Below are 72,089 nucleotides of genomic sequence, written 5' to 3'. Positions count from 1 at the left end.
GGTAAGGGCAAAAAGTTAGACTTTATTTCATTTTTTATAAATGCATCATTCATCGGTAAATCTTAAATCCTTCCTTCCTCCCGTAAAAACGTCCACACTTTGTGTTCGTTCCGTTACTTTGCCTTTTATTTATGGTTTTAAACAAAGGTTATTTGCATAAATGTGAAGCAAATTTAGACGATATGTCGCGCGCAGGTCTTATAGTTGTAAGTCAAAGGTCCAAGACTCTGATTATACCTTATTGGATATTACAATAAATATGCATAGATATGTTGGGCCTGAAGACACCGTGTCGTATGTAAGAATAAGGCTTCTCAGTAAAAGGTCAAGGTCACACTAGTAAGTTGAAAGTCACGAATTTAAGGCACTGGTGGTAATTCTGTCATTCCTGAATGGATTTAAGATTACTTAGCATGTGTTGGACATAATGATGACGCGTCGCGTGTTAGTCAAGTCTCAAGTTCTAATATGGACGTCTTTATAAAAGTTCAGCAAGATCAGCAATTCTGTCATTTATAGACAACTTTGCATCAATATGTTGGACATATTGACGCTGTGTCGCTCTCAAGAGTCAAGTATAGAGTCGATAGGTCAAGATCACACATGTACATGTATATCCAAAGTCATGATATGAATATTTCTTAAAAGTGCATAATTTATTAGTTTATTTCTTTATTACCATGCGATCATCAATATTATACCGTTCCGACAACACGAATGTACGTCATGTTAGAAGTACATTTTTGTATATATATTGTATACAATTTATTTTGTCAGCGAAACAGTTACATATTTTTCAACTATGACCTTTGAATATTTGAAAGCTCTTATAATTATCTTAATATATTAATCTTTTTTCATTTCAGAAACAGAGACAGAAAACAAGTGTTACTCACTCAAATTAATTTAAAATTAACAACAATTAGATACAATTGTAGATATTGATATTAATGAGAAGGTCTCAGAAAACTCCACTGCAACAAATTAAGACACAAAACAACATTTTTATCACAACTGTTTTGGTGTCACATTGCCGATTCAGTGAATCATGAATTGAAAATGTTGGAGTCACTTTTTCGCGTAACAGATATTCCACTGGGTGCCTATATAAATTATTTAGTAGAATGTTCTGTCGTGGTTCAACTCATGTCAATATGATTTTAACATGAATGAATGCATGGTGACTAATTCATTCTTATTTTCAGCTAGGTTAAATTAGTGTTAAATGTTAGTTCATCATGGAGTTCTAGAAAATAAAATAATGGCAGTGATGGTTTCATATTTGTAAGGAAATTTTGGATATTTGTATCTTATACAAATTCATCTTTTATCTGAGAAATATAAAATTACAATTGACATGCATATAGTACCGATAGCGGTGATTGGAGTTAAAGACCCTTGATGTTGTAATTAAGGTTGTTACCAGTGTATGTTTGGGTTTGTTTACCCTCGCCACCGGAAAGAGACCATATGTATGGAGGCTATTCGTTGCCAAAAATCCAGCCTTGTTGATCTGAATTGAACAGTTTGTTTTATGGACAAAATGCAATTGTATTTCTTTGTATGTAAACTCCAATGTTGCATTCTTGGATTGATTTTGCCGATTCAACATTGTAAACATGCATTTCAACAAAATACATTTTGTTAAACGACAAAACATTAACTGGTTTGCTGATAGTAGCAATACCATGTGTTCGAATACTCATTGTTCGTGTATACGCCGACAAAACAGAAGTTACTTTCTTAGCTTTACATTGTCGAACCATCATGAAATCCAGCTTTACACGTTTTTTCAATAGGAGATAAAATAAGCTCCGCCCATTTTCCCGCCCACTACATCATCGTAAATAAACGTACTTATCGGCTCATTTTCGGTATTTACCGTCGGCGACAAGAAGCAGCGTAGTTTCCGCTTACCTACGGAATTCCATAAACGACAGCCTACTGTTAACAGTGAACTGCCTACTAACAACTGCCTACTGTCAACTGCTTACTGTCAACTGCCTACTTTCAACTGCTTACTTTAAACTGCTTAATGCTAACAGCGACTGTTTAATGCTTACTGTTAATTGATAAATGCCTATATACTGCTACACCTGTCTAATACCCGATCAATTGCCTGAAAGTAAATGTTGACTTTTTATGTCCTTCTTCCAATGTGTTTATATGTTACAATGAGGCCGTTTGAAACAGTATTGGTCAAGGAAGACTGAATGAAACCTTGGAATTTGTTACATTTATGCATGTACATAAGCAGAAAAATAAGTATATATCTTTGCAGGCATCTGGAACTTTTCCAAATCATACCTGTGATCTTTATAGAAATGTTAAACTAACCAAATATTACAATTTTTTCTGTCATTAAATCTTGTTCGGTAATTTTGAGCTACCAAATATAACTGCTTGCTTTATTAGATACATCTACCATATACATGTATATTATAATATTTGTTCATTAAATGATATTGACCTTACCCTATAACTATAGCTTCAGTCACACTACACCGTATAGCGTTAACGAACGTCCAACGCATAACAAAATTTTCAATCCGTCCATGTCCGTTCGCATGCGTTTCTTTTCCGTTTATCATGCGGCGTTTGCGCTTCTTGTCCTGCGGTGTCCGGCGGTGTCCGTTCCGTTCGGTGGAAAGTTTTGAACATGTTCAAAATTTGGAACGTACACCACCGGATAAAGTTGTCCGTCAGATGTACGGTAACCATGCGCTGGTATGCGTTTTGTTCGTTACTCGTTCGTTCCTTATTCTGTACTTGTCCGGTTCGAGTCGGTTCTTGTCCGGTGGACCTGATTCACGGCCGGACTACTAACGGACATGCAGCGGATGTAACGTATGTTAAACGGACGATAACGAACAAGGGACGTATAAGAACTGATAAATAACAGACATGAATCGATGGTCCACCGCACAAAACTGATGATGAATAAAACGATGTTTCCCTGGTTATAACTGTCATATATTTTCCTGCATTTCAAGGACCTTCTGAAACTTTGATAGTTTGAGTTAATGATCCACATATCATGGAGTGTCGCGTTAGAGCCCGCCTGCAGTATCAAGCGGCCGTGATCCAGGCACGTATTGACCTGTTGGATGCGAATGTAGATATTGTCGCTTATGAAAATAGGAGAAGAAGGAGGCGACTGCGGAGGTGGTTGTCAAAGGTTTGGCTGGGTCCTGAGAGACGTCGAATGTTTGGTCTCTACGATCAACTCATGATGGAGCTGCGGAGAGAAGACCAGCGGTCATTTACGAACTTCATGAGGATGCCTCCTGAGATGTTTGATGAGATTCTTGAACGAGTGAGTCCCAGAATAACAAAACAATATACCAGATACAGAACCTCTCTTGACCCTGGAATGAAGTTAGCCGTTACACTAAGACATCTTGCGTCAGGGTCAAAGTATTCCAACATGCGGTTCGCCTGGAGGATACCTCACAACACCATCTCTGTCATAGTGCGAGAAGTAACTATTTTTATTTTCCCATGATTCTGAAAAATAACTCGAACAATTACATGTATATAATTTCTGGTCTTTTTAAGTATCAATAATTTGCTTATATGATTATTTCTACTTTTAAAATCGCATTTTTATTTACATTTTCAGGTGTGCAGAGCAATTATAGACGAGTATGTGGACGAGGTCATGCCTTTGCCAACTACAGCTGCTGACTGGAAACGCATTTTAGATGGCTTCTTGGAAAAATGGAACTTTCCTCACACTTCGGGTGCGTTGGATGGCAAGCATATTGCCAGTAAGTGTCCACCTAGTTCCGGGTCCACATATTTCAACTATAAGAAGTACTACTCCATTGTCCTGCTGGCCCTCGTTGACTACGACTGCAAGTTCATTTGGGCCGACATCGGAGGCCGCGGTGCTGCATCTGATGCTCAGTTGTGGAACGAGTCCGACCTTAAAGCTGCAACTGAGGACGAGGAACTTGACCTGCCGGACCCCGAACCCCTGCCACACGACACGCAGGATGTGCCATTTTTCTATATTGGTAAGAAAAAAAATGCGAGGAAATAAAATAAATGAACATACTGTAATAGACTGATTTCTTTTAAATGTGTATTGTACTCGTAAATGCATGTAATATATTACTTGTCTATTTTCAGGCGACGATGCCTTTGGCCTGAAGACCTATATGCAGAAGCCATACAGTCACAGAGTCTTGTCTCACGATGAAAGGATATTTAACTACAGGCTGTCAAGGGCTCGAAGAGTGGTTGAAAATGCTTTCGGCATCCTCGCTAACCGGTTCCAAGTCCTGATGAGTACCATGCAGCATCATCCATCGACCATTCGCCTCATTGGCACCACCTGTTTGGTTCTACACAACCAGTTTTGTCCGTCACGTGACCGGTAGAAATACGCTCGTCGAACGTTCAAAGAACGTTTTGTCAGTTCTTCATGCGCTGCGTGTACGTTTTGTGCGGTACAAATCCGTTACTAGTACGGTGAAGTCCGTTAACTGTACGTCGTTCATCCGGTATATGTGCGTTGATCGTTCGGTCATTGTGCGTTTTGTACGTTTTATGCGCCCCGTACAGCGATCATGACAGCACCGAGCAGCAGCGAAATATGCTTTTCATCATCGGATAACTTTCAGCCGCATTTTTCTTTGCGTTTGGCGTCTGTTAACGCTATGCGGTGTAGTGTGACTGAAGCTTATAGAACTTAATGGTATTTTTAAACGGAGGCCTTGTAATGTCATGAACGTCTTTGTTTTTACATTTAAATCACAATGGTCAGTTTTAAATTCGCATTTTGAAAAATAATGCTATAATGTTTTTTTTTAAAATAATCTATGTAATGGTTCTCAAAACATAGACATATAGATTTTCAGAAATATATATATATATACCAGTCACGTCTCGGATTACCAGTTGTTCGTTAAACGTACTGGAAGAGTATACATACTTCATGATTCAAATCATACATGGAACCGTTTAGTTCTGTCTAAAAAAGTTAATACTTGTTCTGGTGATTGTAGACCGTACATTTATACCTTAATTGTACAAAGCCTTAGATGTGTCTCAAGAAAATGTTACTTTAGTAGATGTTAAAAAAGCATGATGAATAACATGTCAATTATTGTGTTATAATTGGAAAGTCGATGTATAATAAAATAATTTAAAGATCTTTGAGTTACTTAGGCATCATTAATACAAAGTGTTGTTAGTATTTGTTTATCGATATGATGAACTGCGGTATCCTAAATTTTAGTCACTGTAATGCCTTCCGCATGTAATTTCTTAGTTTTTGCAGTATTGCCTGTGTTACATTCTAATTTTTATATTTTATAATACATGTATATGATAAAGGCATTAAAACCACATGATAGAAAACAGATTAATCAATATATTGCTGGACGGCCGTCTTTTTATTTTATTGCCTTAAGAAAAGAGTGTTTAAAGGCTGTTTTGAAGAAATATATTCAGTTAACTTGCCAGATACTGGAGCTTCAGATGTATTTCTTATGGAGCTAATGATATAACGTAATCTTCATCTTCCTAATACATACTTTTCGCGATCCCATCCATTTAATATTGATGGACTAAGACACTGTTTAACCCATTACCCGATATACATGCCTTTTAACGCCTTTTTCACCCCCGTTTTTGTTGTCTCAAATGATGAAAAAAATGCCTTTTTTAGGCCCCCAACACATCCCAACCAAACGATACATCAGGGGGTTGCCAGAAGGAGGCACAAGAACATTTTGGACTTGTGAGAGGCTAAAAATGACATTAGATCGATCATAAGGTAACGTGTAACCAACGCTGAAAAGCATTTGACTCTATCTCAATCCATTTAGAAGTTGCAGCAATTTGAAATCAATTTTGATGGAAAAAATCAACGCAAAATAGTGATTTTTGGCAATTTTGAGATGTCCCCTCGTTGCCAAGATAACAAGAAATTTAAGCCTGGGCATGTTGTTACAAAGGCAATGGTCCAGTAAACATTTGTGCCAAGTTTGATTAGTATTGAAGCAGTTTTTATGGTTTTATAGCAATTTGAACTTGTAAAGGGAGACTTTTCAATGAAAACAGCCATTTTTCACAAAATGCTCATGAAGTAATGGGTTAAATGTGACAATGTTGAATATTGTTTTTTTTTTTCAAATTGGTCATGTTACAACATTCAACAATTGCTTTATTGTTAACATATATATAACCATTTTTAATTCATTTTGTCATAATTTTGTTTTCCGGGGAGCTAAACATAAACAAAATTACAAGAAAATTATGATATTTTAGAACTTTTTTATTTACAATTAAAACGAAAACAAAATACACACCACATAAAAAGTATGTTTAGTCCAATAATGAGACCAGTAAGCTAATATTTTCTTGTATACACCGTTATTTAAAATAAAAATTATGACACGCCTGTAAAAAATCAAAATCTATATAAAATATTTGTAATGTTTCGGGGAAAGCAATTAATATAAAAGTAGAATTATAATTAAAAGTTCTGTTTTGAATTATATACATGTAGTTGTTATGAAATTATATAAATGTAAATATACTCTGCAATGTAAAGTGATATACACGTTGTAAGAAAGGTAACTAAAAAATGCTTCATATCATATCATAGAAGCTCTACACTATCACGATGTCTTAGAACTGTTTACCATTGTCTTGTCAATTGAACTTGTCAAACCTCTAGAACCCTGATAGAAATAGTAATGACTTTCATTGGATGATTCTGGCAAATACGAAGGCAGATTTGCTCATTGGTTTTACTTGCGGTAATTGAAAAAAGAAATAGAAAAGATAACCAACCTAAAAGTTCACATTTAAGTGTGTTTGTTAACAAGATAATTAAAAACTATATAAAAGATGGATTTTAAACAAACACGTCAAAAAATATATTGTAACATTAACATGATCATTTTGTCTATCAGAAATTTTTAAGTAAATGTAAATAGTTAAGAATCTATTATTTCTCATAGTTTTTCAATAGCACAATTGAATTTAAACAAGTGAATAACGATGGCTTTTCATAATAGTAAAATAACCTGGTCCAAACTGTTATTTATCACTTCATGTTTGCACTCTTTATGTCATTGAAATATTGAACGTTTTTGAAACAATTTGAATACAGCCAAGTTTGTCTTTGTTTATGCTTTCAGAAGGAAGCCGAGTTAAACTCGCCTTTAAGAACCAATACATTTATGTAGTCTTTTCCTCTTCCACTGTAATTTCAATATTTTCATACAGGTGTATTGGTTCTGTTACTTGTCTGTGAAGTCAATGAAAGTATAGGCTGTTCCTCCATTGAAATGTTTCTGTAAGATTTATCATCCTCTGTACTAGAATAAAATTGATTCTACAATTGTATTATTAATCTTCAAAGCACATATCTTTACAACATAAACTATCAAGAATGCAATCAACTTAACAAAAATGCATTACATAACATCTAATAAGGAATTATACATTTATAAGCTATAACTAACAGCCAATGAAAACTGAACCTAAATGATCTCGTAAATGAACTCACACATTTTTGATTATGAGAGAGAATGTTTAGCCTAAATTTCACCAGTGATTTCACTAGTACATTACAGATATTCTTCTAGAAATGTATTACATTGTCAAATGAAAGTTTAATAAACTATGAAATTCTAAATAAAATAAGGGAGTGTTAACATAATGGTCCAGATCTCCGCCTCTCAACCGAGGAATAGTGGTGGGCGCAAGCCCATCCATTTTGATTGTTGAACACAGAATTTTTGTGAATAAGTTATTATTAAGTTGATTTTCCCTTAAATGAGTCCTATATTTGACAATTTATCATCACCTGTGCAAGAGGCACGTGGAACCATTTCATGACATAATCAATGCAGTGTGCAATGGTGGGACAAACACAAGTCATTGAAATGAATTCGAAATTACAAATTATTAGGCTTAATTATAAAATAATCCTTTTTAATTTACTTACCATTGTTTTCCCAGCAGATTGTTTTCAACAAAATGGCGGGTGCACATGTGTGTACATTCGGAATACTTCTATTTTATCCATACATAGACTTAGACTGTCAATAAGCAGTTAGCAGTAGGCAGTAAGCAGCAGGCTGTCCAGTTAGCAGTAGGCATTGAGCAGTAGGCTGTCGTTTATGGAATTCCATACTTACCACACCTTTTAGGTGTTTACTTATTCACCAAACATAATTCACTTGCAAGATTGCCATTATATGCATTTATACAATCAACATCAGCGGACTTATTAGGATTATAGGCATATAAGTTTTAAAACGTTGTAGATACAACATTATCTAGAAAAAGAAACTAAAAATAATAATAATAAAACTCATTAGGTTACTTACTGTCTGAGGTTAAATATTTTCCAAGGAAGTAAAAACTATTGATAAGACTATATTCAACGACAAATAAATTTTACTGAGGGTATTCCAATTTGCATAGGAATGAGTAACATTTACAGTTAAGCTGCTTCCTTACCACTTTCAAATTTTCAAGTCAACATCAGTTCTGATAGAGATTTTGTTACGACTAAATACTAATACATACCAAATTCTGGCTGTTGTCTTTCCTAGTAGTAGCATCAGTGACCTTAATTCTAACGTATGACTGGACAACAACAAACTTTTAACAATAGTAAAATTATAACCAAAGTTGTATGTACCCTTTCGTACATAACTTTTTTTATTTTTAATCATACTGTATAGATATATTTAACAATTTTTGCCAGTTTTTTTTTCAATAATAATATTTAAATGAGTCCAAAGGTTTGTATGTCGATTATCAATTTATGTATACCTTGCTTATTTTATCTCTTAAAAAACCATCACTTACAAAACTTAATATATTCTGTGTAGTATTTCATGTACATAAAAATAGTTCTGATAGACAGCAAGTCTAGGTAACAGCTATTGACAGCATGTATACACAAATTTTAGAGTTGTTATTGATTCAGTACAATGCATAAAAAGAAGCTTACATATACTCGTATGTAATAATAAAAGGTTAAATCACAGTCTATGACTAAAAATACCTCCCACTGGAGGTAAACAGAGATGCTAGGATACACAACATTAAAATGGGACAAATTCACAAGTTTTTGGTTATACAACGGAATTGTCGATAGTAAACGCTGAAAATATGGGTTTTTCTACAAACCAACATAGTCCTTTAAAAAAAGAAGGCTCAGACTTACTGTTCAGTTCTCTTTATTCGTGTTGCCAAAAGTGACTTCCATGTATCGCATTCTAGTACTATTTGCTGAATGTAAAATATATGCGCACGAGTACTACCGTGTAATGTTCGAAGGCACACAAACCCTATCGCTCATGTCAACAAATAGTGGTGTGAGTCATTATATATGAGAAACATTCCCTTATGTTAATATACCAACTATAGTGTTTGCATAGTATTATGCTCATTATCAGTATAAACGTTGTTACATTGTTACATTATATCTTAACCAATTTTGCATTACTTGAAAATCCTATACTATAGAATACGTTTGAACAACAACAACAACAACAACAACAAATACTTTTAATTAGAATCAGTTCGCATAAATGCAACAACATGATCAAAAAGATTTTTTCTAATTGTGGGCATTTTAATTATTTTTTCAAACTATATCCAATAACATAGAATGACTATAGCTATAATGAAAGTAATATATGGAACAGGTGGGGACAGTAGTTTTCGTATGTAACAATTTAACAAAATACAATATGTAAAGTTTTCGTATGTAACAATTTAACAAGATACAATGTGTAATTGTAGTAGTAAGGTTTTTTTTTTCAAATAAATAAAGTATCTTCGTATATAAAAACAAATTGAATAGTTAAATTCAAATCTAACGGGACAAACTGAAATCAATACACCGTTGAGAAATAATTATTACAACTTTTACTATATCAATGTGCTTGGCGCACGGGAAGCATGGTTTTTCATTCATAGATTATCTAAAGAAGGCGTGGCCAAGACTGAAAATCTTTCGGCGTAACCAAGCAACGGTGTGGCCGAGAATCGAAGTACAAGTCAAAAGTGCTCGCGTACTAGTCAGTGTGAAAAATAATAAATGGATTTATTGTTCATATGAATATTAATACTGATTCGGGCTCTTTGGATTAACAGAACAGAACAGAACAGAACATATATTTTATTTTGAATTAAGCATATACAGCTCATCTTCATATACAACAAATATATACATGCATGAATATGAAAAATGGTAAGCGCATATCAATAAATAAAGTAAACTAGTGAGAGTGTAATACAACACATGTAATATTTACAATCCTTATATAACTTTAAACAATACAACAAGGTGGTCTTATATAGCATTATCCGGCATTCAATGAATCAAATCTCAATTTAAAAGCTTTATTACAATATATAGCTAATTTTGTTAACACTGACTTCCTTTCTGAATTCAGCAATTCTAAAAATTTAAACATGCTAGGGTTTCTTGTAAAATAGTTGGATATATACTGTTTCCTTAGAGAATCATACAAAGTACAAATCAATACAAAGTGATATTCATCTTCGATGTCATTATTGTTGCAAATAGTACATTTCCTGTCATTTCTATCAATATTATTGTGTCTACCTGTTTCTATTAATAAATTGTGAGATGATAATCTAAGTTTAGCCAATATATTTCTAAATTTCATAGAGTCAACAATATCCAGGTATTTAGACCTGCTAAAATCGGTTTTGATATGTTTATACAAATACAAAGAAGAACAAATATGTACACTAGAATGCCAATTTGTGATATAAATATCTTTTAAACGACCATGTAGGACTGGTATTAATATATTTAGCTTAACTGATTCTGGTTAACGAAAGGTAAGCAAGACATAAGTGTTAATAATTACGTTCAATATTTACACGCGTTATATTTTTAGGTTAACCTTTGTTATTTAATTACGAAAATGGTTCATTATTTGTCGCGACATGTGCGTTATGTTTAATAATAGGTTTGGTGAATCGGAGGAAAACAGTTCCGCGAACTTCGGGACGTTCGGTCTATTATAGTAAGTTTTCGGGATAAATTTTATTCTCGCTTGTCTAAAAAAGGGACATTTAAATAAATAGTGGAATTCATCACCGATTTCGTTAAGTGGGCACAAAACGCATTTTCTATTTTCATATTGGACGTGGGAGTTGTACCATCGCCCCGTTTCAACAGGTAGTTTATGATTACCAGTTCTAAAATGAAATAAAGTCAGTCTCAAATGGCTTGGTAAGGTGTTTAGATAATTATGGTTTTACGTCAGTTATAAATTCTATAGTTGGTGCCTTTTGACGAATTGGTCAGCTGGCTATCCCATTTCTGTAAAAACTGATCAATAAGAGTGCGTTTAATAATTTTATCAACATTTTTAAGGTTATTGGTATTTTGGTGTATCCAAAAAAAGGTGTTCCCCGTGGAGTTAAGAATATCTTTGAAAAAATTCAACAGTTAATTGTTGACACTACGTAGTCTATGGTAGAAGTATCTCTAAAAGTAAATTCACCAACTCTATAATCATTGCCTATACGCCCATTTAAAATAAAAATGTTACTGCATTTGCATAACTCTAAGAATTTAAACCCTAAAGCATTTGTTTTTTTATCTTTAGATGTCCTATTCAATGGGATATCATTATTGGTTAGAATCTCTGTAGAGCTAAATTCGCCTAAAAAGTCCTCACTAAAATCAAAATGTTTTTGAAGAAATTCATCAAAAATCACGTAATCAGGTAAATCGGCAGTGTGTGCGTTTGCATCGCCCAGGGTAATACAATATTTGTTGTTACTACATGTAGTAGAAACCTCGCATTCAGACTTCTTAATTTCGATATAGTCAGTAACTGAGTTTTTAACTAAGAAACCAATACCTCCCGATTTTCGAATATATACCTCATTCCGTGGCTTAGAATAAAATGTGTATCCAGGTATTTGAATAACATCATAAAAGTCAACTTTAGTCTCACAAATACAAAATATATCATAATTATGTACCAATTCTATGAAATCGGGGTAATTACATTTACTTTTACCACTTGATGCATTTGCACGAGTAACTGGTGTTCCATTGTTTATACGTGGTGGGCGATAGTTACTACGTGGTGATCGTTTCGGGCTGCGTTCACGATTCGTGTGCTTACGGCCAGCAGTCCGGTCGATATATACCTCTTCGTCTGAAGAAACATTCAGTGTACAATGTATTTTCTTGAGACATGTTAGTTTGGTGCGTGTGTCCTTTGTCTATTTCGCTGGGGTGGGGGCTTTCCATTGAGTTAGATTGGTGTTGCATGTATGCTTCTCGCATGGTTGCATTATTTTTCTTTAGTGTGTGAGTGATTCTGCTGGGAACGTTCGTATACCTAGATCCCCGAAGTACCTCATACCAGTCCGGAAACATGTTTTCAACTATTTTCCCTCTAACTTTCAGAGCCGCCGGATACACTAGCTGCACATTCTTTGAACCATGTTTAGCACGTTCACTTTTTTAAACTGCGTCCACAATAGTTTCCTGGCATCACTTATTTCTCTCGGGAAATCGCGATTTAATCCAATTTTGCTCCCTTTGAGTTATAAGCATTTTTGCATTAAGATGTTAACTTCTAATGAATTGCTAAATAATACCATGATGAATCTATGGTTAGGTGCTGGAGCCGGGCCGAGATTGGGGGCTCTGGGCTTAATAATGCGACCTAGTCTGTAGGCGTCCATAATGTTAAAGGAGTTTGGTTCAAGTCCCAGTTGATCCTTAATTATACTGGCGGTTATTTCAAAACAGTTTTCATTTGACGACTCTGCAACACCAGATATAATAATATTTGACTCTCTAAGACGGGCCTCTAGGTCAATGGATTTATATTCCAACAATTTTACACGTTGGTTAGTTACTTCATGCGTGGCGCAATTTATAAATGTGGTGGATTCAACATTGTCTAACCTGTATTTTAACAGTCCCATATTTGACATTGCGTCCAATATAGCGTTCAACTTCTCATCTGTCGGCAGTTGCTTCAACTCAGCAATGTTTGTAAAGAGTGCTGCGGGGGTGGGGGTTGCACTTGTTGTTCATGAAGAGACCCCCCACCCGTTGATCTACGTGCTCTTTTGTTACGTTTCTCTGCCCAATCTTCAGAAAGTGTGTCATACCTGTTAAAATACCTGTCCGTCGGCATTTCCATCATGTTTGAAGGACAAAATTTGTATGTTTAATGTTCAGCTAAGTATCAATAATACAAAATAACACTCAAAACCTGCCACGTCGTAAAACCATGTCCGCCATGTTTGTTACCCACAATGCCACCAGAATAGAATACGTTTTAACAAAATCAGAAGATGTTTAAAGTTAACTGTTATGCAGTTGATGTATGTGAAATTTATAACAGTTTCTATATAATTTGAAATATTTGTGAACCAGCAAGAGTTACCTCTCTTTATATTCTGCTTTGTGAAAATTGGCTCCGCCTATTAATTTTCGTCTATTTCCGTGATAATTCCATATATGGAAGTTGCAAAATCGTTTACAAATGTTAATCGCGTTAGAATGTAAAAGGAAAGTGTGGAGTTGTTTATACATTTATAGTTACAGTTTGCAATTTATCTAAGTTGCATGTTTACAGATTCAATATTATCAAATCGAGATAATCAAAATGCTTAATACCTGTGCAGTATGTAACTCTCGGATCGACAATTAAATTTTTACTAATCTGTTTAGTAGAACCGAAGTATGCATTGTGAAGTTTCAAATGCTGGATTTTTGGCAACGAATAGCCTCCATACATATGAGAAATGTAAATAAATTCTGTAATATCTTTACAAATAATGCTTTTTGGAACTTACAATATTGATAAATCTTCATTTGAGCATCAGACTTACGATATAAAACCATAAAAAATTGTGTTACAGGATCTTTAACATAAGAGGTTACGCTCTTTGAAAATTCGAAGTTAATATATTCCTTACTAAAGTAATATGTATATTTTTTCTGAGCAACTTTTCTAATACTCCTTTATCGTGTGTTGTTTTATTGCCACCGTTACAACATCTTTAATTAAGTCTTGTTTGTAGCTGTAAACTAAACTATTAAAGACATTGACCTATATATATATATACTTGCAAACACATGTATATTGTCTTCCTGCATGTTTAATTTTCTTTTAAATATCCCAAGAAACCAATTTCGACATTAACGCTGTAAATTATCCCCATATATAATTTGGACTAAATTTGTTTCCTATAATACAATCAGTAAGTAGAATATATGTTTATCATAAAATCTCAAGAAAGTTATGAAATACAAGTATAGATCATTTTTTATATATATATTATAATAGTACTTTTCTTTCGTGAGAAAAATATAGTTCATTATATATCCGCCTTAAATATTGACTGACTATAAATAGTTTATGAGTGTTGTATTACCAATTCGTTAGACAAACTTATTATTATTTCCCAATTCAAAATAAACGTTTCGTATTGATATTAATGTTACCAACATTCTGTTTTCTACATTAGCGTGAAGAAAAAACAACAAGAAGAAGAAAACATCGATATTTTGTCTCTAAACATCACATGGAACTATTCGCTACCTCTTGTTAGTGAAAATACACATTTTGTTAACGCTTGAATAAGAATGTTATTACGAATCGATTTAGCTCTTAAATCATTGAATTTATCTTAAAACCGGGTGTACAAGGAATTATATAGTTATGTCAGGTATTTAAAAAAATGTAATTACAGCATGTATCCGAGGAATATATAAACTGCACACGGTGATTTTCGTCATCGTTTTTGGAGTGATTCTGTTGGCGGTTCTGATTCAAACATATAACGTTATAACAACAACTGGATCACTATCAGCGGATTAATTTATTATGTTCATCCATAATATGTATTTATATGAAAATCATATTACGAGAAAACTGTGAAATATCGTTATAATGACCTATCAATATTTTACATAGGGATATATGTACGTCACTTCTGGTTTGAGGTCGCACCTGCATAACAGGTAGCAACTAATACATTTGTGTGAAACCAGGCTTTGTAAGAGTTATACTAAAGCAATTAATCATAATTTTTCGCGTAAATCATGAAAAACCCTTAATTATCCTGATCAGATATTAAAATTGGCACATGGATATGAAGGCCATTGACCTTTAAAAACATTTATAATGGCGCGGAGATACACTGACACTGAAAATGACACCAATAAACATAATCTTATGTACATAGTTTTAGCATTTTATTGACAATTTTACAAAAAGGGATGATAAATAACTTATGTTGCTAATGAACACGTGCGTGGTTGGGGATAGGGGAATGCTCACTTTAAGGTAGACCATGGCTAATGCATTACCTTCACTTTGAAGAGTATTTAAATAGGCTAGAACAAAATGAAACGTTCCGGGATAGTCGCAAAATTGAAAAGTTAATTAGTTTATTTTTTTTTTTTTTTCAAAAAACGTTTTCCTTGTCTCATGTCTCTTTTTAATTATCTTATTTCTCATTTTGTTTTTTAAAAACATTAAATTTGACTTCTCATGCCTTTATTACACGAATACTTTTCTTAGCATTTCTTCGTAATGCTGGTAATTTGTTTCGCTTTCACAAGTCAATGTAGCAAAGTCATATCTAGCAAGTTTGTGCGACCATATTTCAGTAACTTTAGTTAAAGATCCTGTATGTTTTGTGATTGATATTGTCACTGTATGTATCACACACTTGCAAAATATTATATATGTATATAATTATACAAATAAAACAATTTTCAAACATCCAAGAATATGTAAAATGTGTACTGCAAATATTTGTGCACATTATATTTAATCAATAAGTTACATGCATTCATTTCTTATTGGAAAATTTGACTTGGAATTTATAGAAAATAAATTTCTAATTACCTCCCTTTATTTACGCAAAATGTTAAATTGGGTAATATCTTTATAGATAATGCTTATTTGAACTTACAAGATTGACAAATCTTAATTTGAGCGTCATATTTATGAAATAAAGCCATGAAAAAAATGTGTTACAGGATCTTTAAGTGCATTGCACTACGCAGGACAGTAACGATTATCATTATTACCAGTTAACTTTTATAAACAATATAACCCTTTTACTTTTTCTGCGAGACGTGATAAGTAAAAATGCACGCGTTTTATTGGTTAAAGAGTTATATCCGTATCTCGGCATGAAATGAAAGCGCAAAACAGTGCCGAAAACCATTCACTTCCTTACACAACAAAGGGAAGTGTTCGTTGCTATCTTTATGAAATTATGAAAATTTTAGGATTTTTATTAAGATGACAAAATAGCCAGAAACAAGTTTTATGTTCAAGACACGTGAACAAGTCGTAATAATATGCAAAAATATTTTGACGTAGTCTACGGTTTGCAATATTTTTAGCCATGGTATCAAGAGCGGATCAAGAATGGGAGCCACTCACATAACCCCAAGTTTGTCTGTGTATAACAAATTTGCTGGTTCTCGCAATATAGCGGAAACTCGCAGGAAAAAAATGGCGCATACAAGGTAATCAAAATAAGATATACCCCGATTTTATCTGTTAGCGAAAATAATTGTAAAGTACATCTATACTTGAATTATGCTGAGTGCTGAGAAGCACCATCTTCACGTGGTTTTCAAATTAGCTGGATGAAATTCCCCGGGATTTGTTAGAGAATTATATCTGGATCTCAGCATGAACTCACTATTGGAATCCATTAAGTTCTTTACACATCAAAGGGGAACGTACGTTACTATTTTTATGATGATATTTTATATATTAGGAAGTTTTTAAACTTTTTAAATGATGTAAAACAAGTTTTATGTTCAAGGCATGTGACTATGTCGTTATAATATGCAAACATTATTTCAGGTAGGGTTTGCAAAATATATTAAGCCGCTTGCTTAACAATGCTTTGATGGTTTTTAGTACTTTCAGTCCTTTGATTTTTAAAGAACATAGAAAAAAATATCTGAAACAATTATACTGTGCTCCTCTTAGTTCACGGTACTTAACACTTTGAAACCAGAAAGAAAACAACAAATGAAACATATGGTACAAAAATTGCCATAAGCTATAACATTTAGGTATTTTCTGCTGTATGACACAAGGAAACAATAATATATTCAGTCAAAGTCAATTTTAATGGACCAAACGTAGACCATATGTCGGCCATTTTGAAAACAGCGTGTCATCATTTAAATCGCGGTAATAGTGTTACATTTCAGTTTTTTTATGTTTCAGTTAAAATTTCTCATGTTATTTTGCGTGATTTTAAATATTAAAACTATCCTTACTTTGTAAGTCAAAAACTTTTTTTTCAACAAACAAGAACATTTAGAAAATGATGATTGTTTCAGACGTACGCACAAATTTAATGGACTATTGTTGCTTTTTGCACAAATTTGTAAAATGTTGTTCTGTTTTATGTAAAAATCTAGAGATTTAAAATATTTTGCACAAAAACTTTGTTGTTTAGTTGTATGAATAAAATATGTCAATTCAGACCATTTTAACACTGGTCACATGAAAATATGCCATTACCATGAAATAAATGATGACGCGGAATTAGTGATGTTGAGTATACCTAGATTCTTACATTGTCCAATGTCTGAAAATGATGACTTTGTCTTTTGTTTACATCTACATAGTGTACGTGTGAAAATATTAAGAAAAAAACATTGTCACAGGTGTGCAGAAATATGTAAGGAAAATACCCGCTAAACAAATATTTGCATGATGTGGGGTTTGTTTGTTTGTGTATGTTTGCAGACGTGCGCTGCCTTGCAAAAGACTTGTCAGTACCATGCGTCAATAAGAAATGCAAACAAGTAGTTTTTATCAAATGTCAAGTTTCACGTTGAACACCCAGATACCTCATGCGTATATGTATATATATGTCTATATATATATACACACAAATTTTAATATCTTTACATGGTTATTTCTTCAAATGTACACATCTTAAAATGTTTATATCTTCAAAAGTTTTTAAAGAATTTAAGTTGATGTTTTCTATATAATTATATATATTGTTCACACATTTTTATGAATTGGAAGTACAGATGACGACAGTAAGCCACTTTGATTCACCAGATCACAGGCCAGCCAACAATCGTTACATGGGCATGCTGTCAAGCAGTTTACCAGTACTAGTTGCCTCAACTACCACTAGGAACTGATAACTTAGAAAGGATAACATAATCAATCAAACGAAAGTGGCCTTCTCTGTCCGGGAATCGAACCCGGGTCTCCCGATTCAGAACGCTCTACAGATTGAGCTTAAAGGACGGTTATAATCCTAAGGAAGATACACATTCGTGTATATACCGACTTGTAACAACAAAAATATTTGTTTTAAATATATAAAAACAAACAACTACAAATAATATTATACTACCGCAAGGGAACAAAATATCCCCTAAAATATTAAAAATTTGCAATGTTTACAAATAATTTTCTACCTTTATATCCTTTATATCAGTTCACACATGATTGTAATTTGTTCAGATGAGATAATTCTAATTTTATAAAGACCAACAATGATTTCTCACACGAATGTGTTATTCGGATTGAATCGCTTTCGTTGATTTCCAATACAAGTAATAGAAAGAGCATCGGGACACGAGACTATGGGGGTTTATTTCTCCTTTGTATCATGTAAATATATAGTATCTCGTTGACTGATTCATTTTTCCTGGGGTTTACTTATTGTGATGACAGGGAAAGGGATGGGATAATGATATACAGGTCATATTCAGCTGCGCGTACATTGATTATTTATTTTTGGAATTCCTTTTTGTGACCACAGGAAACGTGTTTTTATTTTTGCCTACGATACAAAAGAGAAAGAACACCAAAACACACGGCAATCCGATTTATACTCGGGGGACGAAGTCACCTAATACAAATCAAATAGCCTCGTGTTCCGATGCTGTGAGAAATTTACCCATCGAAATTGCAGCCGTCATACTTTTCACTTGTATGTTAGGAATATAACATCTCTCTCTAGAAAACTAGCTTAATTTTCATAGGAAAACTCCCTTCGTTTGTAGTTACATCACATAGCTCATGTTTCTGTTACATCACATGAATTAGGTCAGAGATGACATCAAATTCAAATTTTAACTGTTTTTTCTTTACTTTAAGGTTTACGATGTCAAGGTATGATTACTTTGTTATTGATGAACAGTTTGCTCTTATTGAAGTAACATTGTATATGGTGAAAAATAGTTTTTGAGTCCATTTGTATTAACTGTCCCTTGTCAGAAATATTTCTAACGGATATTTGCTCCCCAACTTATATCTATAGCAAAGCTTTACCTTTAAGTCTTATCAGCTAATTTGTAACACTGCACCTTTTTTAGCTCAAGTTGCTAAAAATAGTTATTTTTACCCTTTTGCTTATATAATTGACCAATCTCTTTCATATTTGTTAGGAATATAGCTTGAATTACCTTTCATCTTTAGGTTGAGTAATGTGTCAGTTGCCTGAAGGTCATGCCTGTTAAAGATATCTCACAAAGCATGGTTAATATAACATTACTGTTAATTTATCCTGAGCAGTCCTCCCTTTTACAACTGAGTGAATTAGTGAAACGTTTGTGGCTCTTGTTTATTTTGGTAACTTTTATAGTTCAGACCACCACTTGGGTTATTTGTTCATTTATTTTGACGATATTATTCATGTTCATATTCATAGTTCATGTTACTTTCTTTAAATGGAGATGCTATTGTTGTTGTTATAAATACGGGTAACTTTTCTAAAAATGGGACACATCTGCTGTTGTGAATTAAAGAATTCTCGAGAACAATGAAAACAAAAAGTTGAAACCCGCAGATTTGGGTTTTTTTCTAGTCTCATCATAAGAGATAATGGCTAGTGATAAATCTCTAACAGGCAATATTTAACGTTTGGTGGTAATTAAACAGGCAGAAAATAAGTGAGATTACGTTCTAATTTAATGACTAACAAATGTTACAATAGTTATTACCAATTAGCACACAACAGATTCCATTAAACATATTTTGATAAAGATAATACATTCATTGTTTTGCATGCATAAACTTGCCAAACGTAAATAAGCTGAAATTAAAACACTGGAAATGATCACTATTCAATGTGTTATCAGAACACAAAGAGAAAAAAAACTCATCTTTATCATTTTCTTTGTTTGTGAACAAAATAATGGGCTTTGGATACTTGTAAAAGACGTATTTTTACACATATGGAGGATAATCGCTGCCATAATTACATCCTGCACATTAATCTTTTAAAATGGTTATCTCTAACTGCATGTTTACTTTGTATTTTTTCATTTATAGAAACGTGAACTTCTAGACTATAAGTTAACTTACATGATGTTTTTTTTCTCCTAGCTAATGAACAGCTGATGATAAGTCTCTTATTTCAATGCTATAAGCATTCATGTTCAGATCACGGCATTAAGCCGATTTGAATTTACCAGAGAACGATTCAGCCACTGCATCTTTCCTAGGCAGGCTGTCAAGCAGTATTTTCAGTACAAGTTGCAAGAACTGATAACTTCTGTACATGCCAGAGCAGAAATGGCACAGGGAGAATGACCGCAGAAAGGATTTCATGATCAATCACAACAAAAGTGACCTGCACCGTTCAGCGATAGCCCGATTTACAGTTGGGAGCTTACCGGTAATGAATCTATTCTTAGCTCATTTTGTTGAATATGACCATTATGATGTCTTAAGCTTTTGTTTTTCAAACTCTATTAATCATGCTGTGTCTTTGATATTATCCCGCAAACCAAAGTCCAAACGAAAGTTTTCACGTAGCATGTTATCGAATGGGAAAAGCTGCAAACATATAGAGAACACATGAAACCATAATACAAACCAGCACAGGGAATCGGTAGAAGATTTGGAGCTTGGCCGAACTTTGCTTCATCAAAGACACTGACTTAGATGATATTTGGACGGTCATTAACAAACGGTTAATAAATGGTTCCAGTTGGATAAGTAGCTCTTTGGCGCTTAAAATATACTCCAAAAATGAGATCTTTTTTTCTCAGGAACTACAATGCCCAGAGCTTAGATATTTGGCATATAGCGCCACCTTTTTATCCTCTATGAAAAGATACAAATCATGCCCCTTGGGTCAAAATTAGCTCCGCTGTCACGGGTTTCGCTAAGTATATATAGACTTATCTTAGGAACCGGTAGAGATATTAACTAACAATGCAACTTTCTGTGTCAAGTTTCATAGCTCTGATACTTACTTTAACAGAATTATGCCCCTTCTTAACCTGAAAAGCATTTTTACAATTTATTTCAGGATGCTCTGCTAGATTGCTCTGTCAGCTGAGCTTTGCAGCACAGCATTTCTTGCACAATATTTTTAGAATGGCCCGCTAGATTTCTTAACCAGCAGAGCATTTTAATACTATATTTAGGAATAACCGCTAGATTGCTTAGCCAGCTTTCTATTCCAGCATAGCATTTTACACTATGTTTGAGAATGCTCTACGTCATTGTTCTGCCTGCTGAGCATTGCAGCAGAGCATTTCTTGCATTATATTTAGGAATGCCCGCTAGATTGCTTAGCCAGCTCAGCGTTCTAGCAGAGCATTTGTATACTATATTTTGGTATGTCCCGCTTTATTGCTCAGTAACTGAGCATTCTTGCAGAGCATTTCTACGCTATATTTAGGAATAACCTGCTAGATTACCTAGTCAGCTGAGTATTCCAGCAGAGCATTTGTACTTTATATATTTTTTGTATGCCCCGCTATATTGCTCCGCCAACTGAGCATTCTTGCAGACCATGTTCCTCTCATTTAAGCAGTCATTTAATCAGGGTGTGATGCAATGTCAGTCCCAAGTAAGTAAAATGTCATTGGTGGATCGCCCACATACCTTGATCGATGAAAAAGTTCAAAAGTTTCAAATTAAAAAGCAAATACATACACATTTCAGGTAAAAAAAAATATTTTGAAATATTATCAAACAAGCAAAGTTCTTGGTATGCCGTTAGAAAATTATCAAGGAATATTAAGAAAGCAACAACGTTAACAAAAAGAGAATGTATACAGACTTAGCATTCACATAATGATAATAAGTACATAAGTTAATTATACAGACTAACATGGAGTAATTACAAGAGTTACAATAAAACATTCGCCATATACTACTGAAAATGGTAGCTAGATATAAGGCGGTTTGGTGTCAGTAATACTTATAATATTTTTCTAGAGGAAAAAAATACCCATACACAAAAAAAATAACAGTTTTATATTTCTTTTTCTTTTTTTTTCAATTGAAAAACATTATATTTCCAGTATTCATAATTTGCAGAGTAACGTTATTGTTAATCTTTTCATCATTATTTATCTAACCATATTATCTGTTATACCTCTCACTTGTATAAAATAATACAATGTTTTCTTTTTTGTCTCTTTAAATCTTCATTTATGATGCTTCAATTTACAAGATGTGCTCGTAAAAATTAACACGAGTAAAAACGTGCAATAAAGCAGCTCTTATTTTATGTTGTAAATGAATGTTTCGTTCACGTTCATTTTACTGCTGTCTAGAACAATTTAGAAGGAAAAACATACTTGTTGAAAGGCAATTATTTGGCAAATGAAAATAAAATTCACAAAAATTCTGAAAACGTACATCTTTTATCAGGTTTGTAGGAATAATGTGATATGGTATTTTTGACAGTAAAGCATGTCGTAATTAAGGTGTATGTGGAAATGAAAATTACGTAGGTAAGAAAACATGGCACATGTGAAAAATAGGTATGAATTCCCCATCCTTCATCTGTGTCACAAATACGTACAAATATGTCACAGGTAGGTATTTTGGAATATTCAAGCTATTTATTGCAACGACCTTATAGTCCAAACTAGACTTTGACATCCACCTCAACAATATAAACAAAGTAATACAAATTACAGGAATACCAACAAGGTACTTTACTATATGCTATTTAGTGATGGTAAATATACATAAAATTAAGACGTATTTATGCGCAAAGACGATATAATTAGATCTTTAACAAGAAATATGTGAAATTAGAAAAAATTAAAATTAGGGCATCTTGTATCATCAAGTGAACACTCTCTGACTGAGGGCAAGTTCGTTCTAAATATTAGAATTAGAATATTAGAAATATTAACTAGTAAACATATCTGGCTTTGTACAGAGATAATGTGGTTTGTAGATAAGAACTTCTTCGATGCAACGGAACACTGATTGCTTGGACAGACAGTAACTGTAAAGGTTATCAGGATAGATTGGCATATCAATGTCTAAGGTCACTACTTCCATAATCATCCGTTACTATTGAACATTTATTTTAGTTAAATAGTTGATGGTATTTCATTTGACCTCAGGAATTGCGCGTTCATGTTGACATACCAGAAAATTTTAGGCATTATAGTCCCTGAAATGATATAGAAACAGAAACATGTCAAAACACTAAACAATCACGCAATATTGACCCGTAATGATGTTATACATACACATTGACCCTTGTACGGTCATTTCTTTGGAACTCAGCAACAAAAGAAGATGATTAAATACAATGATATACATACATATGATGGTATTTTAGACGTTACGTGTATACATCCAGAACGAGGCCGGTTTCTGTGAGTCCAAAATTGCTTGTACCGTCTCCACAAGGCGTCTGTTGTATTTCGGTGCATACCGAATTATCTGGCAACGTCATCATGACGTACACCAATATTGATTGGCATATATAATATATACGACTTTTTGGACTATGACAACGACTTCAGCGATCAACGACCATATGTACGACTTTTACGATGGCAAGTACGGTTATGGCAATGACAACAACGATTACAGCTTCGGAGAAGATTACCATTACTATATATGACAACGACTGCAACTACGATCACAGCAATAATTACTACGACCATGACTGCGAATTTTACGATTACAACTACGACTTAGCTTAAGGTCTTCAACCTACCCGTTTATATTTTATTGTGACAACTTGTCAGATGAAAAACAAAAATGTTAAAAATGCTTATAGAGTTTTGAAAGCTAGAACTAAGAACTAACTACGACTTGGACTTATAACTATCCATGACTACGATTACAACGAGAAGTTTTTGAAACTACACTGTCGACGACATCGGCTGTGACGATTGTGGCGCTTTTCTATGTCGCAACGCCACTTAATGTCGCATTTACCGCTAAAAGTCGCACCATCACGGCTCAATGTCGCAACATCTTTTGCCATTAAATGTCGCAATGGTAACGTAAGATGTCTTAGAGGTATATTCGTGAAAATTAAAGTTAGATAGTGATATTGAATTTATTGTGTAAATGTTCGTAAACTAGTATATTAAGTAACCCATAGTATATTAAGTAACTTTGGGATATACAGGAATGTCCCCAATCCATATGCCGACTCAAGATGAAAAATGCTTTTTAAACTGGATTTGTCTACAATGAGCACATTTTCAAGAAATATTTCAAATATTGATAAAATACAATAAAACGTATTATTTTGATATTCTTACAAAATAAAATGGACGATATAATTCTTTCATGACTTGTAATTAATTACAAATGATACTTAATACTATCAACATTATTATCTGTTGCACTGCATATTTTCTTTCCATCATACGGTGCTTGTAATACTCATCTTTTCAGTGTATTGCTTTGCGTACTTTTGCGATTTAATAACAAGACTAGTTTCCATAGAAGTACCAGAGGTCTTCCTCTACCAGTAAAGCTGGAAAGTCGCTATGACCATAACTGTGTTGGTTTGAATGTCTAAAAACTAATTAGACTTTGCATGTCCTAATTAGAAGTTTTAAAGAAATGGAATTCTTATTTCTTGTGTTTTTTTTTTCTTTTAAAAAAGGTAATTAGAAGTTACAAAGTTCAAATTAGGTTTTTATGTAGGCCTTTGAATCTCCTCATAAGTCCTAATTATAATTTTACATCTCAACTCCTAATATTTTTTTTTATTCTCCTAGTTAGGTTTTTAAAACTCCTAATTAAAAGTCACAAAATTTTAATTGGGGTTATTCCTCCTAATTATGAGTAAAATTCCTAATAAGTTGTAACTGGGAATAACAATGTTGCAGTAAAGCCTTTTATCTCTTCTATTTAGGAATATGAAAGTCTTAATTAGGATTTTACAACTTTTAATTCAAAGTGAAAATGTTCTTATTATACAGACTTCTAAACCTCCTAAACAATGATAATAAAGCCTTACTTAGGCTTTTAAACTTCTAATCACTAGTTAAACTTCTTTTTATTAAAACAACATTAAGATTTTGTACCAGACGTTCCGTAGAAAAACTCTTTTGAAAACAGTGCCATGTATTAGAGGTTTTCGACTGTGCGACCACAAACACGCATCAGGCAAGTGACCGTGCGACCATATACAATCATCACAGGATTCCCCTTCTCTTGCGAGAAAGGGGCAAAGAGCTGTCCGCCCTTTTATTAAAGGGCAGACCAAAAATATGCCATTTCCTTATTGCTATTAATAAGGAGGCTAATTTTCAAGGATATGTTTTGAATTGGTTTATATACATCAATAGTAACGCAAACCAAACGGGTAACAGTTTTCGTCCTTTTAAGTTCGCTATGAAATTTTAAAGAGATCATGTATAATTTCTTGGGAAATGTTGAGTTTACATTTTTGTATATGATAGAATTGTCTTATTTTTGCAGAACACGAACGTTCAAAAATGTTTCATATGCATTAAATATTTGAGATAATTTCACACTTTGTTTGCAAATTCTTGGGGGATTTTTGCCACAACGTTTGCATTTAATTTCTATATTCGACTTATCCTAATTGTATTAGAAAACTTAATGTGACTGACTGAAAGGAAAAAAATATATAAAACTTGAGCAGCCGACAATTCTGGCACTGGTAAAACTTTACCTGCTGAATTTGTAAAATGCACTTTTCAAGCTTCTATTTTTTTAGAACTGTCTACCAATCTGTGAATATCAAGATAGTAAATTCTAAAGTGAGTCAGCCATAAGTACAGAGCCGATTCATGGAGGAGCAGCCTGGCTTACATGTATCTCTATACTGGTAAATTTATTTCGGATCCAGCAGTGTTAAGATGCAGTGTTGTTGAAATTTGTCGTACTTACACAATTGCTTTGATCTAAGCTCAAACAATTTCTATTATACAGTTTTCAATATGCCTTATTATCTATGTAACTGTAGCAATTGCCATTAAATTTCAATTGTTATATTGTCTCAAGATCGAAAAGTTATCAATGCGATAGGTGCATGAAAAAACTATTTTAATGACACACTGTTAACGTAATTTCAAATCAAACGAAGCCCATAAATTTAATGCCATATCACATTACATGAAAATATCATAAGATGACAGTGAGGGACATAACAGGTTACTTACATACATGTGAACATTTTGTCGTAGTGAATCTTGTTTTGTCCTGTAACTGCGTGTCAATAAAAAGCTTCTTCGATCAAACTTTCTCATTAACATCTTTCTGACATGAGAAAAAGGTAAAAATATGATAGTATTAAGCCTCAATCGTTAATAAAGGTACGAAACGAATAAAATAGTAATAAAAGAGCGCGAGACTGTTTTTCTGTCAAAATGAATAGCCACTTTCTGAGCATTTTCCGTCATTAAAGACAGCCTCGAAACAAATATTTCTGTATTGTACGGCTGTATCATTCTTAAGAAACGACACTGGGTTGATATTTTGTATACGTGACCTAGAGTGATGATTGCTTCAATACTGTAATTCTATTGTGGCAAAATGATAATACATATAGTATAATACATGTAATGCCGAATAAACCGCAGGCAAACATGCTTGTAGGTGAAAGGCCAACACAAAATATAAAAATTATGGTCTGAGATAATCTTTTTAGAATAAACCTCTCAATATATTTAGATACATTTCACGTTGATGTCGTACCTCGGATACACGACATCTGAGTTGCTAAATGAAAACAATTTAAACAAATGTGTTTTATCGCCAAGGGGATATTTGGCATAAATTGTGGTCGTCAGTTTATACCGACTAAAATGACAGTTTCAACCAAGTTTGTATATCACGGCACATCCTTTCCTATCTGATAGATAGTCAATATACCAGCTGTTTAACATGAATTTAGTTATTGCGACATTTAACGGTAGTATTGTAACATTTAACAGTAAGGGAAAATGGTGCAACATTTAACGTCGTCATTACGACATTTAACGGCAAAATATTTTGTGGCGGTTGCGACTGAAAATAGTTATAATTGTCACATAAATATTTCTCTAATCATTGATTGTCATTAATCTATTCTTTTTGTCAGCTTAAACAAAGTGACATTGAAATAAAATGTCACGATTTTAGTTATATATACAGACGGATACATCTTTACATACAGCCTATCCTGTCTAAATCAAATTATCAGATAAGTGGATTACAATGGATAGATCCCTATATTACCCAACCTATCTAAATCAAATTATCAGATAAGTGGATTATAATAAGAATTTCAACACTATTACACACCTCCTCTATTGTTTGTGACAGGTCTATATTTTTCGGATAGACCTGTTTAAACAAAAGAAAGTCCGCTATGAGGTCTATCCTTTGCACGTGCACAGGTCTGTTCTAGTTAGACAGACCCGGTCATGAAAAACACGTGAAAAAATAGACCTGCCTATGCGCAGACAAAGAAAAAATGAAACGCAATAACAAAATGAATTCAAATGTAAATGATTGTCATAATGTTCCTGTCTTATAAATTCAGGATACAGTTTTAAAACAACATAATGTTTATTGAATGCACTTAGCAATTATTCCAGCATCCATATATTAAATCTTTGAATAAAAATAATGGATATAGCATATCAAAGTTCGGACACATTTAACATTTATTGAATCGCGTATCTAACTGGTTCTTCGGTCATTAAGTTCACAATATAAAAAAAATGGACGCTTCTAGTCCATTCATATGAAACTATAGCAGTAATCAAAGCATACTTATTACGATTTTAAATCACCTTATCCATAACAATTTCAACGTTCTAGAAAATTCACAGTACATAAAATTGTACCAAAAAATCATATCGAAAAAATATGTCCATTTCACAACTTTTCACCATTTCATATACGCTTTGCATTAGAAACCGCAGCTACCCACAGTTAATAGAAAAGTCTCTGGTAGCATTCCCACCCGCGGGATCAATCAGATTGTTAGATCCCCGTTAACCCCCGCCCTCTTTCTTTGAGTTAGGCTTTATCCTGTTTTTCTATTAAACCGGAGAAAAATCAAAACTGATTTCCCCTGAAAACTTTCAAAGCCAGGGCTTAGTTTCAAAGAATGCTACACAACAACGTTAAAGGAAATTTGTATTGATAGAATCCAAACCTTGCTTATAGTTACATGCATATACAAGTACTTGTGGATTGGTCTACAATGGGCACATCTTCCATTATTATTTCAAATATCGATAGAAACGATAGAAATGTATTATTCGGATATCATTAAGAAATTCTTGAAAAAAAATGTCAATAAAGTTATTAGTGATTTAGTATTAAAAATGTTATGATGAACAGTCATATTTTATTCTAGAACACTATATAATCTGCTATATAAAATAGAGTTTCGGTTCATGTATCTCACACTTGCCAACAATATACATATGTAAGTCTTTCGTGGTCTGCTGGATATTCGGACATTACCCTTCGGACAGTTGCCACCTCAGAAGGGTCCCCCTCTTTGCAGTGGCTGTCATTTGCCCCCCCCCCCTCATATCTTTGGAAGTGTCGGACATCCCCCTCTCTGTTTTAAAAACGTTTAAATATTTAATTGTTGAATTGTTTGCTACCAAAATTCATCGCCTTAAAGCTGCACGCCTCCAGATGAGCCAAAATATTTTAAAAAAATCAATATTGAGAAAAAAGTAATAAAATTTTAAGAAAGGTAAAAACATTCAAGGTCCGAGTTATATTTTTCATGTAATGTGCGGTTTACGAATGATTTTGCAGTATTTTATTACCATATTTCTACTGAGTAGCTATTTAACGCAGTAAGGGCTACTTTTGCATATGTTGACAACTTTTTGGTTATTTTCTTGGATTGTAAGTGCCGATTGCAATATGTAATTTACTTAATTTGTTCACCTTGTCTCGCGCAAATTTGTGAAAATCAAACTAGCATCCAAAAAAAAAAAAAATGAACTTTAATATATTTCCATTGACATACAAAAAAATCTATACACGAGATGACCTCTGACAAGTGACAAGTCGCAACAGCAAAATAAAAGAGGCAAACGTCCGAGGGGGGCAACTGTCCGGGGGCAAATGTCCTAAATTCCGCGATGTCTGATACGAAATACTATCAACATAATTATGCATTCTTTAACATACCTTCAATTACAGTCCTATTCACTTTTTCATTGGCATATTGCACATTTAGCTTTTTTATTATTATTATTTTAAAGGGAAAAGCAAAGTTAAATGCAAAATATGTATTGTATTTAAGCAGAACATTGACAAAAGCTTACCTGTATATGCGCTGTGTTAAAAATAATATTTGTGCATTACATCAAATGATTTCTCAAGCCAATATAGTTTTACGGTGTGTAAGTTGGATATCGGTCTCGTACATCGATCTTTCTGTTTAGGAAAGACCTCGTACTCGGTCGATATCCTATACATACATATCGGGAATCTTTAAGTTGATAGAGAATATAAGCATAAAACATTTACATGTATTTAAAATATGACTGTTGTCTTAATTATGAATTAATTTTTCATTTAGACAATAAGTAATCATATAGTTCTGCATTTATATTCTAATAATACAAATTAGCATTTAGTGTAACACTTTCGTACCTAAACCTAAAAAAAGGTATGTAGACATCATTTAAAATGATACAAACATATCTTCATTACAATCAGAGAGATAATAAACAGCAGGCACGCCTGTAAATAATGGCTTTTACGTAACTCTCGCTTAGATGTTATGTTTATAGATGTTGAAATAGATGTTGGATACCTTGTTTTGTTTAGTACCTAATTATTCATTAATTAAGTTAAATGATCTTGGTATAGCAAATAAGAAAATGACGCTTCCTCAGGAAATTACTTTGGATTATTTTTTTTTCTAATTCAGATTTCCCAATGCCCGCCCCCGTCCCAAAAAAAATGGATTCAGTTGTTAAAATCAATCATTAGGTGCAAATCTCTAGAAATATATCGCATAAATTATTGTACAATTCCGTTCAGCTCCAGGCTGATGAATATGAGAGTGTTTGTAATGCACGTAATTGAATTATTGTTTAGCGATGCAATCATTCAAGATTCGGAGATGTAAAGTAAAGCAATGTTTCCAAATTTCTTTGCACTGCATGATACTTGCTGTTTGCCTAATGCACGGTTCGTGTTAAAATGTGAATGCGCAGGAATATAATGATTAATTACAAACATTTGAACGATAAATATCTTATTTCCATTCTAACATGTTTATAAATCAAAGTGCTGAAAGCACTGGATGAGACGGACATGAAAAGGGAATATGTAAATGCAGTCGCAACGGGCCAAACATCAGTCATGTTGCACCGAGAATTTATAAATTCACAAAGTGCAATAAAATTCTATGCCAGAGTTTAATAGGCTTGGATAGCGACCTCTAATTATGATCCCAAGATATGTATAACGCATCATGTGAATATTTTCAGTTTTCTTTCGAAAACTGATGTTATATGTTAAAGTTTTAAATAAATACCACCAATACATACATGTCGTTCAGAAGATTGATGCTGCTCAAGAATATTCCAACTTTCAAAAGGCCATTCATTCAGTCTAAATCTATGTTAGATTCATTAGGTTATGATCCTATATACAGATACATTTGTATTTGGTTTCAAATTAATGTCTTCAGTTGTTTAGGAAATTGATATTACATAATAAGCTTTAAAGGGACCCCACTGAGTTTATTTGCCATGGCAGGACTGGAAATAATGTTCCAAGATTTATGTTCCAAAAGATATAGGTCTAGCTCAATAATTTGTATGCAAACTTTCAGACCATTCGCTCACTTTGTTGTCCCAGAATAAATTCTAGTTGTGGAAATTGACCCTTAATTGAAAAGCGTTGCACACAAATAAGGAATAGCACAAAATACGTTTTTTCAATTTATTTCTTAATTATCTTTTGCATATATTTCTGTTTTAAATGCCGCAGCTGATCTATGTTAGAAATTCAAATTTTATGTTTTTAGGTTTTTGGTCCGCAGTGGAGGAGTTCCTTTAACTAAGAATTTTCCGAGTTCACAAAGGATCATTAATCAGTCAAAATCAATGTCAGAGTAATGGTCTATGTAGACCTTTTTACGACGCTGTCCGTTGCAATGAAAAATCGACCGATGTGCATGTATTATTATCCTGCGCATTCGCAATCTGCGTAGGTTAAGAATTCCCTATGTAACCGCATCGGACTTGAAAATCATTGACATAATTGTTGTAAAATTGTGGAAATATATCTATTATCAAGAAAAATATCTGCCTTTTTCATCTTCAGATAGTACATATAAAAAAGCTAAAGCGATTTATGTAACATATGAAATCGGAGTGAATTATCATTTTGAAAATAGGTCAGAACATGATATAATGCATGTTCATGAACATAGAAGATGAATTTCACTTCATATGCTAAACTACGAAAATGAAATAATAGAAAAACACTTTTGAAAAAAACCAAATATACCTTAATTTATTGCATTGATGAATTCAGAAAATGAAAGATATATATGATATATATATTTAAAGCATTCGATGTACGAAACACTACTCTTTATAATTAACCTCTTAAGGTTTTTCCCAAACACTGCAAGGCGAGTATTTTATACACATACTTGTTTTGTTTTGTGTTAAAACCTTTATTGATAGGATGGTATTTGCCCTAAGCTTTATTTACCAGTAATATTATTATAATTCGAGACAGGCTGTCTTGTGTCAATAAGTGGTAGTATTGTTAGTAAACATTTTCTGTTTGCTAAATAATACTGTGTAACTTAATGATAAAAGTTTATAAAGTTTTGACATTGACCTGCCTTTATTAAATGCTTATTTTTTATACGTACTGTGTACGCATAGGCATATTGTTCGCATATATACTGAAATGAACTCTTGAAACTGTTTTAAAAGTTATTAAATTACGATCATCATAATTGTACGTTATTACACGGACTTTAATTACGTGGAATGTCTTAAGGAATGTCTTGGAACTAAAACGTTTCAGTTGGTTGAATGATGTTGTAAGCTAGCTGAAAAAAAACAACAACCGGTTATGTGTCTATCTCTTTGACGCTTACACCCTTGCCACTCCACATACAGGAAGTTTACAGTACCAATTGTGTAAAAGTACGTAATACACGAGTAATGCAATTTTATCTTAAACATCCTGTTGATTTCAATTAAATTGCTGATGAAAAAGTTGTCGAATGATACTTTAAACAGAGGACTTTTGTATGCGCTTTTGGATCATTGCATTCCAATTAGTCCCGCATACTTTTTACTTAAATATCAAATCACGTTTTACCTACTCACGGCTTTAAGTTATGCCAAAATTATTGTTTTCCGGGTGACATTGAAATCACGTTTATTAAAACTTTTTAAGTTTGAGAATAGACAGAACATATTAACCATAGGATTTGCATTCACGACTTCAGTGGGTAAGCAATAATGACATCTTACCGACACTAACATGGAGATAGTTACATTCTTATGCTTGTATACAAAGGTTCTTTTGTGAGAATCGAATGTCTTATTCAGGTTCTTTCGAATATGCAGGACTCTGAATTAATGCGTAAATGCAGAAATGTTTAAGTAAATTACATTAATTCACCTTTGCATCGGTTTTATATAAATTAAACTATATAAAAGTTATGGTTAATCATTAAAATTACATCAATTGTTAATGAAGTTGTTGAATAATGATAAAAATGCTTCTTCCGTGCTTCTTCCGTTACTTTGGAAATACCGTATTGTATAAAGGTCTACAGATAGTAACTTCTATTCATTGTTGTGAAAACATGTGTCAAAATTAACAGAATACTTTTAGTTCACACAAGGTCATATTTCAGTAAAAACCCACGTTAGAATTACTGTTTTTGAATTAATTTGGTCCTTGAAAGTGACATCCAATAATCCGGAGACATGTATTTAGTTTCAAGTGAATACCTTCAGTAAAATTAATTATCAATCTTCACTGATATTACATTCAAAACTTTAAGCAGGATTTTCCCCTTAAAATATGCCATAATTCTGTCAAAAATCATGTTAGAGTTACTGGCTTTGGAACTCCTATAACAGAGACTCTCAAGAACATATGTGAAGTTACAAGTAAATATCTTTAGTGGTTCATGAAATATAAGATATACAAGATGGTGCACGTACACCTTCAACCATTATTCCATGAATAGTTGAGCTAATAAGTTCACCAGGCTCCAGTCGTTTTGTTATAAGTGACATGACACTTTGCAATATTCTACATTTAATTTGTTCCGTTTTTCGTCACACAAGTCACGAACTGTTTATAAGACAGTGACAGTGATATTTTTCATGAACGTCAATCGAGTAGGTAGTTGGTAGTTGGATATTCGTATAACCAACTATTTACTTGCTGGTAGTTAGTTATTCGTTATTCCCAACTTTTTAACAGATGGTAGTGAGTATAGCTATGACCTTCAAATTTGGACCATAAATATTGACCTGGATTACTAGAACAATAACCAATTAACGTTAGTTTGTTAAATGCTCCTTTTTTCGTGCATTAACTTCTGTAGAAAATACAGTCTAAGATCAGCTGCTGATGACACGTGTACACAGTTTGTTGTGCCAAGACGCAGGACCAGACTTGCTGACAGATCTATTTCTGTTATGGGACCTAAATGGTGGAACGCCAAAAGAATTAAAGTGCATTGCATCGGAAATTGCATTCAGAAAAAGACTGAAAGCACACCTCTTTGAACAATTTTATAGATAAAAAGTTTCGTCAAATGTGTATATAGTTTTAAACTGTGGAAATGACTTTGACATTATAGGATCTTGTGAAGCGCAACAGAATATAACTGTATAAAGTGTCGCGCTATAAAAATACCTTTGATTGATTGATTGATAGAAGCACGATCATTATCTCGAGCACAGTTTAAGCCCACATATAACAAGTCCGACGAGGGCTTCTGCAGATATAAATGCAAGGATAAACCGCACTGACGCTTTTCTTGTATGTATGTATATATATACAGGCCCGTCTGATTTGATAATTCCGCTTTTTTGTTATTTGTTTTTTCGTATAAAATGCTTTTCACGTGTTAGTGTTATGTCATTTGACAGGAATGTTTTGGTAATGAAACTACCGGGTTTCTTTGCAGTAAGATATTTCCACATAGCGCATTAGTTCAATATATTTGGTATAATAAAAATAAAATATACATTTTATAAAAGATTGAGAAATCACTTGTTTTTATTATCGAGTGTGTACCATATCCCTTCGTCGAAGCTATTGTTTTCTTAATTTTGATTGCCCTTGGTTACAATTGTACAATTACGGGTACTCTACGTCTGATCTCGTCAAAATTGGTTGAGTAACAGCAAATTTATTAATAAAAAACTTACTCGAATCGGGCAAAAAATATGCGTGCTCCGTATATCCGTAGGCGATATAGCGACATTGCTTTTTAATTATGCCATTGAGTGGGCAAGCACTCTGGCTGTCGGATAATTATGTTAATTATATTATGATATAATAATTATTATATTGTTGGATAAGAAAATGTGGAAAAGGTAGCTCTATGATTAAACATACGAAAAATACATATATAAACGGTAAGAAAATAGCACCCGCCTGTTTTCTCATTCCTCACAAATAATCTTAATTCAATTGTCGCTGTGCAAAAATTTCACTTCAGTCCTAGACAAGTCTCGCTTAAGTTGATTTACATTGATGAAAAAGGAAAACTGTTCTGTTGCATTGCAGACGAATCTTGAATTGTTTTCAATACACTCTACACTGATCTGCAGTAACAAAAATGTACACAAGATTAATTAAAGGAAGCTGTAGAGAACAAATGTTTTGCTATTTTATATGTTTCAACGACTGTAGTTTACTGCTGAAAAACAGAACATAACAATACGTTGTCAGTCACAAACTTTTTATAGAACGTAATAACGTGCCTACAAACACATATTTTAGTATGCTCCCCGAAGGGAGTGAATATAGATGTCGCCTTGTCCGTCCTCCCGTCCGACGTTTAGGTGAACTTATCTTTGATAATACATTTATTTTGTAATAATGTTTTGATAAATATGAAGAACTTATAGAATATATATTTTAAATGTGTACACAATAAACCGAGCTGTCTGCAAAATGATGCTATTTTAGCTAATGTAGCAGTAAAGATGTGTTATTATATATGTCACAGTCAGTCGCCATGGCAAACTGGATGTATGTAAATTTGGCCTGTCAGGTGAGCGGTCTAGGTTCAAAATCTGCTTTAAAGTAATATCTTTATGCCACCGAGCAAATTAACATGTAGTAATTGAACCGTCCGTCTGTCCATACGAGGTTAAATCAAAACGACAAGTTGGATATATCTTAAGTTCTATCTGTACTAATAACTTCATAATTTACACACAATTAAAATTACAAAGTACATGTCGACTTTGCCAAGTTATATAATTGTGTCATTCATTTTTTTAAGTTATTTTCCTTTTTTATCGCTTTGAAAATAGGGCTTATTCCGGCAAGTTGAATTATTCGTAAATTTCTCCTAATAACTAAATTTATTTAATGATACCTTCCGTATTTTTACATGGATAGTCCTCTAACATTTCTTGAAGTTTTGGGTCAATTTCAAGATGACTGGTTTAATTTATTTTACATTTTTGCTCAGTACTGTCTTTATTAATAAACTGATGTATTTCATGTTTAATAATGTCATGCATAGGATGGTTCTCCTCCTTCGGGTATAGTTGGGGATCATTTGGGACAAGGTCACCAATACCGAAAAAAATATGGTAGGAAGTAACTTGAGAAATCGTTTACCTCTGTATGGTGTTAGGGGTAGTGGGGGTCAATGCCAACAGTGCTAACCCTTGCTCATACAACCTTGATATATTGACAAATGTCTTTCATATTTAGTTGATAGATAACTTGGGTGGTCTTCTTCCTTTGGATGAAGTTAGGGGTCAGTGAGTCAAGGAGATTTGGTGATACAGGTTTCTTTATTAACTGTTGTTTTTCATATTATAAGGAACATACCTTGGATTGTCTAGTGTTGGGAGTAACTTCCTCTACCAGTAGAGCTAGAAAGTTACCATACGACCTATACGGTGTTGGTGCGACGTACCCCCACAAAATAATAATAATAATAATATAATTTTTATTAAAAAAAGAATGCCAGTTTTTGTGTGTGTTGTTAAATTGATTTTATTTACATTCAAATTATTAGAAGATTTGTTTTCAAGTACCCTGGCGCATATTGTCGATGTTTTGCGATTCAAACATATTCGGTGGATTTATTATAACAACAAAAACGAGAAATACAGTTTTTTTCTCGATTGCTACAACATTTCTCAAACAATTTTGGAAGGTATATCAACACGTGTCTTGGCGCATTTTTGCGATTCATATATTTTCGGCGCAATAATGGCTCTTTGTAGAAGAAAGAAAGACAGATAAAAGAAAGAAAGAAAGACCAAAAAAGAAAATACACTTCTGTTTCTTTCGTGTTTCGCGATTCAGACAGTTTTAGAAGAATTATTGCCCTTTGTTTATAAAAACCCAGAGAAATACACTTGTTTTATCAACTTCTACTGTATTTCTCAAGCGACTTTGTCTTAATTTACACAGAAGCTTTGTCATCAAGTGTCCTTGTGCAAATTGCCGGAGTCTTATGATTAAAACATTTTTTGCGGAATTATATTGCCCTATTGTTTTTTAAAAAAAACCTGGAAAATACACTTTTGTTCTCAACTCATCAAGAGCCCTGGTGCATATTTCGGTGTTTTGCCAACTTTTTTGGCAGAATTATGGCCCTTTTTCTGCTTTTTTACGTACATGTATATATTATATAGAGAAATACACTTTTTAGTGCAGCTTTTCTTTGATTCTAGAAGTTACTCAAGCTATTACATTAGCATATTTTTGTTATACATCATATAATATCATTGTACGAATACCATAACACTGACCAACATTTTGATTTTTTTTGCATTTTTCAGTATAATAGATTTTTGATTTACGTTAAAAGATATGTTATAGGAGTAAATCACTGTCATTGATAGCTCCAGTTTGATTTCTGTATGTAGATATAATACATGTACATCTGTATGTAGATATAATACATGTACATCTGTATGTAGATATAATACATGTACATCTGTATGTAGATATAATACATGTACATCTGTATGTAGATATAATACATGTACATCTGTATGTAGATATAATACATGTACATCTGTATGTAGATATAATACATGTACATCTGTATGTAGATATAATACATGCACATCTGTATGTAGATATAATACATGTACATCTGTATGTAGATATAATACATGTACATCTGTGTGTAGATATAATACATGTACATCTGTATGTAGATATAATACATGTACATCTGTATGTAGATATAATACATGCACATACAAGTCTAATAAATGATGCATGTATGTATAGTAAATCATAAACAACCAAATGTACAAAGGAAACATAATGACCAAGCATCATAATTATACAACTATAATCTAAAGAATAGATTAGTATTATATATAAAAAAAATTTTTCTTAAATTCTTTTTTTTGTAATAATGTGTGTGTTTGCAGATTTTTATTCTTACAATAACAGTTGTTAAATGGCAGGTTACAGCTGTAAAAGGTGGTCACATACTTAATCTAAACGGCGTTATATATTTTCTGGCCCCGCGGGATCGCATTTGTTGAGGATGAAATAATGCTTATGTCAGTGATTGGGATAAGGGAGTGAGGTAAGTTAATCAAGGACCTCGAACACAATAGTAAGAATAAGCAGAACTGATAGAGTATTTTGGTCTTAACTAAACATGTCTAAGATTTTCCAACATATCGAGTCCACCTAAATTAAGTTTAAAAAAAAACACATACAGATGTGAAAGTAGACATAAGTACATTATTTATAATGAATGTGCCAGCTGATATTTACACAGGTTGTACTGAGGCCAGTATGCTATGGGTTGATGAAAGTTTACTACATATTCTCTAATAAAATAACATACAGCATGTTATAATGATCGAAAACAGAATTCACTGTCTATTTCATTGACCATGTATTGTAGTGACCATACAATATTACATTAAAAAATTTTGCAATGTACTGTTGTAATGTACAATATCTCATTGTCTAAGTACTGTTGTAACCAAACAATACTTCATTGACATGCACTATAAAAATATTAAAGTGTGAAGCACATTTTATTTGTTACTAAACAAATTATTTTATTTTGTGTTAACAGCAATTTTCACTTATTTAATTACATTTCGTGAAAAGAGCACAGTGTAGAAAATACAGGAATACATGAAGAAATTCATAAAATAATGGTTTTGTGTATATCCATGTGAAATTAGTAAATGAATGTGAATTATGGACTGTTTCATTTGAAATACATTTGTAATACATTGTATAATAAAATCGTATAAATCAAGGTTTACAAGACTTGTGCTTGATATTAATAAGTATAAATTAATTTTAACGTGTCTATAATTGCCTACCGCAGACCTAGACGCCCTGGCGCGTAGTTAGAGACTGACCAAACCCTGTTATAAACTCCTGTATAAGTGACCGCAAATTAAGGTAAAAATTGAGACGAAAATATCAGTTTGGAGCCTAAATTACGGTAATCAAGTACGGGCAAAGGAGACAGGAAATCTTTAGGCTAGACCATTTTTCATTCATTGAACGAAAATCTAATATATTTAAAATGTACATTGCATTTATATAAGCAATGGAAGACATGAGATTATAAAACAGAGAAACCGGTCAATGACAGAAACTAAGCTGTACGTGAATAGGAACGTAATATAAACGTTTAGTTATTGTTCTTTGGTATTTTTTTCTGTCAAAATAAAATATTTTCAAATATAAACCCTTGTTTTATTCATAACCTAGAATGAAAATTTAGCGCAAATATGTATTGTGTATGTCACCTCGCGTTTATTTCAGAATTGACATACGAGTAACTATATCTTAGTTTTGATAATAAAAAACGCTAATTTGAATTTGCCGTAGCTTTACAAATATATTAGTTTTGAAATTTGCGTCATCGTTCCTTTTTGAGTTGATATTGGTAGTTGCATCACTTATAATAGTTTACCATCTGTAAACTAATACGCTACGCCTAAATAGATTAGCGGACAATAACCAAACAAATATTTATTTAAAGCCTTGATCAGTAATGGCTCCTACAATTTTAAAATAACAACTATAATCAGAAGAAAAACGTTGTGTCCGCATTGTCGCGTTTTAATCTGGTTCAATAAAAAATCCAATTTTAATTCTTATCATATGGTATCGGCTTTCATTTAATACAACAACAAAAAGATTTTTGTTGATAAATATTTGAGGTTATGACATGCCTTTTCTTTATATTAGACAGTACAGAATACCTAGAGTTTTGATTACATATATAAACAAATTAGTGCTATTGTTGATTCAGTTGCCTCTGGTATTGAAGGACGAAGTAAATGGGAAAATTATTTCTTTTGAATACTTTCATGTGGATGATTCGACAATAAAGCGTGTACAAATAACCTGTAATCGTGTAATTTTTGTTTCAAAAGGATATGAACATTTATGGATTTATAAACTAGGTCTCATCTTTCCAAGATTAAAAAAAAAGTAACATATAATTAGGTTTATTTTCAATAACAATATTGCTGCTTTTATTGAAATTCTAAAATCTTCAATATTTGTTAGATATACTGTTTCATACGTGATAAAAATTTTAATCAAATTGATTTTGCAAATTAAAAAACGAACAAAACAACAACAACAACAACATGTAATATTGACATTGTAAATATATAAATTTATACAATCCATTTAGAAATAAATATCACAGAAATGTTAAAGGGTATATTAATTGTATCAATGTATGAATACTTGGTTGAATCGTTCAATGTACGGGTTTGTTGTGGATTATAAGTGACTTCGTCATCACGTAATTGCAAATGCCATAATATTTTATGAGCGTGTTCTAGTTTTCTAAATTAGCTCAAGATGAGGGCAAATATTTTTACAATGCTACATGAAAATCAGCCAAAATAACAATTCATATATCAAACAGATAAAAGAACCATGACTGAATAAATAGATGAAGCTAAAAGAAATATTGCGAATGTAAAAAAAAGTTGTTGGAGAAATGCATTGGTTAATTTGCAAATAATTGTAATATATATATACCATGTAGATAATTTTCAAAACTGTTTTACTATTTAAACAAAATTTTCTTGCAATTATATGCTGGTGATGGTCTTCGATACAGAGGTAGTGATGATGATTAATATGATAATAAGGAAAAAGACAGCCATGCCTTCTATCATCATCATCATCATCATCATCATCATCATCATCATCATCATCATATTATTATTATTATTATTATTATTATTATTATTATTATTATTATTATTAATATTATTAAAAACACTGTTATCATGATAAAAACCAAAGAAATCGATCTGCTGTATATTTTTTTTTATAAAAGTATATGTATTATAAAAGCCCAGTAAGTGGATGGAATAGAAACGAGAATAGTTCGTGCCGGTATAGAAGCGTTGCAACTTTGGGGGGGGGGGGGGGGTTCATGCAAGAACTATTACGTTTCCCGATTAAGTACCATAAAATTGCTGCCGTCTGCAAACTTCATGAATGAAAGCCATACTACTATTTATCTTTTATAGTTAGCGTGCTGTCCATAGATATCCACGCAATGAAACAAAGAAAATTGTTAGGAAATTATTACACGAACGTTAAAGTGGATGTCTAGAAATGACCTATAATTATTTTTTTTAATTTAAGTTCTTTACTAATAATTGTTTTCCTATATTTTTCCCAATGTTTGTATTGTTATAAATTACCTAATTTAGATGAATTAAAAAAGTAATTTAATTTTACAAAAGTCTTGTGGTAGACATAAAAGAAAAGTATTGAATATAATCAAATTCATGTGGGCTACTTTGTGTAGAAATTCTTACATGAAGACAGTAATTATAGACGTCACATCATTTGTTATAATCTAGAATCGTGGATGCCTTTAGCTTTACTGTTGGCAACTAAACTCTCGTCTGCTGTATAATACCAACCACTATCTGTCTAATATCTCTCACAACGTTTATGTTTCTCTTGGCGATGTTTGAATAACGAAATAGCAGTTATTGGAGTTAAGTGTACAAAGCACATGGAATTAGTAGCAGTAGAGAAATAAATAATTTTTAATTTGCTTTCAGGTCCTATTTCAAATGAAGGCTGACTGGAAACCAATGATGTACAGTTTAAGATATATTACAGGAATAATGCTTGCCGGAGATTGAAATTAGTGGAATAACTGAACGATATATATACTCAATGGAATTAATTAGTGAAAGTGTCCGGCTTACAGAATGAATGTCGTGGATTGGAGAATATTTAGGATTAAATGTTATTTAATACTATGCTGTTTTCTTCAAAATATTTGTTTAGGTAAGTCGAATTTTTAAGATATTAAATCACAAGTGTACGTGAAATATAATTAGATGAATGAGAAATGTTCTGCTCAAAGGCACAATATAACTCAGAAAAATGCAAAGTGCTCCATTATTTCAATTTTATTATGCATTATTTCATTGCTATCTTCCATAATGTTTTAATGTTATACAAATATCGATATGATTTACCGACCGTCTGAGAATATAATTTAATAAACATATTTAAATTATATAAAATTTGCGTAATGATATAATAATTTAGTAATCATATATAACTAATGATGTTTTGTTATTATTATAGATGACTGTATATATTTTTGCTTCGTTTTGTTATGTTTCGTTTTGTATGTTTGTTATTTGGGGGAGTGGTGGGGATGGGGTTGTGGGAGTGGTAAACTTATTTTATTTTTTTTAATTAATATTGATGTTATATGTATTTTGAGCATTCTACTGTACAATATATACAATACATAGCTACGTTTATTTGAATTACATTACCCATTACATTTAGAATATGTTGGTTAGTAGATTACAACAGTTGTGCAACAGTAAATTATTATAATAAAAACTGTAAATGAGGAGAGAAGTAAAGCGAAATATAAGTGTATCATGTCTGCTGTGGTATATCTCTAAATCAGATGATGCTCACTATGATTCCGGACAGGGGTTTATTATATCTCTAAATCAGATGATGCTCACTATGATTCCGGACAGGGGTTTATTATATCTCTAAATCAGATGATGCTCACTATGATTCCGGACAGGGGTTTATTATATCTCTAAATCAGATGATGCTTACTATGATTCCGGACAGGGGTTTATTATATCTATAAATCAGATGATGCTCGCTATGATTCCGGACAGGGGTTTATTATATCTATAAATCAGATGATGCTCGCTATGATTCCGGACAGGGGTTTATTATATCTCTAAATCAGATGATGCTCACTATGATTCCGGACAGGGGTTTATTATATCTATAAATCAGATGATGCTCACTATGATTCCGGACAGGGGTTTATTATATCTCTAAATCAGATGATGCTCACTATGATTCCGGACAGGGGTTTATTATATCTCTAAATCAGATGATGCTCACTATGATTCCGGACAGGGGTTTATTATATCTCTAAATCAGATGATGCTCACTATGATTCCGGACAGGGGTTTATTATATCTCTAAATCAGATGATGCTCACTATGATTCCGGACAGGGGTTTATTATATCTCTAAATCAGATGATGCTCACTATGATTCCGGACAGGGGTTTATTATATCTCTAAATCAGATGATGCTCACTATGATTCCGGACAGGGGTTTATTATATCTCTAAATCAGATGATGCTCACTATGATTCCGGACAGGGGTTTATTATATCTCTAAATCAGATGATGCTCACTATGATTCCGGACAGGGGTTTATTTTGTGCTTATTAATTCAAAGCACTTTAGAGGATTTCTTGAGATTTTGATCAAACACTTATGATTTCACTCATTGATCCCGAAACTGAAGCAGCTATCTGCCAGCTATAAGCCAGCGATTTCAATAAGTTTCAAAGAACTTATATATATCGTAATTTTCATATAATTAAGTTAGGAATGACAAAAAAGTCATAAACAAATAGATATATGTTAAAAACAAGGCTATCATTATCTCAGAATGAACTTTAACAACCACAAAATGTCATTTCTACAAAGACAAATAGAGAGAGTGGGTCGGACTGAAAGAAAAATAGATAGCCTTGTGGACGTCCAGAAAGTCTGACGATAAACGGACGGACGAACAAATTGACAAATTGATACAGACAGTAATTTTTGCAAGATGTACTATTGTATCGAAATATTGTTATCTTTTCGTCATGCGTTTGTTCATGCAATTAATCTTCTATTATCATCCAAAAACAATCTGGTATCAGATAATTTAGGATCTCTATCAGACAAAAAGCAAATAGTTATCCGGATACATCTCTTTTTGAAAATTTTGGAACCTCGTTCGGGAAAAAACATCGAAAAGAGATCTCGGGAACCTCTATACGGCAACCGTTAAGAATGCTGCAACCCTTAGTGCTCTATTTGAAAGGATCCTTACAGGGTGTAACTGGAGTGAACTGGGTCTAAATTATGTATCAATACTTCCACAATATCATATGCTTTCTTGTGGTATCTAATGACCTCTGAGATTCTGACTTCTTATTTATTCCTTGTCCAACTGTCCCAGTATATCTTCGTACATGAGTTTGTTATTTCAAGTCCTTGGTAATGATTTGGTAGACAATAATATATCTTACTCTTTTAGTCTTTTAATGCTGTTTAAAATTCTTATGTTGAGAAGTTGTAATATGTTAAAATTATATAGACCGGAAACACATGTAACGTAAATGACTGGAATACTGTCTAGCCGGCACTTAACACGACTAAACAAACAAACAAAGCAATTTACATACACGAATAGTGTTGTCGGGTAAAATATACATTACATAATAACACATCAACGTTACTTTGTCTTACATGTTAATTATGACGTTGTTACGTGAACAAACACTCAGACATACGAGCGTAATGCGACATTAATAACTTGCCAGTTCTACGGCATACTTTAACCCTAATCAACACAAGTCTTTGTTATGTTAACTAATAACACGTGTATAGATCTCCTAACTACTTATTATTCCATCAGTATAATCAGTTTTTCTGTGTCTTCTTGACATTTTTCCTAAGTATTCTCTTAAAACTCGACTTTTACTTAAACCTTTTTATCATACATGTGGCAAATAGACTGTAAAAACATCGTAAAATATGCATTGCAGCATCCGCTCGTCGTGGAAATTATCTGAACTTATATCACAGATCTGTAGTAGATTGATAATGTAACATTTATACTATGCATCTTGATATATAAGTTTTACCAGTGCTGATTTTAATAAATAAAAATCTCGTAAAGCTTAACTAAATTTTTAGATTACATAATATTGAATTTCTTCTGTAAGTTTAAGTAAGGTATCTCAATGCCACAAAATAACATGTATTAGTAGTCTACTGACAAACCGGCATGTTTGGTTATTTGTGTCAGGACAAAACAAGTTCAAGTTATACCGATGGCAAAGTGCAACATAAATCAACACTTAAACTTGAATAAATAAATGAATAAATAAATAAATAAAATAAATAAAATAAATAAAATAAATAAAATAAATAAATAAATAAATAAATTATTACAGTCTCCTCGTCAATCGCAACTTCTCGGCCCTATCTGTCTGTCAGATAAGGACCTCGAACACAATAGTAAGAATACACAGAACGGATACGGTATTTCGGTTTAACCTACGCTAAAAAACAAATAGTAATCTAATGACTATTCGAATGTATCGATTAAAAGTCAACCTAAATTAAGTAAATTTAGAAATATAAAAGTAAACAGTACAATATTTATATATAAAAACAATAATAACAAAAAACCACTACCACCACCACCAACACCAACAACAACAACAGCAGCAAGTATTATGTGTGTGCGATTGTTGCGTGCGTGTTTGTTTTATCATTATTAACTTTGATTTTAAAAGTTAATTCAATGTATAACATTGGCTAATAGTTCCAAAGAACTACTTTGTATCACGGTGTAATCGGTGAGTGTTAAATTTTTAAACTTCTTTAATAAACTTTTACTCACGAATACTTTGGAGTATACTTGTCTAAAGAATATGTTTAAAATACTGTTCTCGTGTAATGATGTTATTTGCAAAACATTATAAATTATAGCATTCTTCCACTCTGGCGACAGCAGATAATGAGAACTTAAGTGCAGTGCCCAATTTTATGTGAACAAATTCTAGAATACTTAAACAGCATGATTATATGTCATTGTATATTTATGACATTTACCCTTCAAATGCGAGCAACAATAATGACTTGCATATAACACTAATATAAAACCAGGCCAGTTTAAACATTAGTATATAAGCAACTTATTGGCAAATAAAACGAAGCTGATTGACCCTATTTTATTTTTTTATCATTTTATATTATTATTATTATTATTTTAGAAAATTGGTTAGAATTTAAAAATTAAAGAGACGGCATTTATAGCAAACGACAATTTTCTCTGTTAAAAAAATCATTTTTTACCCTTCAAATTCAACTAACAATTATTTGGAAACAAATATGTGAAATAATTTGAGCGTCCTGTAATGTCATTCTCAAGTATTCAATATTCATCACATGTTCGCTAAACATGCCATAAAAATGCACGTGTTTTCGTCCGGGAAATAAGCATATTTTATCAATTTTGTGTGACGTTGGATAATTGATATATTATGTTTTGACATTTGTAGGGCTCCACGGCAAGACTTATTTTTCTAGGTCATATGTATGTTCATGTTTATCATATAATTTATTTAAAACTCCCCGATTGGTTTAAACACAACCGTTTTGCTCCATTAGAACATGCACGTTGTCTTCTAAAATTCAAAGATAGAAGAACTGACTGGCATTTTTTGTTTGTTTATTTATGATGCACAACTCTGTTAACCATTAACAGATATATCATACAGTAACAATATTAATAAAGAATTAAATTATTGATGTAGTGGGAACATATTATATTGATTTCGTCAATGTCATTTACGGTCTTACAAAAATTTGTGAAATTTATAACATAAATGCTGTATATAACGAACCGAGCTAAAAGACATTAAACTAAAATGTGTGTGTGTGTGTGTGGGGGGGGGGGGGGGGGCAACCAACTGATTTATCACTAAGGTTTATTACTCGGCGTAATTATATTATATTTAAGTAGAAGGTATATTCCAAAAATAATCAAATTACAAAATATCTTAGGTCCAGTTTTTACTGAAAATGTAACATTTTGACACCGAACAGACAAACGTTTGAATGATGGAAAGAATTTGTTATTGACAAAGTTATGCTTATGAGTATGTGTTAGATGAACTTATACCTTGTACTCGTTGTAAGCATATAACTGTTTTACTGATTAAGCATTTAATACAAATAAATAGTTACCATCTGGACCAGGTACTGACTCTTGTTTAATGATCACTCCAGAAACGTTTTTTATTTCCAATAGACGTATGATGAACGCAATAAAATCTCGGACTATTCTAAGACTACAGTCGTTAATGGAGAAATAATAGTGCTCACTAGTTAATGATTCTCTAAAACGTTGATCAACTATAAAGATAATATAAAGTTTTGATGATCAAAATTATAACCTCAAGTATAAATGTATAATATTTAAATTGCTGTGTGTGAACACAGGTTTAATGAGAATGTCGGGATCAGTTAAATTAACATTTTATAAAATCATCTCGAATTCTCAGAAAAAGGTAGCAAATGAAATATCATTTAAACTATTGAAATATTTTTTTCGACAGAGTAAGAGGTTAAAAACGGTACCATATAAATGCAATTTGTTCATACACAAATTTGCACAATTATTCTTATTACCAAATTTTATTACATTGTGTAAAAACACATTAATTGATGCCATGTTGTTGCATCTAACACATACTCATACGCATAACTTTGTCAAAAACAAATTCTTTCCATCATTCAAACGTTTGTCTGTTCGGTGCCAAAATGTTACATTTAAATCAACGATTTTCAGTCAAAACTGGACTTAAGATATTTTGTAATTTGATTATTTTTGAATATACCTTCTACTTAAATATAATTACGCCGAGTAATAAACCTTAGTGATAAATCAGTTGGTTGCGCCCCCCCCCCCCCCCACCCCTATTGTGCACCATAAATAAACAAACAAAAAATGCCAATCATTTCTTCTTTCTTTTAATTTTAGAAAAAAAGAAACATCAGACAACGTGCATGTTCTAATGGAGCAAAACGGTTGTGTTTAAACCAATCGGGGAGTTTAAAATAAATTATATGATAAACATGAACATACATATGACCTAGAAAGATAAGTTTTGCCGTGGAACCCTACAATGTCAAAACATAATATATCAATTATCCAACGTCACACAAAACTGATAAAATATGCTTATTTCCCGGACGAAAACACGTGCATTTTTATGGCATGTTTAGCGAACATGTACTTGAGAATGACATTAAAGGACGCTCAAATTATTTCACATATTTGTTTCCAAATAATTGTTAGTTGGATTTGAAGGGTAAAAAACGATTTTTTTTCTTAAAAACAAAATATAATAGAATCCCATGCATTTCGTCATCAAAATTAATACAATCTGCCATATGTTGCGGTTCAGATCGGAATATCCGTCCCGAGGGGACCCGCCCATGCGCGTATTCCCGAGGGACGGATATTCCGATTCGAACCGCAACATATGAATAAGATATTAGTCATAAGTGATTTTAAGGGTATCGTCATTATCATATTTTTCAATGATCAAACAGTCAATTAATATAAGTAATACAATTTCTAGAATCTAACGGGCTGATTATTAAAGACTAATTGGAATTGATAATTTAGATATTTGACAATTTAATTATATCCCGAACATTAAAACATTAAATTACAGTCATTATGATTTTGCCGATAAGATCATGTATTAAGAGATCATCAGATGATCGTGTTATTAGAATGTTATGTCAACTAAAGTACTGCATTATTTATTAGTGAATCAATTTTAGAGAGGATTTTCCAACACAAGGGATCAATGTTTATACAGATAAAGTGTCATGTTTTTTTTCTTCTAAATGCCATACATGTTATATTGATAAAATGACATTATGGGGATGTTACGCTATTAAAAACGCGTGTCTCAAAGATTTATTATTCTAATATATTAATTTACAAGTTGCAAGGTAAATGTATATATTTATTTTATGAATCATTTAGAATAATACATATATAACTGTTATGAAAGACAGTTGTATATTTAGTTATTATGACTACCTTGGCATGTCAATGATCTTTTTCTTGATTCTCACATTCTATTGTATATTCTTTACATGTGAGTCTCATAAAAAACCTTGAGAGAAAATCTTACTGTTGTTCTATAAATAAATAATGACTAATGTTCTATAAATAAATGATGAATGGTCAATGTGTGGAAGGGAGAGTAGGGGAGAATTACTAAAATATCATTCGTTTGTATTATCGGGTACCATTACTATCATTATGTAAAAGTGCTCTGTGCATGCATATGACATTCAAATACAAAATGAACAGTTTAATTCATTTCATTCACTATAGGAGAGGATCTATATCATTTCCTTCTCATTTCCTTTCCATGAAAACAACAACAACAGAATTCCCTGACAAAGTGAGAAATAAAAGTTTGTCATCATACCTTCATGCTACATGTACATGGTTTCACTGTTTTGGTATTCAATTATATAGCACTTGACAAAGTAACAATATGCATAAACGTTCATATTGTACAAATTTTACTCCAACACCGCACATCAAGGCTCATAATACTAGATATACTGTAACAGTGTGACAGAAATATGAACACATGTGCCGATACAGTACAAAAATGTGTACAGACGGTCTGTGGGACTGTTTCTTGAGACACTAAAGCTTTACTTTGGGGACTAAACCTATACTGTCGACTCAAAACTTGCTGGTGTGACATATACGTTCAAACTAGAAACTCAAAAAATATTTTTTATTACGCTTTTCAATCCCTTTAACAGTCCATGGTATGGTATTTTTATGAGAGTCTTTTACATAAAAAAAATAGTTAAACATATCTTTCAGTGCATGTACCCCGATATTTAATATTTATATATTTTTATTTGAGAATTTCTGTCAAAAATGTAGTTAATTATTTTGATACTCATCGGCAATATAAGAATATTAAACTAAACTGTTTTGTCTATTTGGATATATCGGACATCATTAATTACTGATATATATCTTACTGATCATTTTTACATATTAGTTTTATTTATTTTTTATGCATAAAGTTTCAGTACATCTTTCCTATTAACCTTTTACAAAAGACATCATTCTGTCTACATATGAAGGAAAAACTTGGTGAATAATCATGAAATATCTGATTCATGCTGGGATATGATCTTTGATATATCACATGTAACATATTACTAATACTGACAACGTAATTATGATGCTAATCAGAATACAAATTATCCTCTCAAGTAAGTCAGTGACCATAAACACTCTAGTGTAAGCTTTGATTAACAATACTAATTACCGGTGTAGGTAATTTATGACTTCATCAAATTCACGATATTTGAATTTATGAATATACAATTTTACAATTTTTAACGAATTCACCAATTATCTTGCTGTGATATTTATGGTTAATATATACAGATAATCAGATGTTTATGAATAAATGAATCGATGTTATGAACACACGAGAACTTACATAATGACCTGTAACAAGGATCCTTCATATTTATCAGACGCAAATTTTAATCCTGTCAAAAATGTTTCGATTACAAGGACATCTGGTTGGAATCGTAAAGGCACTTTCCATTTCCAAGTAAATAACAAAAATGTATCTATAACTATATCCATAAAAGGTGATAATGCCATAGTTATATTATAAAGAGTATATCTGTGATAACTATTAATCTATTCTCGTGTTTAAAAAAAAAACAAAAAACAAAAACAACAACAACAATACATCTGAATATCGCATACATAAAATTAATACGTTAAGTTTGTTAAAAGTGTTAAAAACTTAACTCGGCCATTCATCCGTTGGGTATTTAAAGAATAATTTTTATCTTAAAAACCATTCAAGGGTTTTCATAATTTTGATATACCGTGGTATAGCTTTTACAGTCACGCGTACTCTGCTTAACAGTAACGATATAATTCATTGATAAAAAACATACCTGAATCGGGCAAAAAATGCGCGTGTTCCGTAACCTTGAGGTCACGTGCGATGGAATCGCCACATTGCCCACGCTGATCATGGCATAGGCACTGTGCGTAAATATTTACCTTTCCTCTGTTCGGGGATTGTTGTCATTAAGTAGGCGATAAATCAAGTACGTAAATCTTTAAATAGAAACAAAATTATTGTCAATCATCATCCAAAATCAGTTTCAAAGCACGCTTAAGTTTTTGTTGTTGTTTTTAAACTTTAATTGGAAATTAACGTTACAGGATAGGCCGTATTGGATAATTAACAACACTTTTTGTGGTGTTATATATTCTGGTCCTACAGAATTTCCAATACAGTATGTTTTCATATATCTCGCCGTACAACATTACTGGTTGTGATACTCCTTGTTGTATTTTGTTATATTTCCATTTCGTACAGAACTGCTGGTTCCGACACTTCTTATCATTTTAATTACTTCCGGGTCAAACAAATTTACTGGTTTCAATACCCACAATGTTGTTATAAGTCACGGCCTTACAAGATGAGATACTCTTTATATGGTTATATTTCCCGGTTGTATATATTTATTGGTTACAATGCCCACAATGTTTTTATTTCTTCGGGTCCTAAGACTGGTATCATTCATGATGAAAAGAATGCATCATAAATAACTGGAAATATTGTTAGGCATAAACTCTGTCGTAAATAAAAATGTTTTTGATGACGAGAAGCACTTGCAAATTGACAAATAATTTGTAAAAATTTTGATCTAACAAAATTTGTGAAATTTTACGTGATTATTTCAACAAGAATAATGTGCCTTCATGATCTGATGACGTCATGAATAACAGTGCATGTCGTTACGCTACAAAAAATGTAAAAATGACTGAAAAACACAAAACGCATGAAAAAAAAACAAAGAAAGAAAGAAAGAAAATTTGTTTTTTTTTGTAAGATCAAATTATATTTGACTCGTGAGCATGCTCAGCAACTGGTAATAATCATTAGCAAACCGTTAGGAGCTGTACACCATTGATAACTGTATTTATTTTATATCGCTCAAAATTATTAAGCTGATTTCTTTGTAGATATTGTTATTTGAGAAATTTTCCCACGTCTTTTAACTTACGTATGATTTAAACTGAGAACAAAGAAGTCACTAGGGACTACTTTAAATTCAGTTGACGCCATGAAGTGCATATTCGTATTTTCTAGATAGAAAAACTTGAAGACAAGAAAAATACCAATTAAAAAAAGCACTGCCTAACATTTCCAAATTCAATAATAAACGAATTCTATGAATAGTTCATGTTATCTATGACCTGATCAACATTTGTGTAATAAAAGTACGTGACTTTATATAAAGAATATAATTCCAGTTTGTTGGAAACATATTTTCATATATTGAGATGTTAATAACATATATCAATTATATGAGTACACATTAAACTAACGTATCTCATTCGGTACAGTCATCATCTGATTCAATAATGACACACATATTGTAATGTTAATAGTTGCATATACTTGTATATTTCCATTACAAGAAGGCCTCGTACTGCAAGTCTTCATAATATATAACTATAATGTCCTATGTTAAATACTTACCTCTTATTCCTGTAGATTCATGTATTCTAAAAAAGTTTACTTCTTCAAAAACAAACGTAACGACGTATATTCTACATGATTCATTAGTTACTTGTTGATAAATTATTCACTTATTTTAATAAAATTCTGAAATGCTTTTGGGTTTACTTTATTTAATAAAACATACGCCTTAATTTAGAAATATTTGTAAACAATCTAAAGAAAACAGAAGTATTCCCAAAGGATTTAAGTATCGAAGCAATTAGCAGACATCTTTGTGTTTGCAGACAATTCTGTTTATATGTACCTCATTTTCCAGGTCAATACTAGTTTAGAGGATTTACGGATAATTGGAATAACATAGAGACGGGGAAAAGCATGTTCATATGTATATATCAGAAATTCTTACACTCCTCGCTATTTTGTCACTTTACACACAAAAAAAACCAACAAAAAAGGAAAGAAAAAATATTTAAATTAAAAAAAAAATACACTTTATATCGGAGTCTTTTTTTTTATCCAAAATTAGTAACGCGTATTTGAGAGACTTGTGTGTATACAATGATATCAGCGCGAGTTCGTCGGCGGCTTAATGTCATCATCTTAAGTATGCCTATTCATAAAGGCACCAGAATGACGTCATTTCAAACTGACATGATTAATTGTGCAATGCATTTTTTTTAAAAACAAGGAATCGGCGGTCAAAATTCAATTCGACCTTCATATGTGCTTAAGAGATCGATAGCTGATAGCTGATAGAGAAAACTATCTTCTAAACTACGAATTACGTCCATACTGTATAGACATTTAAAATATTAAACAGCCAGTCTCAAACGACAAACAGCTAGGTATCGTAGCTTTATCTTGAGTCTTTGATGATTAAAGGTCACTACAACAATAGGCTTACTGTCTAACGCTAGCACTAAAAACACTAAAAAATATCGAATTCATACAAAATGGTGACGCTTAGCGAAACTATAATGAATAACTTCATTCACTACAAACGTTACACGGACAAGGTAAACTTAAATTTTCCAACAAATGACAAAACTTTCTTCAGCTCTTGTATCATGTGCTTCCCCATATAAAATTATATTACTTCATTTGAAAAAAGAACACACCACTTCAAGATTCCATAAGTGTAATTAATAGATTTTCACTAACATGTACAATTATTTAATTAAACCTCTTCATAATTAGGTTGAAATATCTTACTTTTGTTTAAGAGTTGTATAACGGACACTGATTTTTTTCAGCCGGACATTTGCGTCATAACAACAACAACAACAACAACAGCAACAGCAACAACAAAACAAACTCTTAACATCAAGGGCAATTCAAAAATGCATGTTCAAGAATTGAAAATGTTCTTATACGTACTTACAGAATGAGGAATGGTTATGTCTAGTTAAACAATCTAATGACTAAACTTTAATCTTCTCTAGCTGTGTACAAGTCCAAACATATCCCATATTGTACAAACCAACACTACATGTATATCAATCTTTAGGAAACGAAATAAAGGTCATACAACAAAGCAGATGAAATTTTAATCAAGTTTTAGTAATACATATTTAATATACACCATGTCTGTTATAAGGACATGTAGATAAACTGATATATGATTATTTAAATCAGCCTTAATTATATAACTAATACACTCAATGATTCTTTATATTTCACCTCATGCTATGTCAAAATGATAGGTTGGCGACAAGTTGTGCCTCATCTTATATAAAAAGCCAGGCTTCATTCGTTTTTTTTTGTAAGCACATAAAGAATAAAACATAAAGAATAACAGTATAAAATTAGTAGAAAAAAGTGTATCTCCGGGAATCATGACAAATGCGAGATGGAATATCTAAAAGAAAAAAAAAGAAAAGATAAGATATAATAATATATCGAGCGTGCAACTTCATGCAGAATATGCAGACATATGTCAAAACACCTGAACATTTCCAACGTATATCCAACATCATTCAACAAGCAGACGGATTGTCTAGCTGTTAGATAATGTTAATGTTATTTATTCAGAACCCGGGTACCAGACTGTGCGTAGCTTGTGATTAATTTTGAATTGTTTAAGAAAACAGCTAATTACCCAGGTACTAGTATATCACAACGAATTAAATTATATAACTGTGGTTGGTTTATAAAGAGCGCATTTCAGTCTGACTAAAGTTTAGATCTTCTTATGTTTTAACATGTATATCTAAATATCTCCTGTCAAATGCGGCTTTTCCAATACACCTATTTGAGACCTGATCTTTTCTAAAACATGAATATAAGCCGATTGAAAGGTGACGAGAATTATACCTCCTATTGTTGATTGTCAGATTCTATAAGCATAGCATTTTTAGAATTTTGGAGCTTATTCAATAAAATCAAAAATTTATAATAAATTCTTATATTGTAGTTTTATCGTCAGAAGGACCCCTTCCAAGTTTTACCAACACACCTACAAATGTTGTTACACATAAAGGATCTGTTGCCATTCTACGATGTGGTGTTGACAATCTTGGAACAAAAACCGTATGTACTAGTATAAAACTTGGTATTTTACAAAATCTATTGATCGCATAGGTTTTACATATTTGTATTGTTTAAAGTAATCAAAATAAAGAAGAGACCAGTTCGTTACACTTGTTCGGAATATGTTTTACGTGCATTTCAATTATCTATCCGTTACTAAGTGACACCTTAGACAGAGAGATTCATAGCCATAAGTACATGATCATTTCATTTAACTTTTGTTGCGATCTGTATTGATACATGTCAAGGTCTTGACGCAAGCAAACTTTGAATTATTTATATATGCTTAAAGATCCTGTATGATGAAATTAAAGATGTTACATACAGTTAACAGAAAGTAAATATAGGTACTCCAATGCAATTGTTTAACATTCAATAATTTGTTACATTCATGCAACAACATTTTATATAATTATAAATAGGTTTTAAAAATAATACATATATTTTCTTTATTGGAAATTGGCCAAAACTTTATCAAAAATATATTTCTAATAACCTATATTTACATGAACTGTTAAATTCGGTCATGTCTTGAATTGCTTTTTAAAACTTACGATATTGATAATTCTTCAGTTGAGCTTGTCAGGTTTGTCATATAGTACCAAAACATTTCTTAGGCACAAGGACTTTCGGAAAGAACTGGCTAATTGTACATGTTTTTACTGACTGTAAACAACAATAATGTTTTTTTAATCAGGACATTGAAGTTTTACACAAGAAGGCATACATATAAATAAGTTTCCCCATCTAAGTGACCCCTGGGGCAGGGCCAATAGTGACACAAGGAGCATGAATTATATCATTTTTGTAGAAGTCTACAGTTCTAGCGTATTAAAATGTGTTTTTATAAACTCATGTTATTTAGAGGTTATTAAATTCAGTCATTCAGAAAAACAGTGGTAGTCATGGGATAATTTTATTACTATATTACTATATTACTATATTGGTAGTTTTTCTTTTGAGCATCTAATTTGTGCTACTTTATACCAGCTAATTAACCCAGATCAGTATTTCAATGAGACAAATGATGCCCAAAATATGTGCTCACTAATAATGTTCGTTAATATTTCTGCCAAGTAATTTCAATTTCCTTCCATTAGTTCAAAAGATACTAAGCGGACACGAAATTGCTAACGGATAGACGGACTGTCAGGTGAATAACAATTTACGCCGATTTTTTTTCGGGCGTATAAAATGGAGTTAGACATTTTCAAGTGAATTACTCCATCAATGTTTTTTGACATGAAAAGACTTGAAATATATCTATATCTAAAGAACCAGAGGAAGAAAATTAAAACAACTCGGCAAAATGTTAACCATAATGAGACGATGTGCATAGCACAGGTTTGACCTTCTTCTGGTCATGGTCACACTTAGTCATTTCGTGTACGCTCTGTATCTTTTGAAAAAAAAATAACGTTTTGGCAGAAATATTACTTTTAATGATACGATGTGTCGAACACAGGTTTGGGCTTCCTCAGATCAAATTTGGCCTCGCCCCGCCCCGGGGATTACTTGATTTATATAGACTTATATAGGAAATCGCATTAAGTTTCATTGTGTGAAACTACAATTTCTGGAGCACAGATGGACTACAACATAACTGTAGATAAACCTGTTTGAAATAGTGTGTTTTATGTGCACGATTGAACTTGAGTCTCTCACACCGAATGGAAGATTGTTCTGGAGAGCTGCATATTTAAATTGTCTGTCCTCGTAGGTTACAATTACACTTTTTTGGTATCGCTAAAGTAAGAACTTTGTTCTGGGATCGCAGATTTCTTCTTATTTCTGTAAAACATTTCTTTCATTCTGGTGATTGACCGTTCAAAGCAAGAGGTATGCGTTAAAATTTTAAACTTAATTCTGAATTGCACTGGAAGCCAATGTATTTCTTTAAGAACATGTGTGCGTGGTTCTGGAGATGATGCGGGCCGCTGTATTTTGAACGATCTGAAGTTTGTTGATTAATGTTTGAGGTACTCCATACAGTAATGCATTGCACTGATCTAGATGCGAGATAACCGATGAAGTCACATGCTGTTCAGATGCATCAATTGTTAGATATTTCTGAATTCTACCTATTTGTCTAAGTTGTGCATAACATGACCTACATACCAAATTAACGTGATTTTCCATGTTCATGTTTGAAGCGAAGATAACACCTAAATTTCTAACATTAATAGTTGGTTGTATCATAGTTTGAGGACATTTATGTTGAAAATGTGTCCGAGTTTTTCGTATACATAAACATGCACAGTGCGTTAACTGGAGTGCAGGTATTAGTTACCCGAACTCCTAAGCATACCCATTGACTGGCTCATTTTTTTCTGAGGTTTACTTATTGTGACGGAAGAGAGAGAAAGGGAAAGCGACAGAAATATCATATTCACATGCTCGTTACTTGGTTACTTTTTTCTGGGGTTTAATATTGTGACAACAGGGAGCGTGTTTTTATTTTTGCCTATGATACGCCCCCCTCGTACAAATCGGATAGCCCCGTGTTTCGATGCTTTTTCTATTACTTTAATGTTCTACAAATAGATCTCCAGTGTGTTTTGAGTTTTGTGGAGATGAGAACATATTGACTTATGTTTTATCAGTGTAACATTGACTTGTTGACTTCTACAAAACTAGTATGGTTCAATTTTGACCCGTCCTCTGGTCATTTAATGGATATAGCCTTGTATTTGGATGTTACTTTGTGAAACTACAATGCCTAGAGTTTGTCATGAAGCCATGTAGCGTTGCTTCGTTGACCTCTACAAAAATGATATAAATCCTGCCCCTGGGGTCTATATTGGCCAAACCCCGGGATCTGTAGGAAAACGTTTTTGAATCTTATCGTGTCAAACTACAATGCCAAGAGCTTAGACATTTTGCAAGAAGCACTTTCTTATCGGCCTCCACAAAATTGATATTAAATTGTATTTGCTCATTGGGTCAAATTATGGCCCGCCACGGGAGTCACTTACTTTTATATCGACTGATATAGTTAAAAGAATTAAGACTTTGTGTGTAAAACTACAATGCTACGTTTGAGCATCTAACATTACTTGTGGACCTTTGCAAAACTGATATTAATCATGCCCCTAGGGTCAATATTGGCCCAGGCCGGGGTCACTTGATTTATATAGATTTATACATAAAACACAATTAAGTTGTAATGTGTGAAACAGCAAATCCAAGAGCTTAGATATTTGGCATCAATTTGTAGATTTCTACAAAAGTCATATTAATCATAACCCTCAAATCAAAATTGGCCATATCCCGGGAGTCACTTGCGTTGTGTAAACTAAGGTATAGGGAAACAAATCTTATAATTTTGTGGATAACTAGTACGGCTCTTTACTTGGCATATAGCTTTGCCTAATTGACCTCTGTAAAGTGTCATAAATCATGTACCTAGAGTGAAAAACCCCGCCTTTAAGCTGAAAATCATTACAATATTAGTTGTAGGTAAATTGAATGTTATACGATCCAATTTTCAAATTTAAGAATTTACATCAAAATTACTGATAGCGTTTAGTAAATTATTGTGATATGTTGATATGCCAACATGCAAATGAATTAATGTAGTACCTTTTCATGTTTTGATTTGACAGTGTTTTAATAATAAATGTGAATCATAAAGACTGTCATTTCCAAAAGCAATTGGTTTATATTCTAGGTTACATGGCGGAAACTGCCGTACAATATTCCTATTACGGTAGGAAAAGATCAATTTCTCAAAATTGACAGGTTTAAACTATTCCAAGTTCCTTATCAGGGAGAATGGAACCTCCATATCAAAAATGCTCAACCGTTTGATTCAGGGACCTATGAATGTCACGTTAGCCTGAAAGGCGAAAAGATTAGCAGGAATATTACACTTACAGTGTTAGGTATGTAAAATATTTTTATTAACTCTTTAATTACTCTTAAAGTTATTAATTTATATTAGTGTACCTGTTCCCGACTTTATTGGGCACATGCAATGCATGTACATGTATGCAAATATGTCATTTTGTCCGAGATATATAGTACAAAAATGTCATTTCATCACATTATAGGTAACTTAGATATTTCTTATAGCCACAGTTTGGGTATGATGTTTTACAAATTGTATTGCCTGTATCTCAAAGATATAGGGGTCTAGCTTATCAAAATAATCTGGAAATGTTAAACTTATAAGACCATTTCACATTCATACCTATCAGATATTGTTTTAAACCCCTTTACCAGCGATTTAATAGATGTACCTGGGGAATCATAAATTGGAAAGCAACGAACAAATGTTCATCCTATTTACGCGTCAAATTTATTTAGAGCATCCTTGAAATGTGTAAGAAAGGTTGATTCGATGATTACTAGCTCAAGCTCGAATATGGGTCATCTTAAATAAAATAACAGAGCCCAAATATGGAAAAAAATCCTTGTTCACACTCTAAAGCCTGGAAACGTGTCTGAAACAGTTTTTAATTATTCGAATATGACCCATTTAGGGTCAAAGTCTAGGTCATATACCTCAAATATGGTAGTACATTGTTAACACTCTAGAGGTTTATGTCTCATAACAGTATTCAAAAGCGTTTATTTAACCATTCATTTAAACTCGGCATCTTGAAAAAAACTTTGTGCGCCTTGTAACACCGCAAAACGTCCGTACCGCAAAACGTACGTATATGGACGTTTTGCGGCGCATATCGTCCACATTTTTCTGACGTACATTTTGCGGCAAAAAGGCATGGTCCTGCCGCATAACGTCCATATTTTAAAGTTAATATAATTTTCGTTAATTTTGACCAGTTATTATCAGGTGTTATTGTGTGTTAATTTTAGCTCACCTGAGTATGCACCTGTCTGTCTGTCCGTCCAAATTTAGCTTGTTACCACTCTAGTATCCACATACCCTAAGCAATATTTCAGAGTTATCTGCTCTTGAATTATAATATCTGTTATGTTTCACATTGTTACCACTCCTACGCTTTCATTTCTTCTTCAATCTTGACAATTTTCAACAGAATATCTATGACCATAAAATCTCAACAAAGTTAGATTATAGGCTAAATCTAACAAATACAACAACAAAGAACGCACTTTATTTCACCTGGTTAGTGCTTTCGTTTCTTCTCCATTCTTAAATTTTTTGCAGAGAATATGTATAACAATAAGGTCTAAATCAAGTTCATTTATGAGCTAAAACGACTGAATATGTCAAACAGCCCCCACACCCCCGCCCCCATCTCCGATAAAAGCACTCTTGCTCAAAAACGATTAGGCGGCTAAAGACACCCTTCATCATAACAATAGCTCTCTCGCTCAAATATGACTAGGGCGGCTAAAAGCCCACAACCCGACAAAAGATCTCTTGCATGAATATGTTTAGGCGGCTAAAGCCCCCCCCCTCCCATCAACACAATAGCTCTCTCACTCAGATATGACAATCTCCTTCCCTCGACAAAAGCTCTCTCTCTCTCAAATATAACTAGGCGGCTAAAAGCACCACCCCCCCCCCCCGCGAGAAAAGCTTTATTGCTTTATTATGACTAGGCGACTTAAAGGCCCCATTTCCATAGCTCTCTGGCTCAAATATGACTACGCTGTAAAAAGCCCCCATTTATCACCCGTAAAAATGAACGGTAGAACGAAACCTCCATAGTCAACAAGAACACAAAAAATCATTCCCACTTCTTGATGCAATTTTATGAAAAGCTTTTGTCAAAAGCAAAGCTAAATTTTGATATTTTTTGTCATTCACTAAGTCCAATCCCCGGTTCGTCCGTCCGTATAGCCGTCATTTTCTGTATGTCTATAAAATTACATTTATTTCAATATCATCGTTTTTATATCTCTGCTGCTGCTCCATTCTATAAAAAATCTATTCCAAAAACATCCTCGGCTTAAGCATATTTCTTTTTTTAAAATAAAAAAGGTCAGAATTATATAGGATCACAAAATTATTGCACTTTAATGTTAATTTCGTCATATCTTTACCTGATACAATATGAAAGTGACAGAATATATTTTAATACAGAAAATATGGACGATATGCGTCGCAAATACACACTCTCGCCGCAAAACGTACCAAGTACGATATGCACCGCAAAACGTCCACATGTGTACGATATGCGACGCAAAACGTCCACACGCGTACGTTTTGCGGTACGGACGTTTTGCGGTGTTACAGCGCCTACACGTAAAGTATGCCAACGTCACAGTTAGTTAGATGTTAATTAGGGGAAAAAACCGTCTCAAACAGCTACAGTCGATCCTACGTTACTCCTTTTTGGAGGTTTAGATTGTTATTTTTTTTTACTTCTAATACATAATGGATTAGATAGAGACAATCGCATATGTATAACCAAAATGTCACAGAAACTGAAAACCTTTTCTTTTATGTTGTGTGAAATATTCAAACATTCGCAGAAAATACCTTGGCAATATACATTTGCCTTTATTAAATAAGTTTAGTAAACTTTTATTATGCCTTGTTTTATTAATATTTTTGTTAAATTTTTAGACAATTTGAATCCAAATCTATTCTTATTGGTTCCTCAGGCTTATAATGAACGGGATTTGGACAGTTTATATAAAAGATAATTGTTAGTAAATATATAAAGTAAGTGACAGCTTGGCAATATATTTACAAGTTTAATTATGATTAAGAAATCAAAAATTTAATTAAAAATGTTTTATAATCTCATTTTCGTCTTATTTTCAGAAACAGCAACTGCACCACTAATTCCAAGTAAGTATAGTTGTTATGTAAATCATAATAAAACGTTATACAAACTAGCGTTATTTGCTAGCACCGTTGCAATGAAAGTTTTATATTCGTTTTCTATATATCATAGGTATTATAAATATTAAGATATTACAATCTACATATTTCATTGATACGTGGTATTAATTAGAAAATTAAATAAATGAATAAATAAATAAACAAACAAACAAAACGGGCAATGTCACCTTCGTAAATCACCCTAAACACCAACATTGCTTGCATTGCCCTGATATTTATTTTTTTACAAAACTTTAGGTATATACGTTTATTTTTCTTTATATTTAGAATGCCACCTTATTTCAGCAGAGTTTTATAAGATAAACATAAAATTAAATCAAACCATTGGTTTGATACCATATTTTTACAATTATTAAGAAATGCATTTATTGCCTTAAGACATTTGCCAATTCATTGTTCCTGGTTTATAGCAATGTTGCCAGAATAATTGAAAATAGTACATATGATGTTAAGTTTTTAAATGTTTCTAAAAGTTGCCCATTGTAGTACCATTTTTCGTTTGAAAGTACCCTACCTCTTTTCCTATAAACCACAACCCTAGTATTTAATGTATTAACTTTTATTTCCCAACAATTACAGTAATTATGTAAATTATTTTATTTTTGTAGATTTTCTGATGTTTATCCAAGGATTGCCATATCATCAGTAGATAACAATAACAATTTAACTATATCATCATTTAATAAACCTGAATTGAGATTATTTTTGAAATACTATTCTTCCTAAATTTGTCTACAACAAATATTGAAATCATCAGACGCGAAACCACTTCCCCTTGCCTTAGACCTACAAAATGAATAAAAAAGATTTAACGTTATCGAAAATATCTTTGATTGTGATAGTATTTTACCTTGAACACTATACTTAAATAATTTTGACCATAAACAGTTTCTATATATACTGTCAAATACAGAAAACCAGGACTCCCAAACAACGTCCAAAAAAAACGGAAAAATGTGACTTCCAACGTTTATTGTCAGTTATATAATTTTGCATGATTGAATGTAAATTTTGACTTTCCCAAATCGTGTGTCTGAGATTACATTATAATCTAAAAAATTCTGCAAATTATCTCTTTGAAATAGATTTAAAAGGTTTTGAAAGACAAAAAAGGAGTTATTCCTTTATAATGATTTACATCTCCTTTCTTATCTATACCAACAATTATTAGTTCAGAAAACTATGAGTCTGGGAAAATTGCAAAAATAAGCCATAAATTTGTGAACCGAAAATAGCTATTGATTATATTGTTTACTCATTTAAAAGAAAATCGCGACCTTAAGATTTTTCTCCCTTAAGTGATTTGACAGCATTTGCCAATCCAGTGTTAGTTCACCGACAGCACAAGCAATCATATTAAGTTATGTGTACATTCAAAAACCCTATATACTCTTGTTAATATTTACAAAAAATAGTCTCTATCTAATTTTGTTTTACACGCATTATAATGCATTCATGGTGTTTTGCTTTTTCATGTCGAACTAGTCAACATTTTATTTTTTGTTTTTAGCTTTTGTATAGCTGTCAAAAAAGTGTCATTTATTAATGAAACGAATTAAAATGAAACAACGATTGTCGATTTTACAATGATAAGGTCTACTCCTCAAAAACTTTTAGTGCAATTTCATCCAAACTTTATAGGAATGATCAGTATGAAATATTGTTATGCATACCATAATACTTTTAAACATTAAATCCAAACAGTCAATTTACATTTCCAACATATTGCCTAATTGCCCTCGATACAGCTGTTTAATTGGCTTTCCTCACACGCCAAATGATTCCTATTCTATTTCGTGACAAAGAATTTTCGGGCTAATAAGACATAGGAGTCAATTCCGTCCAAACCAATCCAATTCTTATAAAGCGGGTGTTCGGCTGAAATTTCTGAATTTACTTTTACCTGTAATTACAAACTTGCAATAATTTTGCACTATCTTTTTAAAAAATAAAATTGGGAAATCCTTCAATGAAAAGGGGGAAACAAGTTCCTGACACGCTTTTCACAAAGTTTGTTTGCTCAAAAACACAACTACAGAAATAACTTTAAGATACAAAACATCAGCACCATCTAAATACAGCCGTTATAATTGAAGTATATGCTCATCCAGGGTGGCGAGGGTAAACGCATACAAACACGCATACACAAGAAGCTTTTGCTAACCGTCCGGTTAGGTAGAGCATTGGACTGTGACTTGGGTTTCCTCAGGTCACTTTCGTTGCGTTATTCACAATGTACTTTTGCTGTGGCATGTACTGTAAACTACAGGCAACAGATATATAACTTCATACACTTTAAACAATGAGTAGATAAATAGTTTTTGTATTTGTAACATATATAATTAAAGGATTTATCTGTTTATACATTTTTGGTCACCAAACAACACTATACTCAATTAGAATGTGCATGTAGATTTTTGTAATAAGGTTTTGATTAGTACAAATAATTTTCTATTTGACAGGTATAAACATGTCAGGAACGCAGATTGTCGAGAAAGGAAATCCAATTAAATTGTTGTGTAATGCTACCAGTGGAAATGATAAACTTCAGTCTATTGACTGGTTTAAAGATGGTAATAAATTACAGACTAGTTACACCAATGAGATTTTTATATCTCAGAAAGTTTCAATTTCGGAACATTCAATAACCAGTACGCTAGACATTGACAAAGCAAGAATGACAGATATGGGGAGATATGTTTGTCGAGCAAGTCGTAACCTAGCAACAAGGATGAAAGTGGATGTTTTAAATGGTAAGAAAGGTACTAAAATTTAGCCATCTTTAATGAACATTTCTGTGTAAACATTCGAGTCATCTCCTTTATTACCCCGACATTTTCTTTTCGAGGGAATTAAAAGAGTTATTGTTATAGTCATGTCGGCGTTCCAGTATCCGTTGTCGTTGCCTCGCACGTTGCCGTTGATGTTACCTTTGTCATCCGCAAACTTTAACATTGATTATAACCTTCTTATGTTTTGACGTATTGTCTTCCTACTTGCCCACAACTTTTGGGACAATACCTTCAAGAACACTAGACTAACATTAACTTTCATTCATAAATGACCTTGACATTTAAGTTCAAATGTCTGAATTTTGCTTGACGTTTGCTGATTTTTGCTTTAAACACCTATAACTTAGTTATTTGTGAATGGATTGTCTACAGACATTATCCTTCATTCATAGATGAAATTGACCTTGATTTCATTTTTTTGCTGTAACTGGCTATGACCTTGCTATTAATGAATCAATCGACTTCATATTAAGATACAATACTCTTTAGGATACGACCTTCATGTATATCAAACTCACATAGATCTTAGCTCATTTATGACCTAATCTTCAAGGTAGAATTATTGAATTTTCACTGACTTCTGCTATATTTGACTCTTACTTTGTAATTAATAAATGGATTATTTTCATACTTGGATAAAACAACTTTTTGAACAAGACCATATAAAAGGTTGAACAGACCTTGACCATTACATGACCTTAACCGTCAAGGTCAAATTATTGAATTATGCTTAAATTGTCACAATTTTGTTATGTCTTTACGGGTTTATACCTTGACAAAACAAAACGTGCGACCAAACAAACATATTAACCATTTCAGATATGACCTTGACATTTAAATGAACCTTGACAGTCAAAGTCAATTAAATGAAAATCTGTTGTTTCCAACTAATTTACAAATCGTTAAAATTCTTGCAATAAACACTAGCTTTCACTGCTTTTACAAAAATAACAGTCTGTCCTCAAGTGAGTCTTTTGGGGTCAATCGCTCTCTTGTTTATAAATGGATTAACTTTATATTTAGACACACAGTTAAGTTGCCATAAATTTGTTATTTTTGTGCGGATTTAATGCATACGTGGACAAAGCAACACTTATGACCAGACGGACCTGAATTTAAATATAACCTTGACCTTTAAATGATATTAACCGCCAAATGATTGTATTTTGCTTACATGTGTCGTTTATGTATGGAAATGATTCATACTTGAACAAAACAACAAGTGCGACTAGACAGACCTATTAAGAAAATTTTTAAAAGGGAAAACTTTTTCTTTTTTTTTAAGATTTGGTTAAACCTTCTATTTGTTTGCTTTTAAATGTCGAGCATTCTCCCCACCCGGCGATGGTTCTTATATTTTAAATAATTGTCAGAAAGTATACTAGATTAACAAACGTGGAATGGAAAGTTTTAGTTCAGTCCAATGTTTAGAAATCAGTCCTATCTTGTTCGAAATGTTTCCTGATAATATTTAGCTGCAGTATGTTAATTACATAAAAACACCAACTGAAAAATAATATTCTTTACTTTAGGAAAGGGATTCTTGAAAATCGTTGACTTAAGAGTAAAGGTGAAATAAAGAAATTAATAGTTAATATAGAAAAAGAAGTTTACTTTTAAAGACGCGGGATAAATTATTTAGCTAATTTTTACGACTTTTGCTGTAATGTCATTTTCAGCATTAGCAGTTAAACCTACATCAGACTTTAACCAAAGACCAAAGCAACACAGACATATCACAAGTAAATCTCATTTACATGACCCTGTTTCAAAACACGTTTGCTTTTTATTATTATTTGTGTTAGGTTTTTTCATTTTATCTAATACATTTCCGTAAAAAATGTTATTGCATAAATCCATAGCTAACAATTTTTCTTATATTTTATATATCTTTACTTTGATAAAAATCGTATGTTTTTAAAAGCAACGCATTGAAAGAACATGATAATTCAATATTGAGTTAAGATATATTAGCAAAATAAGTTCTTTGTATGTCCTTTGTACACAAGATGTACTTTTGTCAAGCGTTGAAAATAGTATTTGTGTTAATTCTGAAGTAAACAAATTTTTTTTGTTAATCCGAATATTTGTGTTATATTATTCTATCCCATGTTTTGGTCATGAATGCTGAACCACGTTTTATGGAAAAAGTAAGGTTAATTCGGTAACAAAATAATTCTAAGACAAATCAAATAGTAGTTCACGAATAGGTATGTTGCATCGCCCTCTTATTTTACGTTAACTGTAAAATGGTGAATCATTCATGTAGATATTGTTGAGGAATGAAAATACCATTATCATTTAGGTGTATATTGTTTAGTCGTTAAGTCTATCATCATTGAGTTGATTATGGTTTAGTTAAAAATCGTGTAGTGCATTCTAGTTTACTTGATCTTAGTTTAGTTGATTGTCGTTTAGTTGATAATCGTTAAGTTTATTTTTGTTTAGTTGATCTTAGTTTAGTTGATAAGTGTTTATTAAGACAACATTTAGTTTAGTTGATCATTATTTAATTAATCGTCGTTTGGTTCATCCTCTTTTTGGTAGTTCATTGTTTATTTGTGCACTGAAAACGATATGATTGGTTTTGTAAGTTTAACATTTCCTGAAAATAAAAACAGCCTTGGCGTTAATATGTTTGACCAATAAAAAAGCACAAGGTGTGACATTATACTTTTTCCTTTGTCAAGCTGAGATTAATTAGTTGTATATTTCAAAAGATTGCCTATTACAGATAGTGAATGAACAATAATTGATAGGATAGAATATGAAAAGACTGTCCAACTCTTTATATAAAATGAACATTACTGATATTTATACATATTTATGTGGGTCACGGTGTTTATAAATTATTCAGGTGACGTTTATTCAAACATGTCACATGATTGTGTCACTCAATACAAAGAAAGAATAGGTCTTAAACACTTGTTTAAGTTGTTTATAGGGACTACATTTATATGCGGCTGTTGAGTTTTTTCTCCCGCCGATACAAACAATAATATTATTTATTTATAATTTCCGTTCTTTCTATGTTTACTTTTCATATAATGCTAAAAATAACATCTCACATACACTAACGCCCCTGGTTTTATCTATATCAAAATTTATATTAGAAAATTCTTACCCCATTTTTAAGCAGTATAATGACGTTAATGGGTCAACGCTGCTAAATGTCGTTAAATGTCACAATTGTAACGTGAAATGTCGCACGATTTGCATTTGTCTTTAAATGTCGCAAGATATATGTTCATGATATAATTAAGTTAGCTAGTGGTTTAAATTTAACATTAACATTGAGTAAATCTATGTTTGTATTCAAAACTTATTAGGAGAAATAAAATTCATTCTTTGTAAAATTAGGATTTTATTTTTCTCTTACAAAGCTTATTTCCGATGATTATGAGTGAAAATTTCTAATTAGTTGTAACTGGGAGTAACAAAGTTCTAATAACGACATTTTTATCTCCCCTTATCCTATCAAATTTCTAATTAGGTTTTTATAACTTCTAATTTTAATGAAAACGTCCTTAAACAGAAGTAACAAGGTTTTACAATTCATTATAATTTCGAGTTAAACAGTTTTATAAGAACATTAACCATTAAAAATATAAGTATTGGTGTTCACGAATGAAATATATTTTGTTCTTGCATACAAAACAAAACAAAATATATTTATTTCATGTTTTTAGGGGTTTTAAGTCAGTTTACTCATTTTTGCCACGTAGTGACGTGCGCTATCACTCCTGACTTCATCAAATCATGACGTCACATTGTTCTTGTTGAAAAAAGTGATTCTGTAAAATTTTATGAATTTTGTTACATTTTTAAAAGTGATATGTGCAGATATTTATGTGCTTTTCGTAACAAAGAATATTTTACTCTAGACAGAGTGTATTATTTCCTGACGATATTTACACTTCTTTATTATTATTCTTTTCGTCCGCATTCAGATATAGTTAATATATATTATAATTTCACTGACCACTGGAAGGCATGCAATAAAGACAGTAAAGTATTTTTGGACTACTTTTTGTGTATGTAAGAATTGTAACCATAGAAAATATCATCTCTCAACTAGGTATATTGTAGGTATATTGTAGGACTGAGCATGAGCATACACTATGTTATATTATGAAAACAAACAATTTCTCCATCATTGATATGATGTTTTGATCCATTTCAAAAGAAATATTATATTTTATATTTCAGCAGAGACATATAACGAAAAAAGGGGTAAGTGTAGTCATAATAGTAGTCATAAGAGTCAGTATACTTGGACTAATGTGTACATATTTATACATCTGTTTCTTGTGAAGGAAGTTCAAAAAATCTACCATTTTTTGTTTCGCTATCAAAATTTGTGTCAGACTTTCATTCATTGTGTTATTTACCTATACTTTGTCATTAAACCTACATGTATGCACGTTTGCTATTACATAATTTGAATTAATTAAGCATTTATAAGTGAAGAAATAATAGATGGTTTAATTTTATTTCGTAATTACAAATCTTTCAAAAATTTGCAGTGTTTATTTTTTTCTGTTATCGAAACTCTTATTCAATATTTTGAGCCTTTACATGGACGCATACGAGTAATTCTTAAAGGATGCTTATAGTATGATGAGATACATGTACGAGGGATGTTAAGAAATATAGCTATTTTCTATTAAAAACGTTCTGATTATTTTAACTTGCATTGTCTTTTAAAATAATCGCCATCTACCTCAATACACCTTTTCAGTCGGTTAATCCATTTTTGAAGCACATTTCATACACTGGATACTGAAAGATTGTAGAACCAATTACATTTATAGAATTGTAGACGGCTAATAATTCAGTTTTAAGAATATCATTTGTAGGGGTTGCTGTAGGATGACCTGTCCGAACTGCATCTTTAAGCTGCATGTACCCGTTCATAAATTTAGCTACCCACCTATAGATAGATCCATGGATCATCCCCATAAATTTTTAATATTTACAAGCAGCGACCAAACTTTTACATATGATCTTATTTTCAATCACATGTGCCAGTCAGAATGTTTAGAATGTTACTAACACATCGTAAAAACAATGTACACAGTATGAAGATCGGAGATATTTTAAGATGCTATGCTCCGTTTCTTTTACTTGAGGTAGATTTATGTACAGTCGCAATAAAGCACAAATGATATTATTTTTGAAATACCCCTCGTATCTCGTCTATGTAAGTTACTCTTCAGCGACACACAATTTGATATCATCAAACAGAATTTATGATAAAACAGTTCAAAATAACATATTGATAAATTATGTCCATTTGCTTTCAGAAACACATAGTGAAATTATGAGTGGTCAGACGAAAGATAATAAAAACGGTTCATCTAAATTGTGTACAGATTCGTACGTATCATCTCCTTTATTTCTAACAGTTTTATTACAAACAATGTCATCTATTTACAAACATATTTTGTGATTTGTGATTATTGAAACACTTTTGACATTGCTAACTGTTAAAATACTCAATGTTTGTAGAAGAAAGGGACAAGAATTCGTACATAACTTTCGTCCAGAAACTGAAGGAAGATTATTATTATACCCTGTATAAATGTAACGATGAGAGATAACCGCTTTAATCATTATATGTGATTATAACTTCGTCCATAGATGATCAAAGGTGTATTTTCATATTGTGTGTTGACGTGGATCATCTTATTCTATGAATGATGTATGTTCCATGTGACATATCATAGTTTAGTGTTCTCAACAATGGGAATAACGTATGTAATCTTACATGTTTTATACTTGGAGCATATTGTGATTCTCAAAATATAAAGGCAAGAAAGTGTGACTTCGTTATTGATGGTTGGACAGAAACAACACAGCAAAAAGTTATATGTTATATAATCGTCATAGATTGACAAGGGAAATCCAAGAAACCTCCAATATTCTTTCTTTCTTTTTTCTTTTTTGTTCATTTTTTTTTCGAAAATTGTTATTATTGATTTGAATTTTTTTTAATGATTTGTAGTAGTTAAGAAGATACTTTTACGGGTATGTTTTATTATCTGGGTGTAAATTTTTCAGTCATGATATTTTTTTCTTTTACATACAGATATTTGTGTATTATGCTCATGACTAATTTATGTAAGGAGATTTGATGTTGTCTCCAAAATATTGCATACTGTACTAAAATGTTTTAAGATACAGATTTGTGATGTTAAATATTTCGACATACATTCACCATTGTAAATTAGTTCTCTCGAATGTTGTCGTCTTGAACAGTACATGTTAATTTCAGTCTTCTACACGTATAAAGAATACTACATTTCAAAAGGTATATTTGATTCAGAAGTGTTGACGTAACCAAAACATGTTCTAACATAATTAATTCGGGATATTCTCCCATGTTCTTTGTTTTTTTATCACAGCCTTGCTATAGTTTGTTTTCAATGTAATATAACCATTACGTATTTTTTACATCACGCACGTGTATTATACAGTAACACTGTTGTAAAAGGTAAAAACAATGAATTCTATGGCGTTTAGTTGTTCGAAAAATGCAATCTTCATATTCGTTGTCATATCATATAATATTCTATAAAAACTCGTCCAAGAAAATGTGATAAAGTTAGCCAGAGGCTCACTTGATAAAATTCTTGAACTCCTTTAATAAAATTTTATATGCTATGACAACTCATGAGAGATCCTTTATATCTAACATTTTATATCAAGAGGTGTAGAATCATATATGGGTGTAGAATCATATATGGCACGGATCACATTTGTTACACTGGTGGCTGCTCGTATGTTTGTACATATTTCAATTTTGTCAATTTTTAATGGGCAAGATTGTTTTGCCAGTTTACCTGTCGGGTATATGGACAACGCCATATGTCGTTTTTCGCAAATTTTGTTAAAAGCAGCCCAAGTTGAAGGGTGAAAACTCAAATATAAGTAGAGGGATGGCTATAGTTTGTATTAACGGCGGAATTCGATACAACAAATGCGTTTTGGGCTGGTTTTAGTGGTAAATATCAACAGCGTTCGCAAATGTCAACAAATACGCAACAATTCACTAATTTAACAAAAAGTATTCAATTTGCAGACAAAAGCAAATATTGCTCTAAAACAAGAACCATTTAGCTTCACAAAATTGTTTAGTTTGGAAAAATCAATGAAGTTATGATGAAGAAATAAGTTAAAACATTATCTTGGGTGTACTCAGTGTGAAGCTTTCTACTTTCGTTTTCGTTGTTTTTAGTTGCTATATCCGGTGGACGCTGTACAACAGTGCAACTGGGAGTATCAGAAGTGGTGGGAGTTTCTAATGTTGTGTCTTTCGCTATTTTCATGCACAGGAGTTTTCAGGATCGTGAGCTTTATTGGTGGTCTCGTTGTTTTAGACAAAACTTATAAAATGTCATTAACACCACAGATATATGTTGTATAATCTGTTCATTAGAGAATTAATGAAAAATTAACTTTTTTACTTTTGTAAAATGTTTAAAGGCCCATAATGCGTAGAATTGCTACCATATTTTTATTACACAAAAACATTTTGGTATCTTGTTACAATTTCCAAAAAATACTTGTTTGTCATATAGATTAACTAGCTTCTTAAAATTGCTTTGTTGGCCGTTGGTATAATTATAGTGAATAAGTATTTTGTATGGAAGTCAAAATACTAGTTTATTTACATTCTACTGTCTTTACTATGACTGTATTGATGCACATTTAGCGCTACTTTCTTCAGCTGTTAAATATTCAGTTCTTCCCAGTATATTTTACAGGAAGTCAAAGTGTTCTCAGGCGAACTTCGTCTGAAAAAATAAC

At 32.2% G+C, this 72,089-nt stretch overlaps 2 protein-coding genes across 4 annotated transcripts; both read left to right on the top strand.

Annotated features, from left to right (window-relative positions):
* Positions 1-3,037: 3,037 nt before the first annotated feature.
* LOC132731783 (uncharacterized) lies at positions 3,038-4,590 on the top strand. Its single transcript, XM_060718037.1, has 3 exons — positions 3,038-3,481; positions 3,623-4,019; positions 4,135-4,590. The coding sequence occupies exons 1-3, from the start codon at positions 3,038-3,040 to the stop codon at positions 4,383-4,385; spliced, it is 1,092 nt and encodes a 363-aa protein (XP_060574020.1). The 3' UTR covers positions 4,386-4,590.
* A 36,767-nt stretch (positions 4,591-41,357) lies between these two features.
* Positions 41,358-69,908, top strand: LOC132731795 (leucine-rich repeats and immunoglobulin-like domains protein 1). 3 transcript variants are annotated; one of them, XM_060718053.1, is made up of 8 exons: positions 41,358-41,774; positions 54,586-54,701; positions 58,372-58,585; positions 61,405-61,431; positions 63,948-64,238; positions 65,957-66,019; positions 68,487-68,510; positions 69,584-69,908. In XM_060718053.1, the coding sequence occupies exons 1-8, from the start codon at positions 41,696-41,698 to the stop codon at positions 69,727-69,729; spliced, it is 960 nt and encodes a 319-aa protein (XP_060574036.1). In that variant the 5' UTR covers positions 41,358-41,695; the 3' UTR covers positions 69,730-69,908. The 3 variants fall into 3 exon arrangements, with proteins under 3 accessions (XP_060574036.1, XP_060574037.1, XP_060574038.1); XM_060718054.1 differs by lacking the exon at positions 65,957-66,019 and having other exon boundaries at positions 41,360-41,774; positions 63,948-64,247; XM_060718055.1 differs by lacking the exon at positions 65,957-66,019 and having other exon boundaries at positions 41,363-41,774.
* Positions 69,909-72,089: the final 2,181 nt, after the last annotated feature.

This window comes from Ruditapes philippinarum, unplaced genomic scaffold (assembly GCF_026571515.1).
Source record: "Ruditapes philippinarum isolate M1 unplaced genomic scaffold, ASM2657151v2 ctg63_1_1_1_1, whole genome shotgun sequence".
Classification (NCBI taxonomy): Eukaryota; Metazoa; Mollusca; class Bivalvia; order Venerida; family Veneridae; genus Ruditapes; species Ruditapes philippinarum.
This window is presented reverse-complemented; position numbering and strand designations above follow the sequence as displayed.

Bases quoted from the DNA above. Each gene is read 5' to 3' on its own strand.
- LOC132731795 (XM_060718053.1), top strand. From the start codon at position 41,696: ATGAATGTCGTGGATTGGAGAATATTTAGGATTAAATGTTATTTAATA. The intron at 54,702-58,371 runs GTATGTACTAGT...TTTATATTCTAG, and splicing joins ACAATCTTGGAACAAAAACC to GTTACATGGCGGAAACTGCC. The intron at 68,511-69,583 runs GTAAGTGTAGTC...ATTTGCTTTCAG, and splicing joins GACATATAACGAAAAAAGGG to AAACACATAGTGAAATTATG.
- LOC132731783 (XM_060718037.1), top strand. From the start codon at position 3,038: ATGGAGTGTCGCGTTAGAGCCCGCCTGCAGTATCAAGCGGCCGTGATC. The intron at 3,482-3,622 runs GTAACTATTTTT...TTACATTTTCAG, and splicing joins TCTCTGTCATAGTGCGAGAA to GTGTGCAGAGCAATTATAGA. The intron at 4,020-4,134 runs GTAAGAAAAAAA...GTCTATTTTCAG, and splicing joins TGTGCCATTTTTCTATATTG to GCGACGATGCCTTTGGCCTG.